Consider the following 72,089-nt stretch of genomic DNA (forward strand, 5'->3'; position numbering starts at 1 on the left):
GAACAACGATTTTATTATGTTGCTGTATCTGATGTTGATTCCGCATCCCGAGTTCCATATTAATTGCGAGTTCTAACGCCTGTCGCGGTTCGACCGTTTGTTTTAAGAGTTCCTTTTGGATTTCAGGGTCAATCAGATTGGTGATGAAAACATCTCGAATGAGGATCTCCTCTTTGTTTTCAAAATTGCAGTTTTCCGCCAGTTCTTTTAGTTTACCGTAGAAATGTTCAACTGTTTCTTCCCTAATCTGTTTTGTAAATAGAAAGACATGTCGGTCAAACGTTATGTTACGTGGGCGGATGAATGCTTCCTCCACGATCTTCCAAAAGTTAACAGTAGATAGAGTGTCAATCATGATGTGCGGGTTCCTACAGTTAAGGATGCGACGTCCCTCTATCCCGATGCTCAGATAGAGAAGGGAGACTGTTTTGCGGTCTGCCAACGACCACGGTTTGTCGCCACACATGATGCCCACCTCAATTAAGCGTTGACATTTGTTTTGCCAGTTCATCTTTTGCTGCGCGTTGCGCGCGTTCCTTTCCCTCTCTGATTGTGCAGATGCACCCACTTTTGTCTCTTCGTAGATTGGCTCCAGGGGTAGCTCTACCATTTCTGGTTTTGGACCGAGTAGCGTGTCCAAAATGATGTTTTCTTTGGCCAAGAGTGCTAGTTTGTACTGTACCCGCCACTTCTCCCAGCGAAGGGGGGATCCGGTGTTGGTTTGTCGTAGAAAGGGTCAATTCCAAGGGGTGTTCTTTTGGTTGCTGACTGCGCCATGTCGTACTTAATCTATTTAGCGTAGTGATTTGCGGTGCAAGTATGCGGAAAGATTATTAATTGCCGATTCGCGGTGCGAAATCCAAATTCAAAAGTACTTGCGTTTACTCGCGGAGCGGGATTTCAAAAGAAGATTTGCAGAACTGATTTTAATTGCAGAATATCAAGAGAATGAAATTGTAAAACATAAAGAACTCAAGAGCAACGTGAATGCGTGATCAGACATGTCTGATCACGGAGCGGGAAACTAGGCAGACAGTTGACGAAAGATCATAAGATACGAATTGAACAATTTAATGAAGGTTAAAATAAATGAACTAAATTTAGGACATCGTATAAGATTTACTGCATCAATGAAATTAAGTAAATAAATATACGTCAGGTATCACACTCTCATTGCCGTGAACTATTCGATTTAATAGATGATACGCCTCTCGCGTTGTAGGTTTACGATGCTTCATATTATGGTATTCGTGTTATTTTTTCGTATTTGTGTAAATTTTTTCATGTTTCGGGCAATTTTAGATTCTGTTGTCGCCTCTAGAAGACGTGGACCTCGCCTGTTGATGTAGAGTAGGAGTTTTGCTTTTCTTTAATCGAGGTTCCCGAATTTCGCTATGTCTCACAATTCCGAAATTTGACGTCCAGTTTCCCCGGTTGGCTTATGACTGAAGAGCATTGATCCACTTTCTGTAACACCGAAGTTGGGGCAAACACCTCATACAAGTCGTCCAGATAATTCTTAGATCTTTTTTGTGGATGTCGGTTCCTTGCCAGTTCAATTTGTACCGCAGACACGTTTGTCGTTACTTAAATCGGATCATTTGGCAAAGTATTGATATTATTAGGCGGAGTGTTAGCACGACGACCAAAAGCTGATTCGAAAGTCAAAATCTCAATTGATTTTTGTTTGCATACGCGAAGCTGGTAAGTTATTAAATTAAGTGCTGCTTTTATGTTAATTGAATTTTTGTTTCTTTTTCTGCTTCTTTTATACATGCGAGAAGTTGTGTTTTTTTACTAAATTGTTGTACTAGATCAAATGCCCGCTGATCATTTGCCGGAGCTGGGATTAATTTAAAATTATTTCGATGCAAATTTTTTTTGATTACCAATAAGACAACGAGCCCGGTCTGTTCATAAATAGAGTGGTACTCCGTGAATTCGTATATAATTATCTGATTAATTTATTACATTTCTGGAATTTGTTTTATCAAAAATTTCTGCGGATGGGTATTTGGAAAATTGATCAAGACGTGACAATGTGTAAATTTCTTGTTCTTTCTCAATTTTAATGGGACCTGGAAAATTTATTTGCCTTTTCTGATTAGGATTTATACATGGTTTATGATGTTGAAATTGCTTGGCGGCTTTAATTGATTTCAAATTTTTACCGATTGACGTGCAGCGTTTGCATTCTTTTGAGCGAACAAGGAATTCGCGGTTTATGTAGAGCCATCAGCAATGTTCGGCCATACAAACCATTCCCCAGCTGTCTGGGTGACTTGCATGCAAGTCTAGAGTTAGCGCGTCTTTCAGTGCATGAGGAGTGGTGACCTTCTCATCCATGCAAACGCAACTACTACTGACATGAAGATCAAGCCAGTAGGAATGGAGATATGGATGTAGTTATGGTTTTGGGCAAAGGTTTCCCCCTTGTTGATGATGCTTGATGCACCTTAATAGAAATTTAGAAAATTGATTTTACTGAACAAATGTTTGACTAAATTTGAGAGTTGAAATAGTTAAAAAGCTCTTTTATTTGTTAACCAATGGAGCACGTGAACTGTTTGTGGTATTTAAATTAATAGTGTTTATTTGAAAAGGAATGTATGAGCTGGATTTGATTGAAAGTTGAGCTTTTTTCTATCTTTAGAAAATGTAGTGGATCTTGGTGAGCGAAAGTATGCGAAATGCAAAATTGTATTTAACGTCTGAAGGTTATGTTGTTTTGAATTTGGAGTAGTGCCTTGGTAGTGCTGAGCAAATTCTAAACTATTTTGACCCAAGTGTACTTGCGATGCACGTATGGTATCTATATAGATTGATTAGGTGTGGTTAAATTGGAAGTAGTATTTTGCCGAGTGGGTTTCAAATTATTTTGAAACAATCATACTTGCGGTGCATGATTTATATCTGGATTAAATTTATTTTAGGAGTTTTACGAGTGGCAGTTTGCTCTGCAAGAGAATTTAAATTTTGAAACAAATTGCCAGGCGGTGCAATTCAATATTTAGTATGTCAAAATTACGCATAAGATAATTTTTTTTTGTGGATTAATTTTTTAAGACTTTCAAGGGCTAATTTTATAGTTTGGTCTCTTTTAACTGCAATGACAATTGTTGAGATTAAACACTGATCTGAACAGTTATTTAGTTTTTCTATGTGTCGCTCCTTAAGTAATTTTCTATTTTCATTTTTTACTTTTTCCTCTAAATTGATAGGTACCCGTCTTCTTTTTGGTGTTTAGGTTAAAAGCGTTTGTGCAAGTTTGATTTGACAACGTGTACTTTTGGAACGTCCAATCAGCAAAAAATGAGTAATTTAGGGAAATGTTTTGCCATTCTAATTTCAATGGACACTGTGTAGTGATTTTGTTGATCAAACTATCCTCAATACGGTTCAGGATGACTGATATGCTATGGGCCAAGCGCATCAAATAAATTGCGGCCAATGAGTGGTTTTAGGCCAAGTCAGCCCGCCACAAATTCAGCGTCCTCGACTTGGTAAGCGTTACTTGCCCTTTGGGTTTGCATCATACCAATTACTGAAATTGGCTAATTGGAGAAATTTTTAGGGTGTTTTGCGTGTGCTGTTGTTAAGCATCGTGCGCAAGATGAATTGTTGATGATTTCTGTAGCCAGTGATCCATTCAGGATGCTACAGAAGCTTCCAGAATCAATTTAGAGAACCACATTGATGTTTCATTTTTGTAGTATCGTACATTTGCGTGCAATTTGAAGAGTGATCATCAATATACTTGCTACAATATTGGCGATTGAATTTTCATAATCGGATTTGCTTTCCTTTTTGTATTTAATATTGCTGACAGCGTTAATTGAGTCATATGTTGCAATTGTTTCGATTGAATTTTTATTTGAAGAACAAATTTCCGGAGGATTATATTTTGCCTTACGGAACACACGAGAAAAATGGTTTTGGAGGCCACAACTGTTACAGGTCTTGCCCTTTGAGATAAAACTATCTTTGTGGTTTGGTGACCAAGAGAGACCACAGTTTCTACAGGGTTGAAATGTGGTTCGAGTTTGTGGTTGAAAATTTGGGTTCATTTGAGTTGTGAAATTGATGATGGTTATAAATGGCGTTCACTTGGTATGCCAATTGACTATGTGAAAGTTGAAGCTGGTTTCAGTGACCAAATTCCATGATTATTGCCAATTGTAGTGCCTGGCCAGGATCAACTGTCTCTTTTAGAAGCGTCGCTGAATTTCAATGTTTGCTTGTTAGCTATAAAAAGATCTCTTATCAGAGTATCTGTTTGATTACATTGATTACCTAATTCGCTGTTTACTGATAAATCTTTCAATTTTCTATAGAAATGCTTAATCGATTCTTTCTTTGTCTCTTTTGTTGTCATTAACACATACCGGTCGACAGTAACCTTTCTTGGTGTAATAAAAACCCCCTCCATGATGCGCCAGAGTTATATTGTATTTAGAATGTCCATTCTGAGATGCGGGTTGCGGTTACTAACAATTCCCTTTCCTTCAATTCCAATGCTAAGGTTTTTTAACGAAACAGTTTTTCGATCCGCTTGATTCCAGGGCTTATTACCACACATCATTCCAATTTACAAATGACGTTGAAAACGGTTTTCCTAGTTCATATTTAGCTGTGTATCACGTGCTAGTCTCTCGCGTTCTGATTGCACTGATGATCTTTGAATGGTGTCTTCATAAATTGGTTCAAGTGGGAATTGTAATTGATCTGTTTGAGGACCAAATAATGTGTCAAGAGTTATTTTTTCCTTCGCTGGGAGAACTATCTTTAACTGAATCTGCCATTCTTCGTATTTGAGAGGAGGATTCAAACTTGATTTCTCCCATAAAGGTTCGATGCCTAAAGGGGCCCGCTAGTGAGAGGCTGGTTACTCCACGTCGTCCGCAATCAGAATTGTGTACTTGATCTTTAGACTCGAGTGAGCCTTCATCTTTTTAGATTTCTTCTTTGCTTGGCGAGTTCGCTTTGCAAAGTTTGATAGAGTGATTTGTTAGGCAAATTATTTAGCTAAATTTTGTCTGCTAAAGTTGAGGATAAAAACGACGTGAATAATTTATGAATTAAAATTGATCAACTGTACATGAGAAGCAAAACTAAAGGGAAAAAGTTTCAGCAGATAAAGAGTCATGAACGAAGGACTCCTGATGCGGGAACATGAACATCCGACTTGTGAGTGAATTAAATAAGCCAACTCGGGGTAAGAATGATTTATGATAATTGCCCTTCAAATAAAATAAGTACTTATTAAAATAAGCAATATGCACATTGAAATAGGTACATTGTATATGAATTTTACTGCAATAGATAAAATCAGGTTTTCATGTACAATATGTACGACAGATCAAAAGAACTAATTTATGACCCTATGACCAACATCTAAGACCAAAATTCAAAGACATACAAATAGCCAATAAAAGATAGAGTGTTAGCATCAAAATAAATCAAATTTGACCTCTGCCTGTTAAATATAAGTTTTGGGATGAATCAATTTGCCGTATTAGCGCTCTCAATGAACTGCAATAAATCATTGTTTGTAGACGTGAATATGGGAACAACCTTTGCTACGTTCAGTATCATGCAAGGCTTCTTGTTTCATTTTTTGTTAGCAATTTGAGAATACCAGTTACATTGAAAATCTTGAAGAACATATTCATCAGTTTGAAGGTCTTGAAAAAACAACATTTTCAATATTAGCGCTTCTATAAAAAATCCTTTATTGTTAGGGGCAAGTTAAGTTTTTTTGGTTATTGCATTTTTTCTTTGACTCTTCAAAACCGAAGAGTCCTCAAAATTTTATTGCACGCTTAACTTTATCAGCGTTGCCGTTCATAAGATCAAGAAAAGTTTAATAAAGAAAAACCGTTTTTTAGTATAGTCATAGTTCAAATTCGGGCTTCTGGTATTACTTAAATTAGATTTTCCGCAGCTCGACTAGATTTTTTTCATTTTGTCTTTCATGTCAATAGCTGTATTTCTTTTTGCTTAGATAATTCCTCATTAGGTTTTCATATCCAAGTTTGACTCCGACAATTTTTTGTTCTTTCGACCACAATTAAAGGAAATTTTCCCGGCCGTATTTTCTTCTGCTGCCAAAATTCAAAACTTTGAAACTCACTTTAGAGGGGTAGGAAAGATCGCATATGAAAGCTCCCTAATATAAAAAAAACTTCAGAAAATGTTTTTTGTCATCCTCCTGACTCATCGGCAGATTCCAAATAATCAGTTTTAGAAAAAATGAGAAAAACCAAAAATTGCAATCTTGAACAATGTAGCTCTCAAATCTAACTTTATCTTGCTTAAAGAATTGTCATTCGTTTTTACTTTCATAATTTATTTTTTCTTGTGCGCGAGTGTGGTTTTATTATGGATATCGATATAATTGTAAAAAAAAACTATTAATTCGTTAAGAACGAAGAACTTAGATATTTAGACTTAATGGGAAAAATTCATACTATAAGCAAGCAACCATTCAATCTAACAATCGTTCCCACAACAAAAAGAATCCGTACTTGGAATGAATTTTTATCCGAAATACGGAAAAAAAATCAGCAAAAAGTTTAAGCGAATGTCATAGCCGCATCTGCTCCAGCAATTCATACTTGTAATGTGCAAAAGAAATATTAGCCTTTTCAGGAATTTTTTTCATGTTCAGCAGAACATGGAACCTCTACTCTTGATTTGGAGTATTATATTAATATTTTTTTGGAAAAACGGTTTTTTGCTGATACAGAAAACTTACAAAGAGTGATAATATCTGGTTCGCATGTGTTCATTTGTTGAAAGCTAAAACATGTAGAGTTAATATAGGCGGTAACTCTAATAACCAACTGCGTTTTGTTTTAATTTGACTTTGGTTTTAATTATTGTACAGTTCTTTTGAAGTGTTATTCGGAACTTTTCAACAGATGAGTACCTAATAGTAATTTAACATTGTGGTATATGAATCATGGAAACTGGATTTTTTTGTTTCACCATGTTTGAGCAATAGCACGTGCTAGAATTCCACAAGCAATATATATATATATATATATATATATATATATATATATGTCCAGTCCTTCGAAAGGCTGGCCATAAATATATTTCTTGCGAAATTCTATCACGTGCTGTTGTTCTTAAACGGTGAAACAAAAATATCCAGTCTTCTTGAGTCACTTACCAAAATGTTAATTGACTATTAGGTACTCATCTGTTGAAAATTTTCGAATAACACTTCAAAAGATTTGTACAATAGGTAAAACAAAACGCAGTTGGTTATTAGATTTCGCGCTTGAAATAACTCTACCTGTTCTAGCTTTCAACAAACAAACACATGAAAACCAGATTTTGTCAGTCTTTGTCCTGTTTTTTATATCAGCAAAAAACAATTTTTCATAGAAATTCTGCAAGATTCTTGCAAGTTTTTAAATATTTTAATGACGAGGGTCCTAGAAAGTTGTCTAGCTTCAAAAGCTTCAAAACACCTTCAATAGGAAATCTAGACTTATCTCGGCCATCTAATTTGCAATATATCGACGAGACATCAATTTTTTTTGCTTTTTGAAACGGTAATTTAATGTTAGAAAAGGTATGATTTCCTCTTGTTACTCATCTATTCATAACGAACAGAGTGTTAAATGTTAGTTGTGTTTGCGCAAAAAGTATGTACGAGAAAGTTGCGCTTTAAAAAAACAAAAAAATTTTTTGGACACATGCTTATAACAAAAGACATGATTCCTACAGAGTTGGAATTTCATAATTAGTGGTAACAAACAGTAAAATTACGTCGGTTATAGTTTTGATCGTAAATTTTTGCATTGCAGTAAAAAAATTGCTCAAATTTCAATAAGCTATTTGCAGAAGTAGGTGACATCAATAATGAGAAAACGGAGTATTCATATAGTCTCATGTTTAATAAATTCAATCATATCGTTTTATAATTCAGAGCCGGAAAAAATTAACGTTACATCAAATTTATAAAGTTGATCACTGTCATTAGAGAATTTGTAATCAACCGGTTTTGGTTCTTTACGTCTTGAAAGATTATAAGTTTTGTTTAAACAACATTTTTAATCTCAGTTTCATCAATGTAACACAATAAGAATTCATAATAAATGCAGATAAGTTACTATTAGATATATATCTGAGCACGTTTTTAATAATCGGTTTCAATACATGAGATAAAAATTGAATAATTACCTTTAATTGAAGAGACCATGGCTGAGGGAGGCGTGAACTTTACAGACTGCAGCATATGTCTTGAAACCTTCAAGACACCTCGAATTCTACCCTGTGGTCACACACTTTGCACAGAGTGTTTGGAGTCATTAATGACTGCTGAAATCAGTCAAAGGAGTTGCCCCGAATGCCGGAAAGCCATACCAACTCAAGGAATTGAAGAGTTTCCCGTTAATTACGCTCTGACATCCGTGAGAAATGTTCTATAAATACTTGTTAAGAAGTAAATGCTCAAATCCCATCTCTAAAATGATGTAGTCCAGTCCTTTTTTCTCGTTTTTTTTTAATATGAATCGACTCGTAATCAGTAGAAATTTCATGGCTTTGACTTCCAGAAAATTGGCAAGAGTAAATAGAGAGAATATCCGGATTGAAGACTGGCAGTTTTCTGCCAGGAACAGTTAGTTTAATCTCCCCTAATCCAGACCGGATGTTAATTTTGCTTGTTAATTTTAGTCAATTTTGGTCGTAAATATTGTTCAATGTTACATTTTGAAATCAAGCTAAAATTTGCTTTGTGAATTTGAAAACAATATTATAAAGTTAGACAGATTTTATGAAAGATTGATATTACTGATGCTTTTTAATAAATTAACTACCTTCTATTTGGAGTTTCGTCTTAAGTACGCTTGTCTCCGCAATAAGGGCATTTTCAAGGTCTAATTGATATTCATATAAAGCTCCCCGCGTCACCGGTCGTACAGTTATTGATTTGTAATAGATCATATATGATTCTTAGTAACCATACTAGATCGCAATCAGTAAACTTAAGATCTTGTATGGTTTACAAAAATCGTATTTGAACGCTCTTACGCTTCTCTCGCTCTGTGAAGCTTTAAATGGGGAAAAATTACTTCAAAATTTCAATACCTTTTCGACCCATGTCGCGCATTGTTGTTGCCCTCAGACGCTGTAGGCAACAGCATCTATGAAAAGCACACCTCGTCATTTTTTCAGTTTCTGAAAGACAGCTGTTTTAAAGTAAAAAAAAATAATGCCTGGATTATATATTTTTTGTTTCATCATATAACACAGAATTTTGTAGGAACTTTTCTGCAAAAAACCAATGCTACAATACATTAATGAGTTGGGTCTTATTCTAGTTTGTAACTTGGAATTGTGCGCCATTTACTTTTTATTAAATTGCTGGTTTTTGAAGAGTTCTAATAAAAATTTTCTATACTTAAGTGGAGCTGATTGTAGGTACGATGGAAAACAACCAGGAGTTGAAATACTTCTTCAGGTCTACTTCTGTTCCAGAAAATATGAACCAATAAACTAGGAACAAAGCGTCGTATATCTCCACAGGACGAGATAGCCAAAGCCGAAAGCATTTTGGGCTTTAAAAATGAATAAACTAATTTTGCTCATTGTCTCGTTGGCATTAAGTGGTATTCTCAAAACGACTACAAAAATAATTGTTAACTTTTCTTGAGTGCTGTAAACTTGACAAAGTTCGCTACTTTGTCACTGATACATGGTACACGTATAATAAAAATAGCAAGTTTATCCCAATTAACTGCACTGACTAAAGCAAAGATAACTCGAAGAGTCGTTAATAGTCTCCCTACCAAATGTGTCATACATACAAACAAGGAGGCTCGGTAATGTGCGTTCGCACATTAAGTTCCGACTCCGCTCATCTACATTTTTCACTTAATTGTCTACCAATTGAGGAAGAGATAAAAAAATTAACATATCAACATATCGTTCAACAAACTACTAAAAGAATAAAACAATCTACTCTAGAGTGTCTATGAGACCTGTGGCTACCATAATAAGACTACCAGAAAAGACGGCAAAAAAATCAAATAGTTACAAATATTAATTACGACCAAAACTCCTTGTCAATTTTTTGAAAACCACTAATAACCAAATCAAAAGGGGCATAAGATGAAATTTATACTAAGAAAATTAACCGGTACTTTTTGGAACAAAATATGGGACTTTTCCACAATGCGACGTGGCAATAAGTTGACTAGAAATGAGCAAAAGCGGCAAAAGTTTATTGAAACATTGCTTTTTATTTTAAAAAAAAAGTATTAAATTCGAACTGATTAGAAAAATTACGCATCAAATGAAATCATTCAGAGAGTCTTGTATACCCCAAAAGAGAGCGACAGAGGTTCATTATCCAAGATATGTCATACGAATACAAAAAAAAACGACAAACACAGGCAAAATTTGCACGAAAAATTTTGCGCGAAAACGATGTCCCCCCAATCAATTAAATATTAAGGTGATCACTAAAAACAGTAAAAACCTTCGTTTGAATTTTTGGCAGTATACAACATTTGTAAATCAAAAGACGCTCAATATTGTGATACTGTGAAAAGAAACAAAAACCTATAAAAATGGGGCAACTTTGTAGAAATCACGAAAACTGGTTTTATGAAAACTGGTTGTTCCAAGAAGAAAGACCATTTGAGGAAAAAAAAACCTTTATGAAGAGCAAATTGTTTTTCAAAAGATAAATTATGTGGATTGTATATAGAGAATCTTAGCTACAATTTAAAAGAAATAAAATTGGCAGATCTCAAAAATCTATCTCTTTTTTTTTAAAAAACAAATATTTTCAAAATTCATAGCCAACAAAAGCTTTCGACTAAAAGAGTAGACAGTTTGTCTTGCAACTAGTCGGAAAACTAAATTCGACTGTTATCAATGAGACTAAATCATAAGACTATAAAAACATTAAATACAAGCTGAGCTAATAAGTTTCAATAACAACTTTACGAAACCACAGTTTTGAAGCCATTAAAATTATAAGATATTAACCAAGAGAATATAACATCTTCATTTGCGTCTCTTTTGATCATCATAACATCTTTTTGTAATACAACTATCACAAAAAGACAAAAATAAGAACCCTAGAAACTGAAAAGTATCTAAAATCCACAAAACTCTTCTGAAACAAATTTTCTAAGCCCCGAAGACATTATTTAAAAAGTTTAAATAACAGAAAAATTAGTTTTTGATTCAACAAAACTTTAAAATGAGCTCTAAATAATGATGTTAATTTAAAAATATGATACAACATTGTAAAACACGAAAAAACGCCAACCAGAACAAAAAGGGATAAGTTGAAGAATACTATTACTTTTTTTTTTACAAATTTAATTCGAAATTCAAAACAGCCATTCTGATATCAGTTATTTAAGTTCAATTTTTAAACTATAGTTGGCCACTGAGACCTTTAATTACAAAATATTTGGCATATGACAACAAAAATTAATAACAAATAAAGGGCAAAAATAAAACATTACCAAATTACCAATTTCTGCAAGAGAACGGTGTCGCAGCCCTTCAAACCATATGTTATAAAAACAAAAAATATGTTCAATTTAAAATGTTGTAAACGTTTTATCATTTAGATTTTTAAAAAATGTCACAGTTTACAAAAAAAAGAACAACAGAATAATGGGCAATTATGCGCAAAAATCAGAAAATTTTGTATAAAAACTCGTCGTACCAAAAGCAAGAAAGACTTCTGTTAAAACAATCGGCCACTAAAATAGTTTTTATTCTATAAGGCGCAAATGTTGACCTGTACTTACTGAGAATAAGCAAAATGTTGACTAAAATAATATAAAAAACTGACCATTTCAAAAAATCACAGAAATTTCCTTAAAACAAATACGTTCAATAACATAAGAGACATTAGGTAACAACCGAATGAATGGAAAAGGATCACCTGCACCTCTTGAGGAAGAAATTTACATCTTCGAGTTGTCAAACTCAAAAATCAGACTGCCAAAAGAATAACAATTGAAGGGAAAAGACAAGAATTCAGTTAAAATTTACTAAAACTTTTCCTCAAAGCCATAAAAACCCTTTGGATCTCTGAAAACAAACTGTATCTACATTCGGTCTCAAATTTACGCAAATTGGAGCTATCATTAACGGAGCCATGAATAAAAAATATTGTCAGCACATAGCACTAAAAGAACAAAAGCAAAGTTTTTTGAAAAAAAGGCAGCATCAAAATAAAAACCAAAAAGTCTCTGAGTCCATGATATTATCAAACCTCTCCCTGATGTTGTCGCGTGCCCTGCAAACCAACCAAGTCTTCCAATTATTCGCGAATCAGACCAATTGTTGTGTGGAATTCTTCAAATATTGAAAAAAAAGATGCATTTTGTATAATTATCGAGTTAAATCTGCAAAAAACGGCAAATTTTTAATTCCATAAGACTTTCATATGGCGCCTGATTACAAATAGCGCTTTTTGTGAGATTAGGGAGTCTGTGTTAAGGTTTCTAGGTCACTAAGTCTGGCAAACTTTAACAACGTGGACCAAAAAAGCATATTTTGTGCGATTTTTGATGAAAAATGCTTGAATTTTGAAAATTTTATCAAAAATTTTAGCCAAAAAAAACTTCAATCAAACAATTCAGCAACGTTCTTTTATCTCTAACGGTAACAACAACACTCTGCCGCTAAAAATTTTAACCTATTTTGAATTATATTAGCGATATTGTGCCAAATTTTAGCAAAAATTACTGAAAATGTGAACAAAAAGCAGTCGAATGTTCGCAATACTTTAAACCTCGATAACTCCCTGTAAAACACGAAAAATGAAAAAATCTTTTTAATTCCGTATTCTACGCTGGACGGGCTTTTTAGTTCCTCCCTCCCTACGAAAGTGGGGGTCGGAACAATTAACAGTTCTTGATCTTTTAAGGCGATTGTTGTCAAGACAGTTGCCCAAACAAACGATCTGTTGCGGAAGTTTTTGTTTTCGAAATGATAATGGGTAACAATTTTTTTTTTCATTTTCATTTTATACTGAATTATTGATGATGATATGTGATTCGGATATTGATCAAAATGGAAACAATTCAGGGAGCATTGAATTAAAAAAGTTTCACTCCGAAATTATCAAATTCTGTTATTATTTCTCAGAGGTATTATGGTTAAACAGATATTGTTTTTTGATTTAGGCTGATTTTTGTAATATTTTCAGGCAATCCTTGAACCACGTCATACCAATGCAAACCACACCGAGTTTTCATCACCAACTTCATCAGCACGTGGCCCAATCATATGCAATCTATAACTGATTCCTCGATTTTAAAATACATGGATCAAAGGGTGCCGCCGAGTTTTAATATGAACGTGTAGTCGTGTTCAATATACTGCGCATTTTTGCGCAGTATATTGAACACTCTTTCTATCATATAAAAATCATATAAAAAAGAACGATTTCCATTTAAACGAAATTCAGACAGAGGTTTTTATATACGACAAAAAATGGTAAAAATCAGTATATAAAGAAGTTTTGCATTTCAACTATAACAAAATGTTTACATCACCAGAGGAGATTAAAAAATTTTGCGGTTTTGATTGCGCAGCTCATCAAGGACAAACTATCATCATCAGTGTAAGATTTTGACTATTAATGGTCGTTGTGCTATATACGGTTTCATGATGAATTCGAATTGGTCCACAAACTTTTACTGATGACATATTGGACTTAAGTGTAAAGAAGCAGAGCCAAAAAATTCATAATCGTACAAAGACAAGAAATGAAAGAAGTAAAAATTATGAGTGAAGAAAAAAGAACAATCAATTGCATTTATTTTCCATGTGTTTGATGAAAACCTATGAACTTAAAATTTGTTCTTTGTTGTTGGTTCATTTGTCATATCAATCGAATGTTCTAAAAAACTAGAACAGATACTGTGAATTTTAGTTCTGCCAGGATGTCTCTTAGAGTGTTTTAGCCCAAATAGTATGCTCATAGGCTGCTTTTCGAATTTTTTTTTTAACATGGATCCTTCGCTTTCTTGCTCTTTATGAGATTTCCAAAAGTAAGTTATTTAACACTCTTTTGCTATGCATCAAATGTAGAACGTTTTCCCTTTGTATACTGACTACCATTCAACATAAATTCTGTTATTCCTATTTGATATAAAACTGTCGAACTTTTTTCATCACAAAATGTAAAATGTTGATGAAAACACATGATAAAAATAGTAAAAGCACCAAAATTGCGGATCACGCACAAAAATAAATTTTTGGCATAGTCCCTATTTTTTCCGATGAGCAAAAATGTTTTTTTTTCCGATGAGCGAAAAACGTTGACGCTTAATCCAAGTCGAGCCTGAAATCTATTTGTTTATTCAGGGCATTAGTTTTATTTCAGTATTTATATAAAAATATGCAAATTTTAAGCTAGAATAATCCCTATTTGTTTCATTTTTCCAGATGAAGAGCTCAGTAATTCTCAAGAAAACTCAACAAACTCAACAAAAAAAACTGCCTCCACACTTTGACCAAAAGTAAGACTCTTAGAGTGACGAAGAATCGAAATTTACTTGTCAAAAAATTACATGGCAAATAGCTGATTAAGCAAACCAATTCTTTTAAACTATTTTCCTCGGAAAAGTGTTTCAATTGGGCTAGTTTTGTTATTTACTACTCGAAATCTAATTTAAATATATTAATCTTCTAAGGAGCCATGATGTTTGTATATGCTAATCTGCAATAGGGTCTTCTAGTCCGCAATTAGTACTTTGAGGGGTTTTTTTATGCATATACTTACTATTTAGGTTTGCTTCCATTTTCAACTAATGAATACCTTATTAACACGTTTTATGCAATGTAACGGCAAATGTGAATATTTATACTAGCTAAAAGCAGCTATTTTCTGAGTATCCACTTCCAAAACCGTCTTCCAAAAATGTATACTTTCTGATCATAAAATTGTGCGGCCATTGCTGCCACTAAAGCGTGATCATATCCCTCGTGCGACTATGTGTTTCTGTTCGCATATTTCCATCCGCAAGATCGTGTGGTCAGAGGCAGGTTGGGTCTAGAATTAGAATCAGCGAATTTTTCCTTTTATATTGAAGACAGGGGGAACAAACATTGCATGGCCGATATCCAAAAAATCGAGTTTGTGTTATTTTGTAAAATATTTTAACGACCCATGTTTCAAGATTTGAGTTGGAAGCGTGTGTGGAAACTAGTTACACCAAGAAAATTTAGTCCAAATTTGCCGCAAACTTGGATATATGTGCAACTGTATCCACAATGAAAGAAAACTATTTTTCACGCCACAAGTCACTAGTTTCCACGCGCCACCTTTCTCAACCGTTGACGAATTTAGTTACTAAGATATTATCAATTAGACCGAAATGAAAGAAAGACCTAATTGGTGATTAATTTCAGAAATGTCCTTCTCGATACTAATGATGGATTACGAAAACAATAAGTGGTTTTACCCATAGCTCTGTTGAAAAAAAAAAAAACAAAAAAGAGTTTTAATTTGTTCTCAATAATTTACTGGTAAAGTTCGGGCAATAAAGTTATAGGATGATTACATGCTCAAAACGGTGGAATTGGGCTAATTTTGTCCGTGAACACAGGTTGCAAATTGTAACCCTTTTAAAAGACATAAGTAACTTATTTCACGTTCTGTGGAACTATTTTCCATCGTCGAGAATATTATATCACTCGTTTCCACGAAACGCAAATTTTAATGAAATTCGCTTTTTCGGATATTGGCCACGTAGTGAAGAGCGAGCGTACTATAAAAACCTCCAACGCTCAAAAAAAATTGATTGGGCCAGGTGGATCAGAGTGATGTTTGTTCTACGCATAATTTGCCGGAAGACTTTTTCTGCAGAGGCCGGAAGTGTTTTATGCCCGTTTGCAAAAATTGTTGGTCTGTTTGTCACTCCGGACACATTGTGGTACCCATAGAGATGCAGTTGCAGGTAATGAGACAAAAGGTTGCAAAAAACACAGATGAAGTTATGCTATTTAAAACAGCTGAAGAGTCGTTAATTTCTGAAGTTTTGGAAAACAATTTATCCCTAAATTCGACCGCAAAAGCAACAAAGGAGTTTTTGAACTTTTATCAACAGCAATTTATCAAAAGAGTGTCTGACACACTGGAGTCGTGTCAAAAAAAGCAAGACAATATTGAACAAATAGAACAAACGTTAGAATCAACGGGTGCGGTGTTCGTTGCAGTCAAACATCAAATAATTGAGCTGAAGTTTAGTATTCAAAAGGAATTTGAACTTACCTGTGCACCTCAAAATTCAAATTTGCGTTCGAAGCCTTCTCTTCCAATAAGACCGGCGTCGAATTCTTCGCTTTCTGTAGCTGATTCACAATTATTGTCATCGAATAACACGATAATATTCTCTACCGCCAAAAAGAAAACAGAGAAATTAGTCGATTGTCAACTAAAAAGTGTCAAAGAGACGTCATTTAAACAACTGCTGAGTTACAAAGACGAAATGCTGGATTTGTGCAGTCAGAAAGAAGATGATATGGTTCAAATTGACAACTTTTTGGAATCAATGAATACTGTGGTCATCGCTACGAAGAAGCAACTAATGGAATTTAAATTGAGTCTTCAAGAATCTGAATTAGTGAGATTTGCATCCAGGAGATCAGAGATTTATTCACCTCAAAGTGTTGGTATAACAGAACGGGGAACAGTTTTCCTATCACACTTTTTAGAGTTTCAAAAAACTGTACCAAAAGTATAATAGTTTCAGCGTTATTCGCATAAACTTAACAATAAGCCAAGAGCTTACAAAAAAAACTTAAATTAGATTTCGCAATCAAAATAACAAATTCTTTAAGGAAATAGAGAATAGAAGATTAGCAATTTGGTTGCGAACCGTCTCTATATCTGACTTGCTATTTTATAAGAAACTCTGTAATTAGCCAAACGCGATTACTACTAAAGAAATCACTGAAGATAAAAGTTTTAAGATTGAAGGTCAGCATCACATAAACTTCAATTTGATCTTCCCTTGTAAAACAAAAAAAAATGCAGTTGTTTAGTTGTTACTTTGTGGATTTGTCAATCCATCTTCATTCAACTTTTCACAAAAAAAACGTGATTAGACTCAGATCATAAAACTTTTGCCGGCGAGGGGGTCTTAACCGCCCAAAAACTTCACCTCATAACTTGAGTATTTGTCTTCTCGGCCGCTTTGTTGATTTCTACATTTAGAGATGAACAAAACTGCTCAGCTACTTAATGTTCTCCGGGTTTTACTTTTTATCCTGTTTTTAAAGACAAAAAATTGTTTACTCAGACAAAAGGAGCTATCAGACGGACTGTCGATAGAGCCAGCAGGACATACAAAATTGTTACAAATTCCGTGAAAGCAATTAATGATGAAATTTTTCAAAGAACATATTGCTGAAAAGATAGTCAGAATTTACTTCGATACCTATAAACACTGAACTTGGAGCATTTTCTGCAAAATGTATCATTTTGGAGTTATGAGAACTAAATGAACAGACGCAAGATTTTTTTTAATATTTAATAGTTCCCATTAACTTTGTTAATTTTGTTGTTTTTATTTCACAGAATAATAAGCAGGAACAACAGTGGTTGAAAGTTGCATTATATGACAAGCTCTTGTCCTTAAAAAAGGTGTCTGGTATTTTTTATTTTTTTTTTGTAGCAAGGAGCTCAGAGATTTTTTACGTTCTTCAATAAATCGATGTGCAAACTGGGTGGTTTAAATGATTGTTTTTGTAGTTGATCATGAAATCTTTATCCGAAGCATGTAATATAATTCAGATTATTGATAAATTTCCGTATCAATTTTTTGTCTCCAATTTTTGTTTTAAATTTACCGGTCAGATGCGGACTGAACTTCAACATCCGATCCCCAAAACTAAAAAATTAGATTGTTTTTTTTTCGTAATTTGTTTTGAAGTCCAATAGGAACTTTTTAATTTTTATTTGACTCAAGTCAACTCCCTAAAACCTTTCCATGTGGCTGCCAGATACCAATTCAATTTATAGCAGAATGTTTTCACGTGTTCAAGTGTTTGCCATCAGTTTTAAATTAAAATGAAAGTTAGTCTCTTTTAGTGAGAAATAACAAAAAAAAATCAATTAATTTTTTTACTTTAATTTTACGAACTTTCTCTTTGTGTAGACAACAATTTAAAAGTGCAACATGCACTATAATTTGAAAATTTTCAAGATTTTTGTGAAAAATACTCAAATTTGGACACGAAGTACACCTGCATGAAATTATGTAGAGGTTACAAACCTTAAATTTTTAAAATGTAAAAATTGAATAATTGCCCCAAAATTTGTAAACTCTTCTTTTTTCATGCTTATGTTATATGCTTTTTAGTTTAAAATGCTACCAAATCAACGTCTGTTTTTTATTTTAGTCTAAAAGTTTTTCCGTTCTAAAAATGTTTGCGTATGTGTTTCTTTGTGTTATCAGCGATTTTATTGCTCCATGACAGACCATATATGATACTCATGCTTCTATTCATTTTTGGCATTTTACGCTTTTATTTTGCTATTTGTTTCAGCACAGCAACTTTTGTGAAAGAGATTTATGTCAGTTTTCAGTTGCTCTTGACTGGTTCTGATATGATATAGGTTTTATTTTATTAAAACTTCATGGGCGCTCTTAATTTATGTTTATTTTCTAAATCTCGGACACTTTGATGTTTTGATGCTCTGTCAACTGTAATGTTTTGCGTTCATTTAATGCACATTTTCTTTCCTTCAATTCGTCTGGACTCTTAGTGATTTTTGTTCGGTTTATAGTCTTACGTCTCAGGTTTTTGTGTAAAAAAATTTTGTTAAGGGCTTCCTTAATCAAATACTGTTGGGAAAGCGGAACAGTCGATGCATTGATATTAAACCGGGGGTTGACTTGAATTTGGCATGAGTTGAATTCTTGGACCCTTGGTTTTGGTACTTTCTTCTTAGTTTTTCTTTTTTTGTTTTTCTGCTTGAGAATGCTTTCGGTTGGTTTACAGAATAGTAAGTTGATCTTTTGTTTGCTTAAGGATAGAAAGGTTCTATTCGTCACACATTTTCTTGATCAAAAACACTACAAACAGTTGTCAGTGCAAGTGTAAGTTCTTTCAAAACCAAATAAACCATATATTTTTTAAATCAATCCAATGGTTTTTTTATTAAGGACTACATAAATTTTACATCAATAATATTTTTTGATTTTTGTTTGTTATTTTACTTGTCGTGGGTCTAAGATGTATAAAATTGATAGCAAGTTTTTCCGGTAGATTCTGCCAGATTATCATTTCTGGCAGAATCTCGAAAAGCAACCAATTTTCTGCCAGAACCTGCTGGATTCCTGCAACATAACCATCTATCTAATGTTTACTTTTGGAACAAATTTTAATAGTTTCTGGATACCGTTTGTGAAATAACCGGTCATTCCAGGATTCCCCCTTATTGTTCTGAGCAGCTATGGCCTGATGAGTCATGGCCGCTATGGTGGTACCACGCGAAAGACGCCAAAAGGTGCAAAAATCACTAAAAGCAGCAATGCTGCTCATGAAACGAACGGTATGAAATATGGAATACTAGGAAAAAATCTGAAAACAGGTCGTTGTGACCTAAAACTGTTTGGCTGCGATAACACAGAAATCATAATTATTATTTTATTATTTTTTGATCGGAAAACTTTGCCCCTTTCTAACAGTTGCAGCGACAAAATTTCAACAATTTTGAGTTTTTTAATTTCGGGGGCTTCAGGACACTTCAATCAGTGAATCTTCAATTGGAGCCTGTAATAGATGATAAAATGAAAATGCCATTTAACGCATTCCCGATTGAAGTTGCTCCTCGGATGGGCTTCGGTTCCGGTAGATACTTTCAACCTCCTTGGATGGCAACACCTTCCAAACGTCTCTTCTCTCCCGGGAATTCAAGTCAATTTGCAGCTGCAAAAAGACATTCGACCGCTCTTGTTTTGTCTTCCACGAGATTTGCGACCATACTCCCGGTTCGGTTGAGCAGAAACCAGAAGCTAAGTAAGGCAAAGAGTTTTCGCATTTCAGATCGAATGAAATAGTGAAAGGTCATTCTCAGAATATTATCCAATGATTATCGAACTTCCGCAGTTCTGCTTCCATCTTCATCTGGTACTATAATAGAAAAAAAAATACAATTTATGGGCTTAATTTTGCTGAATAAAAATAGGAAACATACGAAATATTTTGAATATACGAACTTTTTTGAAATTCAGGGCAACAGTAATTTGCTTTGTTAGACAGTTCGAGCCCTAAGACGCGTTCTGAACGCTTGGCTATTTAATTACACTGTCTTAGAAATTGCTAGAAGGGTACCCGAGGAAAGATAACGGAGAGTGCAATTCTCGACCATGTTTTGAGATTAGAGTGGTAAGCATGCGTGGAAACGAGTGACAACAAGAATTCAGATTTGCTTTAAAAATGAAAATATCAGTCACATTGTTTTGGATCAGGAAAGGACAACAGTTGCGCGATTTTGTTACTATTACTGTGCTCATCATCACTGTCGTCCAAAACATCCCTGTCCACGGTTCCAAAGCAGAAGTTCAAGGTAGGTAACACCATTTCAATTGACTGAAACCAAATCAATCTTAATTGCCAATAAATGGCAGAAAAAAAACTTATTTTGTTAATTGTTAATCAAATCGACAATTAGAAGTTTTAGCTATAAGAACATTGTCAGGGCTCATAAGAACAATCAAGTCTGTTATTTGGGCCTCATGTAATTGTTAAACAAAATCAAATAATTAAGTTTTTGGTTAGTGAAAAAATTGATTCACAAGATGATCGCTGAAGATTATGGAAAACATTTGTATGTATCCATGAACACGATTATCGTGTTGACTTCCCATCGGCGACATCAATGCCATAAGGTGATAATACGTGAAGAGATATTATTACTATTTTTTTCTGCAAATTGTCCCACAAAACCTCAAAATTACAAATCTGTACCATTTGCATCATATGAGAATTACGTTTGAAAACCAGAAAAATAAATTTTACATGCAGTTTTTCATAACAATTCATAACGGCCAAGAAATAAAATGTAGTTAAGATCTTTTTGGTGATATGATAGAAACTTTGTGTTTGTCAAAATTCTTGGTTTTCATTTTTAATGGTAAGAGAATCAAACGTCAGTGGCCATATGATAGAGTAATAGATATGAAAAAAATTAGAAAAAATTTCCATATTTTCTCAACGTTTTGGCGATTTCCACTTCAATCGAATACAACTGGATTTCTCACATTTGTTTCAAAATTATTTTGTCATAAAAAAATTTTTCCCAACTTGAGGGGCAGTGACTGCAGTAATAAATGGAGGCTACCTGGCGTTTCTAGGGAAAAATCCAGAACATCAAGACTGTTCAGATCGATTTTTCCCACCGGAATTATCCTGAAACAAGGATGAAAAATGTATATAAATCGAACCATCAACTGGATTACCAATAAAACTGCTCTAATAACTGTAGTATAAAATTACCCCGAATTTTCGGTGCGGAATCATTAATAGGTCATTTTTTATGAAAGACAAGAGAGATAATTATAGATCACTTTTCCCCAATTAGTGAAAAAACCCTATCACTATCCAACGCTGTATCACAGACACATGCAAATATCACCAAAGACTTCCAACAAACTTCAAAACTTTTTCAATTGTGTTTGCCTTATGTTAAACTATTTCATTTTTCGAATGGATTTTTGCTTCCTTTCTTTTCAAAGTTTTTATGTTGCTTCCTAAATATATATTTTTTCTCGAACAGAATATGGTTCCTTCTTATCTTGTGTAATTTTCTATGATAGTTCTTTTTAAAAAAGGAATATTTTGAAGTTGACCTCAAACTCGAAGGACGCCTCTATAGCAACAATGCAAACAAATTGTTGGAAACATTTTAAAATTCTTTTGATCTCTTGCAGCAAAAATAAAGTTGAAAAGGAAAACCAAATTTTTATCTTAGACGAAATTTCTGCAGCTAAATCAAATGAATGATAGTCGCAATTTCAGACGCATAGGTTTCAGCTTGACAAGTTTTTTTTATAATACAAGCGTAGAACACGCATCATTTAAGGAATTTTTCGCGATAAATATTTACTTCTTTCTGGACGGAAAGTGCATGAATTTTTCTTAATTTAAACATTCTTCTACTATTTAAAACGACTAAACATAGAAGTAAAATAGTTCAGGAAATTTTTCAATGACTTTTTATCTGCAATATTTTTTTCTGGAAAAAAGGGTAGGTAATGAAATTTGAACAAAATTGTGCAGGTATTTTTGACAGACATTTCCCCTTCCCTGCACAGCGCGCTGGTCAATTTACTTAAGCATTAATTAGAGTGTTTATATCTGATTCATTGCTTAATTTTAGGCCCTATTTCTCATATCGTTCTCGTCATTATTGGATAACATGTAAATTTTTAACTATCTGGTTATTTTCTTGGAACTTACATGTTTGGAATCCAAAAATAAATTAGTAGAATGGTTTCTGCTCATCAGACCAAAGGCAGTTTGAAATTCCTCAGAGAAAGTGCTAGCAGGAGTGAACATGAACTGAACAGAGCGGGAGATTTGAAGTTTTCTCTTTCATCCTTCGACAGCAAAACAAAAAGAATTTTCGTCTATCGCTCCCAAAACAGCCTATGCTCGTTTGATTTGCAACTCAGGCCGTCATCTAATACCCAACTTGACCTTGTCGTTGGAAAAGGTAGGTGGATTCTGCTTTATGTTACTTCACGTTGTCAAGTAGATTCTCAAGTGTGTTTTGATTGGCCTTCACCTAATTTTCACAATCTTGTTTTCTCAAAACATAGGTTGAATTCTTTCGGCTGATGTAAAAATTGTTTTAACGCAAAAGATTTTTTGCCTAAGATCCTATACTCCACGTAAACTCAAATTCCAATTTTTTATCGTAAAATAACTGTTTATGGAGGAGTATTTTCGATAGCAAACCAATTTCCGTTTGGATTGACTTTTTTATGAATCGACATCAAATGGTTAGAAGTTTAACTCTTCTAAATTGTAAAAAGACGCAAAGAGTACTTATAGATAAAATACATATAGAAAAATACGCAGTTCCACGTGAAATTTGTTCCACTTGATCACTAAACTAGCAATTCAAAAAGTTTCTTCAAATGATGCAGGCAAGTTAGATTTCAAGTGAGACTGAACATATTGTTTCTGCATCTTTCGGAAATCTTGCAAAATTCTGGATTGTCTCTATAAAAATTCCTTGCAATTTTTTATATTTTGTACATCCTAAACTGCCTGGTTTTAAATAGCACTTATAGTACAAATCCGAGTTCTGTTTACTGTAAATTCTATATGATTAAAATCTAATTTTAGTTACAGTTTTGATCAAAATTAAGTAGCGTGAAAATAAGCAGCGAACTATGTTTATTAGATACTATTGTCTCTTAGCTCTATTGTAGAGCACATATTATTATGCATTCCTAATGAAATTTTTCCACTTTAATTAAAAATAAATTGTTAAAACTATTTCACTGCTACCAAGAAAACAGTAAATGCAGTGATTGAGTTAAAAAGAAACTCGCCCTAAAATACTCGCAATTCTTAGCAGTGGATGTGGTAACAGCACTAAAATTTTATTTGCTGAAATGTTTTTACCACCTTTTTTTGACATTTTTTTGGTAGCTATAAATTTTTTCTCAATATTAAAGGTTACTGGTACTACTAGAAAATCTCAGAAATAAGTCAAATTTAACATATCTCCAATGGACTAGTAATTTTCTGCCAGGAGCCTGCAAGTTCTTACAAGATAAATATCTATAAGTTGACTATATATTCTATTAGAGCTTTGTGAAAATGATAGTTTTAATTATAAGTACCTTGTAAGCCATGGTCGCTTTGTAAGATCTTGTAAAAGTCTTGCAGGATCTTGCTTGCAAGTTTTACAATTTCCGTTACTTGCAATGGTTATCTTGCAAGTTCTTACCAGTTAATCATTCAAATTTGACATGGATAGAAAAATGTTACCCTGACTTTTCTCGAGCAAAATTTGACGCAGTTTACGGAGAAATGTTTTATACGCTCTGTCAAATTCAACATCAAAGAAAAAAGGGAAGCATTGTACGCGTGGTCACAAGTACCTAAATCGAAAATGAAGACCCTCGGGTTCGGTTGCAAGAGGTTTCTATAGTCCGTAAATTGGAACCAATTCATATAGTGGACATAAAAAGTATTTCTATTTTTTAACACAAATTGAAATATTTTTTACTCTTCATAAAAACCCAAAAGCACCAAAAATTATATTTAATATATTCATCGAATCAAAATAGAGTTTGTTTTGTTGGTTTTCTAACAAGCTTGATGAGTCAACGGTGTTGAATCTCTTCGAAGGTCTCAGTATTTAGACATTTTTTAAGATAAATTTGACGCCGTTTCCTTTCAAAAAAATATTTGTCGACTTGTGAAATATACTAGTTATATTTTCCCTCTGAATGAGTCCAAATAGGGCAGGCCTTAGAAGCGTTCCAATGAAGCGGATTATAGTTGTTTTTCAATTTTTTAGTTTGTAGCCAATAATAATAATCATTTAGAGAAACAAGACAAAAAAATTTAGTAACTTCTTAGATTTGGTCTTGTTTGTTGTTTGCTTCATCATAATAACAGTACTGAGCAGTCTCATGAGGCTTTGAATGGTGTTTTCCTCCTCTGCATTAACGTGTACGATGGTAGCCAATTCTATGAATCACTCAGACACCGTACATTTTTAAAAATAAAAAACTTCCAGATTTTTGTCTGATTTTTTGTTTTTGGTCCGTTTCTATACTTCTACGAGATTTAGTATAAAACGTTTTAGAATGTTAATTTAGATCGGTTAAATAGATTTAATCGAAAATCACTTATTTTTTTCGGTAGCAAATGATTTTTTTAATGGTCATGCGATTTATCGAATTTTGTTTGCAGTTTCTGTAACAAAACTCATAGGCAATTCTTTAGCTCATTCCGTGTTCTAAATTAAAGTTTGTTGTTAAATTTTTTTTCAGAAATAAAAAACTCGAGCTAATTTGATTTTTCAATAGCATATCTGTTCCCTCATTTTTCACAAATTGATTTCATTAGTCAACTGGAAAATGAATTATATAACGCTGAGATTGTAAAAAGTGCAACCAAAATTAATGGTTTGTTTTATGGCGTGAAATTTTTCCACTCGGATTTTAAATTTACGAGTAATTTTACTGTTTGAACAATTGTTGGATTTCAATAGACAACGTATAGGCTAGTAGACATAAAATGTACCACCTACTAATGGGTGTGAGAAAAAGAAAAAAGTTGAGGAAATGGTTAGCAGTGATACAAATTTCCTACGTGCAACCAAAGAGCTGCTTAGTTTAATTGTTTATCTAGGAGAAATAATTGCTACTTTTAAACAAAATTAAGTTTGTTTAACATAAAAAAATCTTCAGTTAAGTTAATTTTTAATTAGTCTTTTTAATATCGCTTTTTTTAATTGCAGCCATGAGCAGTGAATTATTTAATTATTTAATTTGCTGCTAGCTTTAGCAAAACGACGCACCCAAGGCATTTTTTTTTGCTCTGAGTAAATTTTTAAGGAAACTTTTAATTGGAAAATCAGGTTGTTTAGATTCAAAGAGCTAAATTTGGTGGGATTTTGGGAGACTTTTGCAACATCACTTGAAATGATTTATTAAAAAATTTTGTCACACTGGCATCACGATTGTTGTTCTTGCAGATATTTGAATGTAAGAAGTTTTTTGGTAAGAAAATATTTTTTTGGAGAGGACAGAAATTATAATTAGTATTTGGTGTTGTTAGCTGGCTCCCTGTTTAAAAAATGAATCCCGTTAATCTGTGGGTTAGAGAACATGGAAAAATTGTCATTTTTTTAGTTCAATTTTTCGTCTGTCAATTTCATTTGATTATCTAAATGTTATTCCAATGAGAGAAGACTTTTAGGTCACCAAGCATTTGAACTTTGAGATATTTGTGAAAAAAGCTGAGAAAACCGATTTGGCGGGTGCTTTATAAAAACAGTGGATTTTGACAACGGTTATTTATCCAGACTTCAAAAAAATGGTTGAGCTTGCCCTGTAACTGGACAAATCTGGCAAAAATTTCCTGACAGAAAATCCACCAAGTTGCCAATAAGGGCTTCGCTCAGGCTCGGGCCTCAAACCACCCGAAAAGTTAAGCGATAAGCGCAAACTTTTGTATCTTTCTCATTTTTGTGTGCTCATTTTTTTTCTCATCTGCTTTCTCATTTATCTTTTCAAAATACCAAGGAAGAAATCAGTAGTTCGCAAAATATTTTAGTTCTGATCTCTATGTTTCTTGTGGGCTCATAAATCAGTTAATTGGGTTCTCTAATCGTAGTGTTTTTTTGAGCAGTAGATTTACATATTGCAGAAATTGTTCATTTTGCTTTACCTCAATTTAGCTTGTTATTTCTCGTCTTTTATGATAAGGGCGGAAATTCTTGTCGAGCTAGTGAAGGTAAAACTAATCTTTTTAATCAATTTTGAGAGTTTTGAATTTCCTTAGATTGATTTTTACTGCAGCATATATCTGAGTCTCAGAGTACATCAGCAAAGATTCATCAAATATCAATTCAAAGCAGTACTGAACCATCAAACATAAGAATAACATTATTTTTCAAGATTAACCAAGGATCCACCAATGAGAGAAACCACTTTCCTTCTGCAGTATTTCTGAGAATTTTTATTTAACTAATGACCTTCAACTGAACATAGCTCACCAGCAGACTGCACTCAATCTGAAAATGACTGATTCGCAGATTATGTTTAGCAAGAACAGACTGATCTGTAATAAGCATGCTTGAGACTCCTTAGTAGTCTGAAAAGAACATGTCGACAGCGAAAAAGGTTCACAGTGAAAATTTTGAACTTGAGCTCATAAAAGATAAAATGGCCGCACGCAATTTACTGTATAATCTGTTACGATAAGAAGAGTGAGATTGCGTGTCGGGGGCTGCCGTCGGTTTGAAATACGTGGATTTCGAGACCAGAGATGGTCACAGACGGACAAGAAATTTTGTCACTGGTAGGATAGGAGTGTCGGGTTTAGTTTTTTGAAACAGAGTAGTACGCTCCAGGTTCCTCAAAAAGTTGTGCCTTTTTTGGGTGTTGTATTCGTAAGTTGCTATCAAAAAGGTGTGGCGAGGTCCAGAAATTTAACAATTGCAGATAAAGTGTTTAATGATTTACAGGTTGCTGAATATTTGATTTATTATGGTTCTCTGGTAACGGCTGCCTTACGGCTTTTCGAAAACTGTTGGTGTCACGGGCTCATTGCATTCTCTTCGTATGCTTGGGTGGATTATGAGCCGGTTCATTGGTTTGACAACCTGATGTCCCAAGAAAGAGTCCGTGAAGGCGTGAGGAAATCTTCTGATAATTGACATTGTCAACATATATTCAATTGCTGTTTTTGCGAGCAAGCGTCTGCTGAAAGCTACTTGATTTCTAGACACGGTAACTTGATTTCTAGACTCGGTAAAGCCTGAGCTTTGCGACTATTGTGAATGTACCATCATTTTTCTTTCGAATTTGAAGCGTCATTATGCCCGAGCTCACAAAACGTCCAAATGAAAGAGCTGTGAACAACGAGTAGGTTGAGGTAATTCACCTTTTCATGCTGAGTGAGGAGTTAAGAGTGGCAATTAACCATGTACAGATGGAGGGCATAAGGTTTGTTAATCGCTAATCTAATGTGTTCAATTAGCAGTGAGCTGCTAATTGCGATTTCTCAGGTGGTAGTTTACATCACCTTTTAAACCGCGCTTTCACTTTGGTTTGCATTCGGTTTTGGTATTTTCGTTGGTTTCTTGTGGTTTTAATTGGGTGCTTGTCTGGAGGAGGGAGGCAGGGATGTTGGTTTGGATGGAATACTTGGTTTTGGAGTTTCTTGGGTCTTTGTTATGCTTTGTGGAAGAACGGAGGGCGCGTGGGGGTGACAGGAAGGGTGTTTTAGAGGGAGTTTGGGAGAGAGGGAGTGGGGGAGAGAGTGAAGGAGTAGGGTCTTTAGAGAAGAGCAACGAAGGAAAAGACAAAGAGAAAAGAAAAAGAAGAAAAAGAGGAAGGAAAGAAGAGAGGCACCCTCAGTGCACCACCGGCAGCCAGACCCCCCTATCAGGGAACCATCAACCGGCTTGTGCGCTGAGAGTACGGTGACTTGTCATTGGTTTTGATTTTTATAAATAGAAAGAGGACGAGAGGCACTCTCAGTGCACCACCGACAGCCAGACCTCCCTTTCAGAGGACGAGCAGCCGGCTTGTGCACTGAGGGTACAAAGGCTTGTAATTTATACCTCTTTTTGAGGCGGTTATTTTCGCCTTGCGGGGGTGAGTGGTTGTTCCAAAGCGGGAACAGAGGGTGGGACCAGTATCAAGGCCTCAGCATGATTGCCACGATCATATTGCCTTCACTTACTGGTACCCTGGAGTTAGAGCGTGGGGCCAGCATCAAGGCCTCAGCATGATTCCCACGATCATGCTGCCCTCCCTTACTGGTACCCTGGAGTTAGAGTTAGATCAGCTTCAAGACCTAGACTGATTCCCGTGATCAGTCTAGTCTCCAACACTGATCAGTCATCTGCAGTTTCAGTCCCTTCTTTCTACTGTCTGTGGAGGCGTGCTGAAGGAAGAAAGAAGAAGAAAAAAAATAAAAAAAATATATATAAAAAAAATTATATATATATATATATATATATATATATATATAAATACAAAAAAGATCAAGTTAGATTTCAATTTTCCCTCTTGGGTGGTGTGGTTAGTGGTGTGGTTAGAACAAGTCTAGTGAGAGTTACTTTATTTGTTTGGTTGCCTTTAAGAAAACGCGGTTTAAGTGGCTGCTCAAGGCTGCTCAGTTATTTTTGTTCTTCCTCTTTCGTTGGTTTTTGGTTCTGAGCGATGGTCTGTTTTTGCCTGCTGCTTTCTGCTTTTGTTTGTTGAGCCACTCGTAAACGGGTCTCGACGTTATCATTTCTATCAATGTTTGGTTGATCTCAATCCCTGGATGCACTAGTATTAGTCTCAGCGCTTCCCTGTGTTCTGCTTTGACTATTTGACTCAGCCGCAGGAGAGTCACTTCCTCTGGTAGATCCTTTTGCATTAGCTGTTCTTTGACCCCTCTTCTTGTATCTGGCATGATGGCTGCGCTGATGTTGAGTCCTGTCATCTGTCGTCCCAGCTCTTGGCTTGTCATGTCTTTGTAGTTGTTTGTGGAGTGCTCACTGAGGCTGTTGCCGATGGCGTCGTAGTAGATGTTGAAGGTTGATGATGGGTGTTGGAGTTTGATGTTGTTGATGATGTGAGGCACTCTTTTTCTGACGTCTCTGTGGTTGAAGGAGACTCCTCCTGCAGCAAAGCTCAGTGGTAGAAGGATGTGTTTCTTGGCGTCTCTGAGGCAGGAGGCTCCGATGATGTAGTTTGGCATTTTGCAGTTGTATAGATGGATGGTGGTGCTATTGTGTCCCTCTTGTTAAGACAGTCATTTCAAAAAGCCGTTTTAGTTTCAGCCAATCAGAGGTTGGCTCTCACTTTGGTTGTTTTTGATATCCTCCAATCAAGTGTTGAGAAAGTCTTTGTTTTTTGATGGTTCAGTTTCAGATTTTGGAGTTAAGTATTGCCATTTGGATCATTTTCAAGATGACTTTTTCTTCTTCTTCAACTGTTGTTTCTTCTTCTGGTGTGGTGGATAAGGTCATCATCATCCCGCTTTCTCCACAGGACGAGGTTTGTGATCCTCGTCCAGTGCCTCGTGGGAACAAGAAGTTGGTATTTGATGCGAGGTTGCCTGATGGGCTGGCAATGGGCAATGCCTTCATTGAGCAGAAGCGGGCGAAGAGGCAGGCAAAGAACGAGAAAGCAGCTGCCAAGCAAGCTGAGAGTTTGCCAGCTGGAGATCGTGATACTGATAATGTTGGCACGATCTCGTCTGAATATGTTTGCGATGACCTGCCTGATGTTGGCCCCTATGATTCTGATGACCCTCGAAGTGATCCAGATGTTTACCTTAGTCGGTTTTAGTTTTCCTCACTGTGTGGTTGCCGTTAAAAGTTAAAAGCTGCACCTCCGTTTTTTCTATATTTTTGTTGTAGTGTCACTTATTCTATAATTTTGATGTAGCATCGTTTATTCTATATACTTTTTTCTGTTGTGTCATTTATTCTATATTTTGAGTTGTAGTGTCTTTTATTCTAAAAAAAGAGAAACAAAAAAAAGGAGAACCATGTTCGGTGCAAGGTGCTGTTAGAGTGTGGGTCAATATCGGGGCTACAGCATTATTCCCGTGATCATGCTGCCCTCCCTTACTGGTAACCTGGGGTTAGATCAGCTTCAAGACTTAGACTGATTCCCGTGATCACTCTAGTCTCCCACACTGATCTTTTTGATGCGAGGTTCATCAGTTCTTTACATAGCATCCAGCCACTTACACATATATGTAGGCGCGCACACACACACACGCAAAGAAACAAAAAATTTAATCAAGCTTAACCGGGGCAGTGTGTTTTTGAATTTTGCCCTAATTTTTTTTGATTGGCTTCAGCTAACGCCTCGAGTCATACACCAAGACATCCACATCTAGCTTTGTTTTGAAATTTGTCCTAATTTTGTTTGTTTTTATACTTTTTCATTTTGAGTGGCTTCAGCTAACGCCTCGAGTCATACCCCAAGACATCCGCATCCACCTTTGTTTAAAATTTTGCCCTAATTTGTTTGTTTTTATACTTTTTCATTTTTAATGGCTTCAGCTAACGCCTCGAGTCATACCCCAAGACATCCGCGTCAACCTTTGTTTGAGTTTTGCCCTAATTTTGTTTGTTTTTATTCTTTTTCACTTTGAGTGGCTTCAGTTAACTCCTCGCGTCATACTCCAAGACATCCGCATCCAACTTTGTTTTCAATTTTGTTCTTACTTTGTTTTTTTTATATTCTTTTTCACTGTGAGTGGCTTCAGCTAACGTCTCGAGTCATACTCCAAGACATCCGCATCTACCTTTGTTTTACAGTTTTGTGTTAGTTTCTTGTTTTCCTTTTCTGCCTTTTCCTTTAATTATTTTCTTGTTTCCTTTATAAAATGTTTTGCAAAGGAGTTTGAAACATTTTGATCTGGCTCCAAGTTATTAAGTGTTTTTCTGTTATCTTTTTAATTTCCTTATTTCGTTTTATAGTCCTTACGAGGTATTCCGAGCTTCATTTTTGGATTGTTTAGCTTACTATTTCTAAATTTCCTATTTGATGTAGTTCATCTACGCTTGTCCACATTGGTAGGTTATATGCAAGTCTTATGGCTTTATTTTGTCCTCTTTGTATCTTGTTGAGATCGCTTTTTGTTACATTTACCCAAGCTGCATTTGCATACATGTATAGTGGTCTTACCATTGTTTTATAAAGATACATAATTATTTTAGATTTTATTATTTATGATTTTAGGTGTCTTAGCATATTGATTCTTTGTTGCATTTTTGCGACTATTTTGTTTGCATGATTTATCCACGTCATTTTATAATTGAGATCAAGTCCAAGAAATTTTACTTCTTTGCTGATGTTGATGTCTTCTGACCCTAAGTTAGTCTTAGATTTGTGTTCAGTATTTGTCTAGTGAAGATGGTGTATATGGTTTTTCCCGCGTTAAGGAGTATTTTCCATTTGTCGCACTATTTTTCTAAGTGTCTGATTCCGATTTGTAAATGTTTATTAGCTATTTCTTGTTTTTCATGTTTCTAGTATATGGCAATGTCATCTGCATATTGTGAAACTAATGTATCTTTACATTTTGGTTTGCTTACATACATATTGAACAAGATTGGGCTTACGATGCTCCCTTGGGGGACTCCTGCTTCGGGTGTGAAGCTTTTGGAAATTGCTTGTTTGTATTTAACTTTGTTTTTTCTGTCACTTAGGAAGCTGCTAGTCCATTTTGTGATCCACCATGGTGTGTTAATCTGAATTAGCTCATATAAGATACCTTCGTGCCATACTGAGTCAAAAGCTTGCTCTACATCTAAGAAGGCAGCAGCTGTGGCACCTTTCCATTTAAAGCTTGTTGTTGCTTTTTCTGTTAGCGTTAGAAGGTTATCTGTTGTGCATCTGCCAGATCTGTAGGCACTTTGTTGATCACCGAACAGGTTAATTGTTCACATTGATTTACCAAGTGTTCGTTTACATTTTCACACAGTTTTCCAATGCAAGATGTTAATGATAATGGTCTGTATCCTTTTAGCGTTTTGTGATCTTTTCCTACTTTAGGTATCATTGTAACGGTTTTAGTTTTCCATTGGGCTGGTACATGTCCTAACTGTATTGATGTTTGAATTGTTTGTGCTAGGTTTTCTATTGTTTCTAATGGTAAGTGTTTTATCATTTAATAGCTTATTCCATCTTGGCCTCGTGCAGTATTTTTACGATTTCCTAAATTATTTTTGAGAGTTGCAAGTTTTTCTTCTGTGTGTTTCCTTTCATCTTCATTTAGTTTAATTGTCTTAAAGTTTGTTTCTCTTATTTTTAGTGATACAGTTTTCTCGTGATCTTTTCCCTTATGTGTTTTTGATTCGTTTGTTTTCATTGTTGTTTTTAATTTTTCAGCGAATGCATCTGCAGCTTCCTGATTATTCATTTGTAATTGTTCGTTGTTTTTCTGGATTTGGTTAAGTAATATTTTTGCAGCTTTCCAGAAGCTATTGCCTTTCTTTGCTTGGTTTAAATTGTCAATTAGTTTCATTTGTTGTCTTGTTGTGTTTTCTTTACTTATTCTATTTCTGTTGTCAGTATGCTGATCTTGTTGCATATTATTTGGTGTTGGGTTGTGTTTCTTTCGTCGTTTCTTCTCAGTTTGTTCCTTTTTCTCTCTAGTTTGTGCTTTTCTCTTGTCAGTTTTTAATTTGGTGGTTTGTAGCTATGTGTTTATTCATGTATATGCTCTCTTTTTATGCAGTTTGATTTTTTGTGTAATCTGGTCTATGTTCTTTTCTAAGTCTATTTTGTTTCTTATGTTCCTGTTTAGGTCATCTGAGTTTTGTAGGATATCATTTTTGTATTTTTCCCAGTAAACTTTTTTTATGTGACTCGATTGTTTTGTCTATGTTATAGGTGCTACCAGTTGGGTAGTGATCACTAGGAATTTTCTTTGGAAACATAAAAATTATCGAATAAGCTGGTGAGTTTAGGGTTGGCTAGGTGTACATCTAGTGTTCCACAATCTTTGTGTGTGCAATCATAATTACTTAGTATTATATAGTTTTCCTCATCAAGCCGTTGTTCGATTAATTTTCCCGTTCTGTTAATGGTTAGGTCATTGGCTCCAAACATTGGGTTTTTTACATTAATATCACCAGTGATTAAGTGGACTTCGTTGTTTGCTATTTTTGTGATTAGGTCCGTTCTTATTTCTAAATGTGTTGATACATAGATTTTTGTTACGTAGAGTCGAAGTACTTTTATTGTAACACATTCTTGTGTTAGTTTGCTCTCTGATTTATATGTTTTTGTTTCTATAAGTTCGTAATTTAATCGGTGTTTGATATAGATTGCAGATCCTAAGCGGCTGTGTTTAGTGTTTCCTTATAGGGTATATCCTTTGGATGGTTTTTCCTACCTAAGTTAGTTTCGTTCAGGCAAGCTATGTCAGCTTGGGTTTTTCCAATATATTTAATATTTCTATTTTGTTTTTTTTTTAGTCCGCGACAGTTTAGTTGCGTGACTATTAGTGTTTTTTGTGATTTTTGTTTTTCAATAATTTTGTTTTTTGTTTTAAACGGTTTTGATTTTGAAGTTGTTTCAAGGTGTTGTTTCTCTTATTGCTGGGTGATCTGGTTTTTAGTTCTGTTCTCACTGAGTTTATTTAGTTTGTGTCTCATTTTCACCTCGTCTACTGTTATTTTGTTGTCTTTTAACACTTCACATAACACTTTTGTGACGTCCTCCATGATTGTTTTCCTAATATTTTCTCTCGTTTTTTCATTTATTTTATTGCATTTTGTGCAATAAAAATCATTTGCTATTTTTTGCGCTGGTTTCTGGTTTGTTTATGAGGGCCTCTGCATATGACGCAGCGCGTGCAATTAGTGTTGCTTCTTTATACTTTTGGCAACCTTTATAGGCAGCGCTGTGCTTCTCATTGCAATTTGCGCAGCAAGGTTCATTTTGATTGCAATCTTTGACGTGGTGGTGTCCACCACATTTTGGGCATCTTTGCATGTTATCGCAGTTTGCTGCTATGTGACCAGGTGCTTGGCATTTGAAACATTGCACTACTTTTGGTTGTTGTTTTGATTGTTCACTTTTGAATTTTTGTAGACACAGTACTACCCGATTTGTGATTGCTTTTTTTGCTTGGTTTTCGTCTTTAGTAAGGACTCCAACTAGTCTTGTTTCTTGGTTTGTAACGCTGCTTTTGACCCTAAATATTTTTTCAGATTTGATTCCTTGTTCATTTAGTTGTTCTTTAATTGTGTTTAGGCTTACATCTAGCGAAACTTTTGTGATCACAAAGCACGGGGTTACTTTTTCTCGGCTTATGTTGTTGTTAGCGTTAACTTTTACTTTGTACTTTTGACACTCTTGTATGATGTTCTGTGGTGTAAGCAATTTCGATGATTCTTTATTTGTGGGTTTTATGGAGAAGCCATTTCTCATTGGCATTTCTCTTACACTGCCCGGGTCTCGTTGGTTAGTAAGTTTGATCATGGCGTTGGCAAAAGTAGCTATTCGAGGTCTCTCTCCCTCAAAATTAATGTAAACAATTCGTTGGTTATTAGTGTTTACTTTTTGTTGCTCTACATTAGGGCGTTTACCAGCAGCTTCGGCTTTTTCGCCTGCATCAAGGGCCCGTTTTCGGGTTTTAGAAAAGGTGGTACCATTTTCATTTTGTGGATTTGTGTCCGTATCTATCTCTAGACCCAATTCTATGCTCTCGTTGGAAAGGGTCGGTTCATATGGGTCGTTTGAGGGGGGATGGAAGTGGGTGCTTGTTTGCGGCTGTACGGAGTCGCGGTCTAAATGATTTTTCATGTTTTGGGCTTGGGGGCTTTTTTTGGAGGTTTAAGGGAGGGTTAAACTTTTGTTCGTATTAACCGGCGTCCCGGTAGTTAGAATATATCTAAACAATTCAATTTAGTTTTTATTGCTACTTATTGCTTATTGCTAGTTATTGCTTAGTTAAAAAGTTGCAAAAACACTTATCCTATATTTAAAAGCTTCGGGGTGCTAATCCGGAGTGGTCTAGGGAATCACTAAGCCAGCCTATGCTAAGAAAAAAGCAAAAAAGGCACCAATTCACCTCACCGGCAACTTTTCGGAAGAGTTACTAGGCTACTGGTAAGGCTTCAAGGCACCCCTAATACTCTCCAAGCAAGGGCTACTGCTTCTGGTCTCACTCCTTCGTCTTGCTCTTTCGTCAGTTGCCTGCTTCTCCACTTCCTCTCACTTCTCAGGTCGTCTTGTCACGAGCTTCTCCAATGTCTCTCTTGCTTCTCCAGTTGCTTTTTTCGTCTTGTTGGGTCGCTGTTGGGTTGTAGAAATTAGCTTTGGAGGGCATAAGGTTTGTATCGCTTCTCATGCAGAGAGCGGAGTTTGCAAAATTATGAGGAAACTTATGGCACATAAGTTTGTTTACAAGCATACTGTAAATTGGAAACTGGTAACTGTTCAAAAAGCTGGTCATGCATAAAAACAGGTTGAAAAGGTTATGATTAAGGGCAGAAATAAATCTGACCAATTGATCCGGGTATATTATTCCTGAGATGGTTTGTTCACGGAATTAAACTCACAGCAAAAAGTCAGGTTGGCTACCTTTTTAAAGAAACAACTTATCGAATCAATAAGTTTAGTTCAATTGAGGACAATTAGTAAGTTCTTTTCTCTAGTGTTAAGGTTAATCTGGTATGAGTCTTGATTCTTACTGTCTTTAATTTTATTGTTATCTTCAACAACGTAGAAGATGGCTTTGGCGGTTGATGGTTGGAGATCTAAATCTGAAAGTCAAAAGTGCCCACTTATTACATACGGTTGGTTAGTTTAACTTTACTTGATGAATTTCTGTATCAAGTATTCTTAACTTACATTTAAAAGGTCGATTTTCAACTGTTCTTTTATTTTTTGGATCTGGAATTTTTTCAGAGGTTTCAAATTTTGAAAGTTTGCTGCGGAAAAGTAATACACTAGATTTACCATGAACTTAAATGAAAAATAGCTGAGTAATTGCGAATTGCCTCACATAAAAGTAAAATAAAACAAATGTTTATGAAAACACGAATTATCAAGTTCAAAAATATTATTTTTTAAATTAAATTTTTTATGGCTGCTTTTGAGAGCGAGCAAACAATTGACCTGGGCGCTGCCAGTCAAAAATTCTGACAAAAAATGAAAAGCTAAAATTTCATAGTCTTCAGTTCAGGGTTCAGAGAAACATAAATTTCTCTTTCCCAAGCTGCCTTTCCCCCAAGTTTCATTTTAAGGAGTAATAGTGCTAAAAACAGTGCTCTAAAACGGCTGAAATTTTAAATTTGATTTCCGTGGTGGTAATCCTTTTCCTGTTCAGGTAAGTGTTTGAAAAGTTTTCTCATCAATGAAAGTGGTACTATGTATGTGTGCTACGGCAAACGGCAAATGGCTCTGAAAAAGAAGACAATGGACAAACTGGTAATAGCTGCGGTGGACAAGAACAGTGGGAAATTTACACAAAGAGTCTACTCGTTCAACACAAAGCGTCTGTGGTCGACGTTTTTATCGTATAGAGATACACTGGTATTTCTGAATAAGGAAAATGACGATGTCCGAATGTCAGAGTTTTTAAATGAAGAACTGTCAAGAGAGTTTCACATTCGAAGGGCGTGCTTCTATTCCTTCCAAATTGTAAACTCAACCTACCTGTTGTACTGGCAGAACGTGTGTCACGATCCTCGTCTGGCCATACAGAATTTAAATACGTTAACCTTAACACCAAATTTAATTCGTTTAGCTGGACTGGAAGGTACATATAAACTAATATGGATACCCAAGAAAGGTACCACAGCTGAAGGATATCTTTTGTTTTCGAGCAGCCTTCGAGACGACAAACCAAAAATTTATGAGATTAACTTGGAATCTGTTCAAGGCGGAGCAGTTGTGCGACCTCAGGATGTGAGGGTAATGACGAATCACAGATACAAACGGATATATTTTGAATCGCTGATTGGAGATCACTCAGTTCTTTGCAAATTGGTTTTGGACAACAACGATACAAAGATTGCTCTATTTAAATTAGAATATTACTGATATCCGCTTCGTATTTATTCAATTTTTATCAAAAAATTTCATTCATATAAATCTAAATAAATTTTCAGCGATCAATTTTTCAGCATTAAAGTCTCACTTTTTTAACACTTTCTCCTGTTTGGTCACTCGAAAAATTGAGATTGACTCACAATTTTTCTGTTGAATTAAGTGACACACGAGAAAATTGCAGATGACGTGTTGGCCATAGTGATGGCCCTAGTGATTTTCCATGGGATTCACTTCAGATTTCAGGTAAATTCTTGGATAATTTACAAGAAATTTCACATGCTCAACAGCGAAATTTCTTTTAAAACCCAATGAAAATTCATGTAAATTTACCTGAAAAATTTACCAAATTCTCATGTAAGACAAACAAACAATTGCTTTTTTTACTTTGCTTTTTCGAAGCCGCGTTTTTGGAGGAAAAACACTTCCTTAGTACATTTTTGAACATCTAGGACATACACAATCCTAGGCTCCAGGTCATTCAGGACAAAAATATAATAATTTTTCATTTTCATAATTGGTTACAACTGGCTTCCTTTCACGCATCAAATCACTTTCTTCATCTGATTGAATAAATTTCAATATTTTCCGTAGGTGTTCTCGGGAAACAGACAACCAAAGGGAGTTAGGGTGAACTTTTTCATTTCACCTTGCTATTCTCCGCTTATTCAAATTTTATGTGATGCGTCCTTTATATTTATACTTTGTGTCCCATTACCGCAGGTTAAGAGAGAAAATTACAATAAATGCTTTACAACCTCTCGAGAACATGACAGCAAAAAACCGGATATTTTTACGGAGGCGGCTGGTGTGGCAGAGACTTGAGGCGGTTGTTAGTTTTGAGCGTTTGCCAACACTGTCGCAAGACATTGCAAGGCAAACACCAAATTTGCCAAAAATGCACGCGATGAAACCAAAACTTCAGTTAAAGCCGTCACGAAGCTGGTAAACAAATTTACAGTGCAATACAAGCAGCGCAAAAAGCGTCGGAACCGAATAAGGGAGTGAAACTGTTCTCGAAGACGTTGGGATTACGAAAGACAAAATGGAGGACACCAACAAGGTCGTGGTTTTAATGATTGTCATCATTTTCAGATTGCAGAACTTAGTCACAGCCAGGGTTCAACGAGCAGAACGTGTAGACAAGAAACACACATATTAAGAAATTGCTGAAATTGTTACTCCAACTTGAAACAAGACTCCAAAACCAGAACGGCAACTCCACTTTGGAAAGAAACAACCTGAAAAATTGTTATTTCAACAGATTATGCTCTGAAAACACAATTAATTAAATGATTCAAAGAGACAATATTTTTTCCCGGGAAGAGATGCACAAGAATTCAGTGGCAGTAGTATATAACTATCAAAGTGGTTCACATAAGAGGAACTGGGGAGAAGAGTAAGTTTAAAAGCATACACAATAATTGGGTTGACCGCAAATACCTCAGAGTTTTCAAAAAAGTGAAAACCGTATTTCTACTTGTGCAGTTACAGCCAGGGCTGCCAGAAGTTAGGTAGAATTATGCAATATCAGCAAACGGAATAATCGAGCTTGCCGGAAATTGAATTTCTAAAGTATAATAAATGCGTTCTCAGCTTACACAAAGATCAGTTGTATTGTATTAAGTTTAGCTAAATCTGGTTAAGTAAGTCCGATTTTTTTCAAAAACAAGAATGAGCAACTATATCCAGTGTAAACATGAGACCCAAATGATAATTAAACTGAATGGCGAAAAAGAAGAGGTTCTAGAAGTGGGAAGGTTAGTAGAAGCAATCAAAGATTTAGCAATCTGTCTTATTTGTAGTCACTAGAATTTTATCTTTGACAAATGATTGGATACTGGTAAAGGATTTCAAATTACCTGAAGCGCCAACAATTTTGTATAAGTAAACAAAAATGTAGAGCTACACCAAACACAATAAAAAACTATTTATGAAAGGAATCAATACATAAAAAATCAGTAGAAATTGTTTCAAATGGGAAATCATGCAGATGTGGAGGAACTTAGTCAACGCAATCAACAGAAACAGATAGTAGAAGAAGTGTTCATAAGACATTAACAAGTGTTCTCCCGCAACTCGAAACTCAAAAGACGTTGTGTTTTTGGACAAACTAAAGACCTAGATAAAACCCAAAAAGAGATACGAAGCCGTTCTGATTCATGTATTGAAGTATGAGATTTGATTTAAAACATGGACACAAATTCTTGATATTCTTGAGATTGCAAAATAGAAGAGAAGAAATCATTTTGGAAATTTCAGTCAATTTTGGTTAAAACAAAGAACGGAAGCTACACTAAATTTATGGCCTGTTTGTTGTTGGTACCTTCGCTCGGGACTGTTATTTTCTCAATACGGATTGAACATCGGTATTTTTGAAAAGGACCTAAACGAGGAGTGGCAATATCAACATATGGTCCTTTGCACTGAGGAAATCTGTAAAACCATCTGTAGAACACCGAAAAAATCAAAATTTTTGTCAACAGAAACTGGATGAAGAGCGAGAAATTGAATTTAAGGATAAATTTGACAGCAGCTTCACAGACATTGTGGAAACTTTGAAATAATTTTAGAGAATTGCGATTTGAAAAACACCAAATTAAAGGAAACGAAATTGTTGCCGAGAAAAACAAACATCTACCCAAAGACTATTTTTGAAAGATTTTTTATCTTTCCCATAATGATTATTGCGGACGCTTTGAAAATTTTGTCCAGGCACGGGATGAACAAACATAACCATAAATGGGCAAAATCTGGCCAGGAATGCAATCGGAGGAAGCTATAACAGGAAAGCAAATGCACTACCGGACATCTTGGAAAAAAAGAAAGCGTTTCATGCAAAACACCCGCGACTTTATGGGTAGTCTTTAAGACTGTTTACTTCCCCTGCTCTGCAAAGGTTCCAATCGATAAGTTGAGGTTCGTTGTTCATTTGTGCCTGCCAGATCCGCGGATGCATATGATTGAAGTCCGCAATAGAGCGAAGCTTATCTTGGTCTTTATGGATGATGATGTCAGAGATGTAGTCCTTTTTCTACTCGCTCAGTTTTGCTGGTGTGCAATTCTTGACTTTGGAAGCAGAGTAATCAGTTCCTCAATGGTTGAAGAAGCATAGGTGTTTCAAAGTGGCCTCGCGACATCTCTTTTTCGCTTTTCAATGTTCCCAGATTATCTCTTGGTATTTGTGGTCTTCTTCTTCTAATTTCGAACAAGATGTGTTTGCAAGATGTGTAAATATCTGGTCATTGAGAATCTTGTTTTCCCATAGGAAGTTTGGTTTGTCTTGTTTTGCATCAACTTAAATGGTTGAGCCTTGGTTTGCAGTAGATTACTATTGTAAGTCTGAAGACATGATTCAACCGCTATATCATCAAGCACGTTTCCCTTGCAAAGTCTAGAGACATCTTTCAACCTCTACATCGTTGAGCAAGATAGCCAGGGAAGCTGCTGGCAATTTGTGTCTAAGGTGGGTGTATCAGCAATTTGGGCAATGTAAATCATGGGCAATTGTGAAAGCCTCTCCTTGTGCATAGGTCGAGGGAATTTTGCTTTGTCCTCATCCGTATCTCAGCGCAATTCCATTAAAAAAATCAGCTTTGGTTACGTCACGGTTGTACGCCATTAGAGGCAGAGCAATTCACCAGCATGACCCTCCTTTTTGATTGGCTATTTCTGTTGCATATGCCTCAAGTTTTGTAGAGTTTTCTCTGACCTACGACTTCTTAGTTTTTGGTGTTTGATCTTTTTATTGTCTCATTGTACTGAGTAAACAATTCGATTATTGGCTCGCATCCTGTTGATTTTTTCCTAGAGATTCAGTAACCGTGATGGATCTTTCGTATTCATAGAACCGATCACTGTCAAGACGCATGTTGAGACCACCTCCGTGAACCGACAGCTGGAAAATCTTTCTGTACTTGCTGCTGTAAAAGAGATGATTAACCCTGGATGGTTTTAGCTCTTCTGATAAAATTCGCTGTACTGGTGACTAGTTGCATCGAGTTTGGCGTAATTTTTGTTATGTAGGCCAACTTTTTGATGGACCGCGTTTGTGAAGCTTTTGTGAAGGCATGACTTTAGATGCTAACTGAGTTTTATTAATTGGTTGTATTATTTTTCTTTTTGTCATAGAAATTCGGATAAAGATTTAGTGGAACCAATGACCATGACGGAGCCGTGGAATCTATTTTCTTCTGATAACACAACTTAGTCCTGTTTGCATTTTTTGTTGGCTCTTTCTATGAGCCTTGTTTTTGTAATGAGGTTACACATTATAAAATTGTACTCCCATTTCGGTCATTAGGCGCTGCGTCTGCCAAGAGAACTTTTCAGGGAGTTGACTGAGCTTGCTGCTGCAAGTCCAATATTGGAATACTTTTTTGGGTGGTGTTATGGTAATGAATTGGCGTGATGAGGAGCAGTATCGCTTCTCAATACCTTGCCACAGTTAATGGGTTGCCATGAGTGCTGCCGTTTTTAGATTAGGGGTTAAATGGTTTATATATAGGTTTGATGATTTTTGGTTGGAATTAATGAGAGAAGTATTTAACAACGGCTATACTTTTTTTTACGTTTTTGAGTGGAAAGCATTAGTTAAGGATTTCAAATTCGTTTTTTGCGTTGATCTGGAGGATTTCTTCTGTATTCTGAGTATCATTAGCGGCTAATGAAGCAGTGAATGGCGTGTTAAATGCTACTCTCGTGGCCGAGGCACAACTGTAAAATTCCGCAAAGCTGGTTGAGACCTTGCTTCACTTACTAAATGATGCGTTCTGCTCAGATTCTTGGTAACATTCCTTCTAAACCTACGGATTGAACCTCGGGGCATTTGTTTAAGGGAATGGAGTGGAATGTATTGAAGGAGTCAAGGAATGATAATTTTTCTGTGGTAATTCTGTTAAATAGTTTTAGGACAATTTTGTACGTCGCTGGACAATGCTTTGAACGAGGTATGAAGCCGTCGCTATTTCTGAGCATCAGGGTCTGGTGATTCATGGCTTCCACTTGTTCCCTTGGCAAATCTGGGACTAGCTGCTCCATCAAAATTTTCAAAGAACAAGGAATGATGTGATAATGAGTTAGATTTTGATTAGCCCACATAGAATTATATTTTCATTCATGGAGAGAATGTTTTTTTATTCTCCATTAAGTCATCTGATGGCGATTGAGATCTTGCCTGAGGCACTTTGTTTATCGATATCCTTATATTCGTTGATTTCCCATTTCGCTTTGCCGTTTTTAGTCAATCTTGCAGACCATTTGCTTTGGTGAATAGTCCATTTATGTCCCCTGATATCCATTGGTCTTCTCATTGGATCCGTCTCTACCTACTTTGATTAGTGGAAGGACCAACTGGTTCATAATGAGTGCGCAGGTTATGGCAGTTTCCCATTTTCAGCATATTCAGCTGATGAACAGATTGTGGCTAGTGTTTCGGTGAAATTGAATGCCGTTTTCTATCTGTTGATCAAGAAAAGCGCCGTTGTACAATGTACGACGTCATTTTTATCGTTTTCTAGGTTTTCATTCAAAACGGGGGTAATATTTTTCCGGAAATCATGGGGCTGGCATTTTTGATGCTCCTTTTTAGGCGATGTGATGCTGCTACTAGCCTGCGTCCTAAATTGAGTTCAATCTGTGCAGTTGTTGCAAGTGAATTCCGAATGATGTTTGTTTCGGGAAGACAATCCTCTGCTTTTCACGTGCCTTCAAGTTCCACATGAATAGGAGAAGATGCCACCATCATTATGGTGGCTTAATTTAATTATTTTGAAAAAAATGGAAGATTGTGATTGCAATTTTTAATTTTTGAGTTGCGGAGATCAATACGTAAAAACGAGCGGGGATTAGTTAGAAAACCATTTTTAGCGGGGTATTAAAGAACATGAGTTTTATTTTGAGTTTATATTAAATTTCAAACATTTGATTTTTATTTAAAAAATCCAGAAAGTTATAATCTTTATGCAGAAGTTTTCGGAATTTCCAAATATTTGTTTTTATTACTGATTAACAATTTTTGTCCTCAATCTTATCTGTTGTTATACTTGATGTCTTTGAGGTTGACAATGCTTTGTATTGACATGCACCAAAATAATTCTCAAATTTCGAAAGACAGTTTTTGCTATTGAACCAATAGATAAATGTCAAGTTTTGGTATAGATCAGTTCAACTGTATTTTGTTTTTTAACCCCAAAAATTGCGACGATTATGTCCCAATCGAAATTATCCACAGTACCACAACATTCATTAAAGTGTTTCCTACTGGAGAATCATCATTAAACAATCTGAATTTCTAGTGGTAACAAGTTGGCTGGTTTGGTCAAAATGCATTTTTTGAGTTGAGGAGGTCATTACGTAATAAACCGCCGGGGATTAGGTAAAAAAACCTTTCTATTTTAAATTTTAAATTAATTTTATAATTTATTTCAAAATTTTGATTTACATTTGAAAAATCCAGAAAATTATAATCTTTACGCAGGAGTTTTCGGAATTTCCTAAATTTATTTTTATACCTGATTAAAAAATTTTGTCCTCTACCTAAAAGTCAATTCCTGCCCCCTGCATTCACCGGTTGTATTTACTTCCGATGTAAATTTATTGATATAGATCATTTCAATTGCATCTTTTTCAACCTCGGGCCCTGCATCATGTTTTTGCCATTCCAATTTATGCACTCTACCACAACATTCCTTGATGTGCTTTCTACTGGAGAATCATTCTTTTAAAAATCTGAAATTCTAGCTGTATCAAATTGGCTGGTTAGATCATAGGTGGCATTGGAGATACATGGAATTGCATAAATCAGATGGAAATTTTTCATAACACTTACAAAAGCAAAATTTCAAGTTGGGCAATAAAGACCCTAATAATCTCGTCGACAACATCACAAAATTTTTTCTGTCTGTACAAAAAGTTTTTAGTGATGTATTTTTCTGTACTGAAAAAAATCAACTATCGTTGTTTACTCATTTTTGTCAAGACGTTTGTTTGTGTTGTTATGCTGTTTTCGGGATATTTTTCCGTAACTATTTCTTGATATTTTTTCCATCCAACGTCTCATTAAAAGTTCTAGATGACCACTCAGTTCGATACCGTTTTTCTGTCCAGGTTAGAAGTTACATCAAAAGTTTTCCCATCACTATTTGCATTTAGAATACTTTGTATAGTTCATTTAATCACGAATTGAGTCACAAATGTTGTAACGACGCACAGCTAGGAAAAAACATGAGATGAAATTGAAAACCAAATTTGCTTACGGATGGTCTTAAAAGTATCGTCATAGCAGAACATCGGAATCCCGTCAATGGAATGACTTACTTGAGTGAAATGACAATACCTGCTCTTCAGGTACCTTGGTGTACAGACTTTTAACATAGAGGGTTACTACTTGCTCATCTTCCCCCAAAGTGACAAGTTCTACGGAGGCTAGGGCATCCTCCAATATTAGCGACTTTTTCTGGAAAAAGGGAGTCAAATGATTATTAAGATTATCTCAACGCGTGTTGGGTATCAACAGAACAGTTTGATGTGGACTGTCGTTTATATATATATATATATATATATATATATATATATATATATCGGCAAGTTGCATTTGTTGGGAATCAAGTGTCCTAAGACTCTTATAAACCTTTTCAAATATCTTTTCTGGTTTTTTAACTGCTGCAAACTGCTATTAATATGTTTTTTACCGACTATTGGCATTTTCCCCGTAGATTGTCATTTTCTTCACTATGGGGCTCAAAATCAGTGCACTCAGGATGTCATTTTCAACACACAAAAAATATGCCCTTTATGAAACGGTACAATTTGTCGAAAATGCACAATTTTTTAAAACCCCTCTATCAATCGGGGTCACCCGCGCATTTTTCGTATTACTGTTTGCTGAAGTTTCTTTTTCCCATAAAATTACAGTCAAGGCAGTTATCTCAGAGTTCATAAACTAATCTGTTGTCTAAACCCGCCAAAATTTGCACCTTTTTAAATTTGTCTGTGTCCAAATGATTTGCAATTAATGGCAAGATGTCAAAAACTAAATTTGGCAGTTCAACGCAGCCTAATTTAACATTATTATTCTGAGAATAATTCCAAGAAAGCATGTCCTATTGCCCAGCCTGTTTTGCCAACTTGTCTTTGAGTCTCTCAGCAACCAATTTCGAACAGCATCTCATTTCCTTTTGTTCTATGTACGACTTCATTATTATCGTTTTCCAGGTTTTTGTTCAAAATGGGGGACATGTTTTCCCAGAAATCATAATATTGGCAGTTTTGATGCTTCTCTTTGGGCGATGTGTTGCTGCTACTAGCTTGCGTCCGTGCTTGAGTTTGATTTTTGCAGTTTTTGCATATGAAACCCAAATGGTGCTTGTTTCGGGAAGACGTTCTTCTGCATTTCACGTGCCTTCGCTTTTGCAAATGAATAGCAGAAGGTGCCGCCATCCTTAAAAAGGCTTAATTTTTTAAAATAACGCTATTAACTCTGCATTTTTTGAGCTGCGGAGATCATTACGTAAAAAACCGCCGGGTATTAGTTGAAAGAATATTTTAAATTCTAAGCGGGCATTGAACAGCAAACAAAAATTTTATTTTAACTTTACATTTTATTGAAAAATTTTGATTGACAATTGAAAAATCCAGAAAATTATAATCTTTACGCAGGAGTTTTCAGAATTTCCGAAATTTATTTTTATACCTGATGAAAAAATTTTGTCCTCTACCTTAAAGTCAATTCCTGCCCCCTTTATTCACCGGTTGTATTTACTTCCGGTGTTAATTTATTGATATAGGTCAGTTCAATTACATCTTTTTCAACCTCGGGCCTTGCGTCAAGTTTGCGCCATTCCAATTTATGAACTCTACCACAACATTCCTTGATGTACTTTCTACCGGAAAATATTTCTTTTAAAAATCTGAAATTCTAGCTGTATCAAATTGGCTGGTTAGATCATAGGTGGCATTGGAGATACATGGAATTGCATAAATCAGATGGAAATTTTTCATAACACTTACAAAAACAAAATTTCAAGTTGGGCAATAAAGTCCCTAATAATCTCGTCGACAACATCATAAAATTTTTTCTATCTGTCCAAAAAGTTTTTAGTGATGTATTTTTCTGTACTGAAAAAAACTATCGTCGTTTACTCATTTTTGTCGAGACATTTTTTTGTTTTGAGATGCTGTTCTCTCGATAATTTTTCCGTAAGTATTTCTTTGGTTGTTTTGCTACCCAACGTCTCATTAAAAATTCAAGATGACCACTTTGTTGGATAACGGTTTTTTGTTCAGATCTCTTAATTTTCATCAACAGATAGTTCAAAATGTTTCCAATCAAGAGTTGCATTGAGAATATTTTGTATAGTTCATTGAATCAAGAATGTTGTAACGACGCACTGCTAGGAAAAAATATGAGATAAAATTTAAGACGAAATTGGCTTACGGATAGTCTTAAAAGTATCGTCATAGCTGACTTCAGAACTTCGGAATCTCGTCAATGAAATGACTACCTTGAGTGAAATGACAATACCTGCTCCTCAGGTACCTTGGTGTACAGACGTTTAACATAGAGGGTTACTACTTGCTGATCTTCCTCAAAATTGATAAGTTCTAAGGCGCATCTGGCATTCTCCAATACTAGCCACAACTTCTGGAGAAAAGGAGACAAACAATTATTCAGATCTTTAAGATTATCTTAACTCATGTCGGGTATCAACAGAACATTTTGAAGTGGACTGTCGTTTATATATATATATAGGCAAGTTGAATAATTTGGGACTCAAGTGTCCTGAAACACTTATAAACCTTTTCAATTATCCTTCCTGGTTTTTTAGTTGCTGCAAACTGCTACTGATCTGTTTTATTTCCGACTATTGTCATTTTCCCCAATAGATTGTCATTTTCCTCACAATGGGGCTCAAAATCATAGCACTTAGGACGTCATTCTCAACGCACAATATATATGCCCTTTATGAAACGGTACAACTAGTCAAAAATGCATGATATTTCAGAAAACCCCTCTATCAATCGGCGTCACCCGCGCATTTTTCGCACAAAACTTCGCTGAAGTTTTTTCCCATAACATCACAGTCAGTGCAACTATATCAGAGCTCATAAAACAATCTGTTGTCTAAATCCAGCAAAAGTTGCATCCTTTCAAAATTGTCTGCAACCTTTATGAAACGGTATAACTAGTCAAATTGCATAAATCAGATGGAAATTTTTCATAACAATTACAAAAGCAAAATTTCAAGTTGGGCAATAAAGACCCTAATAATCTCGTCGACAACATCACAAAATTTTTTCTGTCTGTACAAAAAGTTTTTAGTGATGTATTTTTCTGTACTGAAAAAAAACAACTATCGTTGTTTACTCATTTTTGTCAAGACGTTTGTTTGTGTTGTTATGCTGTTTTCGGGATATTTTTCCGTAACTATTTCTTGATATTTTTTCCATCCAACGTCTCATTAAAAGTTCTAGATGACCACTCAGTTCGATACCGTTTTTCTGTCCAGGTTAGAAGTTACATCAAAAGTTTTCCCATCACTATTTGCATTGAGAATACTTTGTATAGTTCATTTAATCACGAATTGAATCACAAATGTTGTAACGACGCACAGCTAGGAAAAAACATGAGATAAAATTGAAAACCAAATTTGCTTACGGATGGTCTTAAAAGTATCGTCATAGCAGAACATCGGAATCCCGTAAATGGAATGACTACCTTGAGTGAAATGACAATACCCGCTCTTCAGGTACCTTGGTGTACAGACTATTAACATAGAGGGTTACTACTTGCTCATCTTCTCCCAAAGTGACAAGTTCTACGGAGGCTAGGGCATCCTCCAATATTAGCGACATTTTCTGGAAAAAGGGAGTCAAATGATTATAAAGATTATCTCAACGCGTGTTGGGTATCAACAGAACAGTTTGATGTGGACTGTCGTTTATATATATATATATATATATATATATATATATATATATATATATATATCGGCAAGTTGCATTTGTTGGGACTCAAGTGTCCTAAGACTCTTATAAACCTTTTCAAATATCTTTTCTGGTCTTTTTAACTGCTGCAAACTGCTATTGATATGTTTTTTCTCGACTATTGTCATTTTCCCCGTAGATTGTCATTTTCTTCACTATGGGGCTCAAAATCATTGCACTCAGGATGTCATTTTCAACACACAAAAAATATTCCCTTTATGAAACGGTACAATTTGTCGAAAATGCACAATTTTTTAAAACCCATCTGTCAGTCGGCGTCACCCGCGCATTTTTTGTGTAACACTTCAATGAAGATTCTATTTCCCATAACATCACAGTCAATGCAGATTTCTGAGAGCTCAAAATTTAATCTGTTGTCTAAATCTGCAAAGAATAGCGCCATTTTAAATCTGTCTGTAACCAATTGCTTTGCAACTAATGACAAGACGTCAATAACTAATTTTGGCAGTTCAACGCAGCCTAATTTAACATTATCATTCTGAGAATAATTCCAAGAAAGCATGTCCTATTGCCCAGCTAGTTTTGCCAATTTGTCTTTGAGTCTCTCAGCAACCAATTTCGAACAGCATCTCATTTCCTTTTGTTCTATGTACGACTTCATTCTTATTGTTTTCCAGGTTTTCGTTCAAAACGGGGGACATGTTTTCCCAGAAATCATAGGATTGGCAATTTTGATGCTTCTCTTTAGGCGATGTGTTGCTGCTACTGGCTTGCGTCCGTGCTTGAGTTTGATTTTTGCAGTTTTTGCATATGAATCCCAAATGGTGCTTGTTTCGGGAAGACGTTCTTCTGCATTTCACGTGCCTTCGCTTTTGCAAATGAATAGCAGAAGATGCCGCCATCTTTAAAGAGGCTTAATTTTTTAAAATAACGCTACTAACCCTGCATTTTTAGAGCTGCGGAGATCATTACGTAAAAAACCGCCGGGTATTAGGTAAAAAAATATTTTAAATTCTAAGCGGGCATTGAACAGCAAACAAAAATTTTGTTTTAACTTTACATTTTATTGAAAAATTTTGATTGACAATTGAAAAATCAAGAAAATTATAATCTTTACGCAGGAGTTTTCGGAATTTCCGAAATTTATTTTTATACCTGATGAAAAAATTTTGTCCTCTACCTTAAAGTCAATTCCTGCCCCCTTTATTCACCGGTTGTATTTACTTCCGGTGTTAATTTATTGATATAGGTCAGTTCAATTACATCTTTTTCAACCTCGGGCCTTGCGTCAAGTTTGCGCCATTCCAATTTATGAACTCTACCACAACATTCCTTGATGTACTTTCTACCGGAAAATATTTCTTTTAAAAATCTGAATTTCTAGCTGTATCAAATTGGCTGGTTAGATCATAGGTGGCTTTGGAGATACATGCAATTGCAAAAATCAGATGGAACCTTTTTAATAACACTTACCAAAACAAAATTTCAAGTTGGGCAATGAAGTCCCTAATAATCTCGTCGACAACATCATAAATTTATGTCCAAAAATCTTTTAGTGATGTATTTTTCTGTACTGAAAAAAAAACTATCGGTGTTTACTCATTTTTTTTGTTTTGAGATGCTGTTCTCTCGATAATTTTTCCGTAATTATTTCTTTGGTTGTTTTTTCTACCCAACGTCTCATTAAAAATTCTAGATGACCACTTAGTTGGATAACGGTTTTTTGTTCAGATCTCTTAATTTTCATCAACAGATAGTTCAAAATGTTTCCAATCAAGAGTTGCATTGAGAATATTTTGTATAGTTCATTGAATCAAGAATGTTGTAACGACGCACAGCTAGGAAAAATATGAGATAAAATTTAAGACCAAATTTGCTTACGGATAGTCTTAAAAGTATCGTCATAGCTGACTTCAGAACATCGGAAACTCGTCAATGAAACGACTACCTTGAGTGAAATGACAATACCTGCTCTTCAGGTACCTTGGTGTACGGACGTTTAACATAGAGGGTTCCTACTTGCTCATCTTCCTCAAAAGTGATAAGTTCTACGGAGGCTAGGGCATCCTCCAATATAAGCGACATTTTCTGGAAAAAGAGAGTCAAATGATTATTAAGATTATCTCAACGCGTGCTGGGTATCAACAGAACAGTTTGATGTTGACTGTTGTCTTTATATATATATATATATATATATATATATATATATCGGCAAATTGCATTTTTGGGACTCAAGTGTCCTAAGACTCTTATAAACCTTTTCAAATATCTTTCCTGGTTTTTTTAACTGCTGCAAACTGCTTTTGATATGTTTTTTTCCCGACTATTGGCATTTTCCCTGTAGATTGTCATTTTCTTCATTATGGGGCTCAAAATCATTGCACTCAGGATGTCATTTTCAACATACAAAAAATATGCCCTTTATGAAACGGTACAATTTGTCAAAAATGCACGATTTTTTATAACCCCTCTATCAATCGGGGTCACCCGCGCATTTTTCGTATTACGGTTTGCTGAAGTTTTTTTCCCATAAAATCACACTCAATGCAGTTATCTCAGAGCTCATAAACTAATCTGTTGTCTAAAACCGCCAAAATTTGCACCTTTTTAAATCTGTCTGTGTCCAAATGATTTGCAACTAATGACAAGATGTCAATAACTAAATTTGGCAGTTCAACGCAGCCTAATTTAACAATTTTGTTCTGAGAGTCATTCCAATAAAGCATGTCCTGTTGCCCGGTCATTTTTGCCAACTTGTCTTTGAGTCTCTCATCAACCAATTTCGAACAGCATCTCATTTCCTTTTGTTCTATGTACGACTTCATTCTTATCTTTTTCCAGGTTTTTGTTCAAAACGGGGGACATGTTTTCCTAGAAATCATGGGATTGGCAGTTTTGATGCTTCTCTTTAGGCGATGTGGTGCTGCTACTAGCTTTCGTCCGTGCTTGAGTTTGATTTTTGCAGTTTTTCCATATGAAACGTGAATGGTGCTGGCTTCGGGATGACCTTCTTCTGCATTTCGCGTGCATTCGAATAGCAGAAGATGCCGCCATCTTCAAAGGAGCTTAATTATTTAAAAAATAACGCTTGTGACTCTGCTTTTCTTGAGCTGCGGGGATCAATACCTAAAAGGCCGCCGGGGATTAGGTTAAAGAAAACCTTTAATTCTTAGCGGGGCTTTGAACAAAAAAAATAAATTTTATTTTGACTTTATATTTTATTTAAAAAATTTGATTTTCCTTTGAAAAATCCAGAAAATTATAATCTTTACGCAGGAGTTTTCGGAATTCCAAAATTTTTTTTTGAACCTGAAAATTACTTCCGATGTTAATTTATTGATATAGATCAATTCAATTGCATCTTTCTCAACCTCGGTGCTTGCGTTGAGTTTGTGCCATTCCAAATTATGTACTCTACCACAACATTCCTTGATGTACTTTCTACTAGAAAATCTGTTTTAAAAATCTGAAATTCTAGCTGTATCAAAAAGGTTGGTTAGATCATAGATGGCTTTGGAGATTCATGGAATTGCATAAATCTGATGTAATTTTTTTAACACTTACGATTTCAAATTTTTACCAAAACTTGATTTCAAGTTGGGTAATAAAGTTCTTAATAATCTTGTCGAGAACATCACAAAACCTTTTCTGGCTGTCCGAAATGTTTTTAATGATCTGTTTTTCTTTACTGAAAAAATATATCGTCGTTTACTCATTTTTGTCGAGACTTTTTTGTGTTGGGATGCTGTTCTCGGGATAATTGTTGGCTAAATATTTCGTTGGTTATTTTTTCTATCCAACGTCTAATTAAACATTCAAGGTGAACACTCAGTTGGATAACGGTTCTCTGTTCAGATCTTTTAATTTTCATCCACAGCTAGTTCAAAATCTTTCCAATCAAGAGTTGCATTGAGTATATTTTGTATAGTTCATTGAATCACGATTGTTGTAACGACGCACAGCTGGGAAAAATTATGAGATAAAATTTAAGACCAAATTTGCTTACGGATAGTCTTAAAAGTATCGTCATAGCTGACTTCAGAACATCGGAATCTCGTCAATGAAACGACTACCTTTAGTGAAATGACAATACCTGCTCTTCAGGTACCTTGGTGTACAGACGTTTAACATAGAGGGTTCCTACTTGCTCATCTTCCTCAAAAGTGATAAGTTCTAAGGCGGCTACGACATCCTCCAATATTAGCGACAACTTCTGGAAAAAGGGAGTCAAACGATTATTAAGATTTTTAAGGTTATCTTAACGCATGTTGCGTATCAAGTGAACAGTTTGATGTGGACTGTCTTTTTTATATATCGCCAAGGTTGCATTTGTTTGGACTCAAAAGTCCTGTGACTCCTCTAAACCTTTTCAAATATCCTTTCTGTTTTTCTTTTTTTTTAGCTGCTGCAAACTGCTATTGATATGTTTTCCCGACTATTGTCATTTTCCCCGTGGATTGCCATTTTCCTCAATATGGGGCTCAAAATCATGGCACTTAGGATGTCATTTTCAATACACAAAATATATGTCCTTTATGAAACGGTACAACTAGTCAAAAAAGCATGTTTTTTTCAAATCCCTCTATCAATCGGCGTCACCCGCAAGTTTTTCATGTAGCATTTTGCTGAAGATTCTATTTCCCAAAACATCACTGTCAATGCTGATATCTAAGAGCTCATAAATCAATCTGTTGTCTGAAGCCGCCAAAACTTGCACCATTTTAAATCTGTCTGTAACCAAATGCTTTGCAACTAATGACAAGATGTCAATGACTAATTTTGTAAGTTCAACGCAGCCTAATGTAACAATTTTATTCTGAGAGCCATTCCAAGAAAGCATGTCCTGTTGCATGAGTCTCTCACTTAACAATTTCGAACGACATCTCATTTCCTTTCGTTCTTTATACGACTTCGTTCTTATCGTTTTTCAGGTTTTTTTTTCAAAACGGGGCACATGTTTTCCCCAAAATCATGAGGTTGGCAGTTTTGATGATTTTCTTTAGGCGATGTGGTGCTGCTACTAGCTTGCGTCCGTGCTTGAGTTTGATTTCTATAGTTTTTGCATATGAAACCCGACTTGTGCTTGTTTCGGGAAGATCTTCTTCTGCGTTTCGCGTGCATTCGCTATTGCTCATGAATAGCAGTAGATGCCGCCATCTTTAAAGGGGCTTAATTATTTAAAAAATAACGCTTGTGACTCTGCTTTTTTTGAGCTGCGGGGATCAATACATAAAAAGCCGCCGAGGATTAACTAAAAGAAAAAATTCAATTCTTAGCGGGGCATTGAACAAAGAAAATCAATTTTATGTTAATATTATATTTGATTTTAAAACTTTGATTTACGTTTGAAAAATCCAGAAAATTATAATCATTACGCAGGAGTTTTCAGAACTTCCAAAATTTATTTTTATACCGGAATTAAAAAAAATTGTCCTCTACCTAAAAGTTAATTCCTGTCCACTGCATTCACCGATTGTAATTATTTCTGATGTTAATTTATTGATATAGATCAGTTCAATTGCATGTTTTTCAACCTCCGTTCTTGCGTTGAGTTTGTGCCATTCCAATTTATGCACTCTACCACAACATTCCTTGATGTACTTTCTACTCGAAAATCTTTTTTTTAAAAAAATCTGATTTTCTAGTTGTATCAAATTGGTTGGTTAGATCATAGATGGCATTGGAGATACGTGGAATTGCATCAATCCGATGTAACTGTTTATAACACTTACGATTTCAAATTTTTACCCAAAACTTGATTTCAAGATGGGTAATAAAGTTCTTAATAATCTTGTCGAGAACATCACAAAACCTTTTCTGGCTGTCCGAAATGTTTTTAATGATCTGTTTTTCTTTACTGAAAAAATATATCGTCGTTTACTCATTTTTGTCGAGGCTTTTCTTGTGTTGGGTTGCTGTTCTCGGGATAATTGTTGGGTAACTATTCCGTTGGTTTTTTTTATCTAACCAAAGTCTCATTAAACATTCTAGATGACGACTCATTTGGATACCGGTTTTCTGTTCAGATCTCTCAATTTTCATCAACAGTTAGTTCAAAATGTTTCCAATCAAGAGTTGCATTGAGAATATTTTGTATAGTTCTTTGAAGCGCGAATGTTGTAACGACGCACAGCTAGGAAAAATTATGAGATAAAATTTAAGACCAAATTTGCTTACGGATAGTCGTAAAAGTATCGTCATAGCTGACTTCAGAACATCGGAACCTCGTCAATGAAATAACTACTTTGAGTGAAATTCCAAAATCTGCCCTGCAGGTACCTTGGTGTACAGACTTTTAATAGAGGGTTACTACTTGCTCATATTCCTCCAAAGTGGTAAACTCTACGGCGGCTACGGCATCCTCCAATATTAGCGACAACTTCTGGAAAAAGCGAGACAAACAATTGTTTAGATTTTTAAGATTATCTTAATTCATGTCGGGTATCAACGAAACAGTTTGAAGAGGACTGTCGTTTATATATATATATATATATATATATATATATATATATATATATATATATCAGCAAACTGCATTTGTTTGGACTTAAGTCTCCTGAGACTCTTATAAACTTTTTCAATAAACCTTCCTGTTTTTTTAATTCCTAAAAACTGCTACTGATCTGTTTTTTTCCGACTATAGACATTTTTACGGAAGGTTGTATTTTTCCTCACTATGAGGCTCAAAATCATGGCCCTTAGGATGTCTTTTTCAACACACAAAATATATGCCTTTTATGAAACGTTACAATTAGTCAAAAAAGCATGATTTTTTTGAACCCCTCTATCAGCTGGCGTCACCCGCGCATTTATCGTGTAACACTTTGCTGAAGATTCTATTTCCCATAACATCACAGTCATTTCAGTTATCTCAGAGCTCATAAACTATTCTGTTTTCTAAATCCGGAAAAGTTTGCACCCTTTCATATTTGTCTGTAATCAAGTGCTTTGGAACTAATGATAAGACGTCAAAATCAAATTTTGGCAGTTCAACCAGCCATTCCGCAAGTGCGTATTCTGTCGCCCAATCAGCTTTGCCAACTTGTCTTTTGGTCTCTCACCAAACAATTTTGAACAACGCCTCATTTACTTTTCATTGTTGTACACAATGGATGGTAAAACTTCTCTTTGTTCACATCTTCTTGAAGTTTTACCTCAAAATTTTTACTGCTTCGTTCGGGACAATTGAATTTCTTCCCGAGGAACTTAAAATGAAAGCTATGAATCACTCGTTTTAAAAATCAATCAACTTTCGGGGGTATTCATATCTTCAAGAAATGCCGAATGATATTGTTGCTATTCTAGTTTTTCGTAAGAAATCGGTTTGACATATACAGCTTATTGGTTTTTTCGAAGAATTGGCATCCTTTAGACAGTGTTTTTAGCAGTTTTTACGTCTGAAAACGTACCTTAGTCATGATTCTGTTAGATTTTTGCTCATCATTGGAGCCTGCTCAAAACAGGAGACAGGAAAACCGGAAAAGCCAATTCTTCAGAGCTACAATCTTGTTGTGTTCTATCTCTACCTGTCTTTTCTTTCTCTGGTCTTTCTCTCTCGTTTCCTTAACATCATTGTTCCGTTCATTTTCTTTAGTGGGGCTTTCAAGTAACGTTAGTGGTACAAATCTTTTACTAGGGACTTCATTTCGTGTGCCAGCTCCTGTTTGAGTTCACTGAAATTGTACAGCTGTGTTGTCTGCTTCCACTTTAATATCAAGTGCTTCGTAACCCTTAGAATCTTTAATCTAGTGCGTGACAGTGTGCTCAATCGGCCCTTTTGTTACCTGTTTTAAGTATTGGTTAAAAGAAAGGCAACAAAATGCTGTTAACTACCACAGGAATTCCACATTAATTTTTAAAAATTTTGAATTAAATTCTTGCTTTCTGTCCCATTTAAGAAAGGTTAAAAACGGAGCTGACAATGGCTAAAGCTTCCAATTGGAAGGAACTGCCAATTGAATCTGACTCTGATGAAAAATAAAGTTTTCGGACTTTGCGTTTATCTTCACGTTGACCTAAAGTTGAAGCTAACCGGAATAGATTAAACTATATGAAATGAGCTAATATGGAAACGAGTTCGTTAACATTTTATTAGAAATTTGTAAATTTTGTTAACATATAACTTCCCCAACAATTTTTAATACCTGTTTCGTAGTTTTTGAAATTTTTGAGTACTTGGTTTTCTTTTTTGAACAGGAATTTTGCTTTCAATCCTATTTGTTGTTGTCATTGGGTTTTGCTGTTGTGGTCATTTGGAAATAAGACATGTACTATTATGACTTTCAAATCCCGAATGTCAAATTCTGCATTTGAACAAATATTTCAATGTCAAGATAACCAAATTTCAATATTTCGATATCCAATGACGAGATAACACGGGTCACAGATCAGAGTTTTTCTTTTTCTGGTGAAAACAGCACGCGCTACTTGTTGACAGAACAGATTTTGCATTAGCAACTGTTCTTTGTTAAACTACTGTCGTAAAATTCATCAACTGCTAATCATGGATTCACTCTGTTATCGGACTCCGAGTTTTATGTTGCCGTTTGGAAGTTGCAAAGTATTAAGCAGCGTAATTATAGAAAAAGTTCAGTAGAAAATTTGCCAGTTTCTTTGAAAAGCAATAAGATGATAATCACGTGAAGTGTGCACTTGATCATGCATCCATTGTTCCAAACCATACTTTTCACTTTATATTATATTGCCTTATAATCATGACTTTTGAAGAGCTCACCTAGCTGGTTTCCAATGAAAATTGGCAGCATTTCTGCTTAATTTTTTGCGACTCTCTGTTTGTATTTTACTAGAATTCAGAGCAGCGTTTGGAGCGGAAAAGATTGAAATTTTGCATTAAAACAGAAAAGCAGATAAATAACAGCCTCATAAAGTTGATGAAGCAGCTCAAAATTAGTCAAAAATTTTGTCAGTTACTCAGATCAACTGGTTCAGATTCAGCCAAAAATTCTTGGTTTAGCATAAGAACCCAAAAAATACACCTCTTTGAACTATTCCTTTGATATCTGGCAGGAGCTATGAAAATTTGAACAGTTTTTGGCGCCGTCCTTCTAAAACTTACTCTGCCTAAACAACGTTAAATCTGAAATCAAAACACAATATGCTAGAAAAAATAAAGTTTCACACTTTTTGGTTGCTAAAGAGCAAATTATATATCTTGAGTTAAAGAAATTTGTATACCAATGTGGCGGTTGGAGAAGTTTAAAAATTTTCCTCGAGATTTCTACTCAAGCACTCTGGAAATAGAGATCCAAAGTTCCGCAATTAAAGTTTACTAGGGATAGTGGTTACAAATTTTTTTTTAAATGAAAGTGCACCTGTTATGTGCAATTAGAGGGCTAGCTCAGGTTGCATCACAGGCTGTAATTTTAGCAAACAATTGGGTCATATTGTTTGTGGCATCATTGCAAAAAGCAGAGTGAATCAATGAACATCTCTCTAATTGAGAACAAATCGGGAATACAAAAAGATGCAATCGGAGAGTGATTTTCCGAGGAAACGGAATAGTATGTTAGTTATGCAAGAACTGCTTACACGCAAAGTGCCAAAAAAATATCAAGAAGACGGCATGCCAATATGGGAACGCTGTATGGCTTTGTAATATCTGGAGCCATAAACAAACAGCGGAGAAAATTGAGGAAAAAGCTTATTCAAAATATTTGTGGATGAATTATCTACGTAGTTAGTGGTGACCCAGTGAATGATAAGTTTGCGGTAAGTTACAAGTACTTAAACCTTGCACTTTCAATCTACAAAAATCTGCTTTCCACCCTAGAGATAGTTGATTACAAATTGAACTCAGTTCTTCTCCATATCAACGTAAACTTTAGCAACGATAATAAAAATACCTGTCGCTGGTATCAGAATTCAACCGACAGGAAGATAATACTTAATTTTCACAGATGTGTACCGCTTCAGGAATAGAAAAAACTTAATTAAAAAGACGGTTAGCAGGGTTTTAGCGCAAGAACTACTTTTTTGGGCTTCGGTAAAACGCTTGTATAGAAAAAAACATGCAGGACTAAAAATCCCTGTCCAGCTAAATTGTCTTCGGGAATGAAGAACCAGACTTCACATAAGATGAAAAGTGGCAGAGGCCATCAGTTGAAAACTAAAAAAGGGAGCATCAAAAAAAATCAGATTAGATTTCATAAAAAAAACAACAATACAGAGGCAACTGTACACAAAACTTCGTATGCAAATTGAAAAAATATGGAACTTAAAATTTGTATTCAAAACTCAAAAAATTAAATTTTGCTTCCTCAGCATGATATCATCTTGCGTCAAAAACCTGAAAGCTATTGATTTATTAGCAAAATTGATGATGGATGCGGATCCATCTATATTGGGCAGACAATCCGCCATATTACCACTGGGATAAAAGAAACTAAAATTAGGAATCAGAGCTATGTTGCCGAATATTGTAGCTCATCGAATAGAAAAGAATGGAAAAATCTGAAAACCCATCGCACAGTCGAGAAACTCATAATCATCGAGACTATATACATGAGCAATTATACTGATATAGAATTGAAATTCACATTTTTGTTAGAGTTGTCTCAAAAGTATCGTCGTAGCTGACGCTGTACAGGTACTTTGGTGTACAGACTTTTAAGATAGAAGGTTACTACTTTCCCATTTTCCTCCAAACCGATAAATTCTACTGCGGTTCCGGCACCCTCCAATATTAGCGACAACTTCTGGAAAAAGCGAGACAATTAATTATTAAGATTATTAAGATTATCTCAATTCATGTCGGGTATCAACGAAACAGTTTGAAGAGGACTGTCGTGAAAAGAAACTCTTATAAACCTTTTCAATAAACCTTCCTGTTTTTTAATTCCTAAAAACTGCTACTGATCTGTTTTTTTCCCGACTATTGACATTTTTACGGAAGGTTGTATTTTTCCTCACTATGAGGCTCAAAATCATGCCGCTTAGGACGTCTTTTTCAACACACAAAATATATGCCTCTTATGAAACGTTACAACTAGTAAGATAATTGATTACAAATTGAAAGGAACTTTTTTTGCGCTTTGGTCAAACGCTTGTATAGAAAAAGTCACGCAGCACTAAAAATCAGTATCCTGTTGAATTGCCTTCGAAAAGAAAGAACCAGACTTCATTTGACATAAAAAGTGGCAGTGGACATCAGTTGAAAAGTAAAAAAGAGCATCAGAGATATTAGGTTAGCTTTCATGGAAAAACAACAATACAGAGGCAACTGTACACAAAACTTTGTATGGAAACTGAAAAAATTATAGAACTTGAAAACTGTATTAGAAATTTAGAAATTTAGAGAGTGCTTCCCCAAAGTGATATCATCTTGCGATAAAAACCTGAACGCTACTGTAGTTTATGGAAAAATGTGATGGATGCGGCTCCGTCTATGTTTGTCAGACAAGCAGCCATGTTACCACGGAGATATCAGAAATCAAAATTAGGAATCAGAGGTGAGTCAAATCCTTGCTGAATGTTGTAGCTGAGTCAAAATTTTGACTGAACTATAGAGCGAAAAAAAATTCAATATCCGATAACGAGAATAAACTTCCATGCTGTTAATTTCCACAGAAAAACGCAGCGAGCAATAACTAAAGCTTCCAGAAGAAGGAACTGCCAATTGAATCTGACTTTGATGAAAAAAAAACGAATGTTGTCGGACTTTCCGTTCATCGTCACGTTGACCTGAAATTGATGCAAAATCGAATGGACTAAACTGCAAAGTTTGTGAAGTTGTTCTTGATTAATTTATCTAACTCTACGAAATGAGCTAAAATGAAAACGATTTCGTTATCATTTTTTTAGAAATTGTAGTTTTTGTTAACATATAACACATACAAAAAATTTTTATACCTGTTTTGTACGTTTCAAAATTTCCGAATACTAGGTTCTCTTATTTGAACTGGATTTTTGTTTTCAATCCTATCTGCTGCTGTTTTTAGGGTTTTGATGTTGTGGTTATTTGGAAAAAAGACATGTACCAATATGATTTTCTAACCTCGAATGTCAAATTCCGCATTTGAAAAAAGATTCAAATGTCAATTTTTCTGGTGAATACAGCACGCGTTACTTGTTAACAGACAAGATTTTTAGAGCAATTGTTCTTTGTTAAACTGCCGTCGTAAAATCTATCAACTACTAATCTTAGATTTTGAAAAAAAATTTTCGAAGGTCATTTTAAGTGAAACCTGTTATCGGACTCTAAGTTCTATGTTGCCGTCTGTATGTTGCAGAGTATTAAGCAGTTTAATTATGGAGAAAGTTCAGAGACAATTTTGCCAGTTTCTCTGAAAAGCAGCAAGGTGTTAATCAAGTAAAATGTGCTCTTGGTCATGCTTTCTAATAGCGCATCATACTGGTTTCCAGTGAACACTGTCAGCTTGGTTGATTTATTTTGAGCAACTTTCATTTCGTAATTTAATAGAATTCAGAGCATCATTTGGAGCTCAAAAAGATGCAATATTGGATTAAAACTGTACAGCAGATAAATAAGAGCCTCGAACAATTGATGAAGAAGGTCAAAATTAGTCAATGGTTTCATCAGACACCCAGATCAATTGGTTCAGATTCAGCCAGAAATTCTTGGTTTAGCATGAGAACCCAAACAAACACACCTCTTCGAACTGTTCTTTCGATATCTAGCAACAGTTATGAAACTCTGAACAAATTTTTGGCGCCATCTTTCCAAAACTTACTCGGCCTAAGCAACCTAAAAACTGGAATCAAAACACAATATGCTAGACAAAATTTAGTTTCACATTTTTTGGTTGATAAAGAGCAAATCAAATATCTTGAATTAAAGAAAATGGTATACCAATGCGGCGGTTGGAGAAGTTAAACAAATTTCCACAAAAGGTTTCCACTCAAGCGCCCCAGAGTGTAGTGGTTAAAAATTTAGCAGGTTATGTGTAAGATAACCTGTTATGGGCAATAATATGGTCTAGCTAGGGTTGCATCACATGCTGTAGTTTTAGCAAACGCTTGGATCAAATTGTTTGATGCATCATTGACAAAACCAGAGTGAGCCAGTGAAAATTTCTAAATGAGAACAAATGGTGATTTGAAAAAAATGCAGTCGGAGAGTAGTTTTCCGAGTAAAAGGAATATCATGTGAGTTATGCAAAAACTCTTTTCACAGAAAACACCAAAAAACAAGAAGGCATCATGTCAATATGAAAACTCTTTTGTTTGATTTGTAATAACTGCAGCCGTGAACAACCAGCGGAGAAAATCGAGTTGCGAAGTTTGTTCAAAACATTTGTGGATGATATTATTCAAGCAGTTAGTTGTGACCCGAACGAGTACTTGAAATATGCAAATTCTGTCTATAAGAACTTGCTTGTTTTTCACTCTAGAGAAAATTGATTAAAACATATATTCAGCTTTTCTCGGTATCAACGTAAACGTGAGCAACAATAGTAAAAACACCTGTCGCTGGTACCAGAAGTTAACCGACAGGAAGATAATACTTAATTTTTGAAAATGTGTACCGCTTCTGGAACAGACATTCAGACCAAATATCAGTATCCAGTTGAATTGTCTTCGAAAATAAACAAGAGATAAGATGAAAATTGGCAGTGAAGATCACTTGAAAACTATAAAAGCGAGTATCAAAAAAATCAGATTAGATTTCATAAAAAAACAACAATACAGAGGCAACTGTACACAAAACTTCGTATGCAAATTGAAAAAATATGGAACTTAAAATTTGTATTCAAAACTCAAAAAAATTAAATTTTGCTTCCTCAGCATGATATCATCTTGCGTCAAAAACCTGAAAGCTATTGATTTATTAGCAAAATTGATGATGGATGCGGATCCATCTATATTGCGCAGACAATCCGCCATATTACCATTGGGATAAAAAAAACCAAAATTAGGAATCAGAGCTATGTTGCCGAATATTGTAGCTCATCGAATAGAAAAGAATGGAAAAATCTGAAAACCCATCGCGCAGTCGAGAAACTCATGATCATCGAGACTATATACATAAGCAATTATACTGATATAGAATTGAAATTCACATTTTTGTAAGAATTGTCTCAAAAGTATCGTCATAGCTGACGCTGTGCAGGTACTTTGGTGTACAGACTTTTAAGATAGAAGGTTACTACTTTCCCATTTTCCTCCAAATCGATAAATTCTACTGCGGTTCCGGCACCCTCCAATATTAGCGACAACTTCTGGAAAAAGCGAGACAACTAATTATTAAGATTATTAAGATTATCTCAATTCATGTCGGGTATCAACGAAACAGTTTGAAGAGGACTGTCGTGAAAAGAGACTCTTATAAACCTTTTCAATAAACCTTCCTGTTTTTTTTAATTCCTAAAAAACTGCTACTGATTTGTTTTTTTTCCGACTATTGACATTTTTACGGAAGGTCGTATTTTTGCTCACTATGAGGCTTAAAATCATGCCGCTTAGGATGTCTTTTTCAACACACAAAATATATGCTTTTTATGAAACCTTACAACTAGTCAAAAAAGCATGATTTTTTTGAACCCCCTATCAATCGGCGTCACCCGCGCTTTTTTCGTGTAACACTTCGCAGAGGATTCTTTTCCCATAACATCACAGTCAGTGCAGTTATCTCAGAGCCCATAAGTTAATCTAATGACTAAGTCCTGCAAAAGTTGCACCCTTTTAAATTTGTCTGTAACCAAAAGCTTTGGAACTAATGACAGGATGTCAAAAACAAATTTTGGCAGTTCAACAAGTCTAATGCAACAATTCTATTCTGAGAGCCATTTTGCAAGCGCATATCCTGTCGCCCAGTTAGCTTTGCTAACTTGTCTTTGAGTGTCTCACCAAACAATTTCGAACAGTGCCTTATTTACTTTTTAATGTTGTACACATTAACTTTTCTTTGTTCACATCTCCTGAGGATGTCCTTATCTTCTTGAAGTTTTTCCTCAAAATATTCACTACTTTGTTCCGCATATTTGAATTGCTTCCCGAAGAACTTAAAGTGAAAGCTATGAATCAATCTTTCTAAAAAATCAATCAACTTTTGTGGTATTCAGATTTTCAAGAAAATCCGAATGTTTTTGTTACTATTCTAGTTTTGCGTAAAAAAGCTGTTTGATATATACAGCTTATTGGTTTAGTCGAAGAATTGGCGTCCTTTAGATAGTGTTTTTAATAGTTTTTATGCCTGAAAATGTATCCTAAGTCATGGTTTTTTTAGATTTTTGCTCATCATTCGAGCCTGCTCAAAACTGGAGACAGAAACACCCGAAAAGCCAATTCATCGGAGCTACAATCTTGTTGTGTTCTATCGCCACCTGTTTTTTCTTTCTCTTGCCTTCCTCTCTCGTTTCCTTAATTTCATTGTTGCGTTAATTTTTTTTAGTAGGGCTTTCAGATTACGTTAGTGGTAAAAATCGTTTACTAGGGATTTCATCTCGTGTGCCAGCTCCTGTTTGAGTTCACTGAATTTTTTTAGCTGTATTGTCTGCCTCGACTTTGATATCGAGTGCTTCGTAACCCCTAGAATCAATAATCCATCGCATAGCAGCGCTTTTTGAAAATATTTGAGGTTCGAAACCGTTGACAGTATTCAATCGCTTCAAATTTGTTCTTATTCGTAGTCAAATATTTGGTCAGCCCTTGCGCACTTTTTGGCCTGGAATCACTTAGTTTTTTCAGTGTGCTCAATTGGGCCCTTGAAAAAACATTTTGTGCATCTTTAACCTGTTTTATGTATGGGTTAAAAGAACGACGAAGAAATGCTGTTAACTACCACAAGAATTCCACATTAATTTTTAAAAATTTTTAATTAAATTCTTGCTTTCTGTTCTATTTAAGATATGTTAAAAACGGAATTGGCAATGGCTAAAGCTTCGAAGAATAAGGAATTGTCATTTGAATCTGACTCTGATGAAAAAAACGAACATTTTCGGACTTTGCGTTCATCATCACGTTCAACTAAAATTGATGCTAAACGGAATGGGATAAACTGAAAAGTTTGCACAACTGACCTTAATTAATTTATTTAACTCTACGAAATGAGCTAAAACTAAAACGAATTAATTGACATTATATTAGAAATTTGTAATTTTTGTTAACATATAACACACCCAACAAATTATAATACCTGTTTCGTTGTTTTCGAAATTTCCGAGTACTTGTTTTTTATTTGAACAGGAAATTTGCTTTCAAGTTTTTCTGTTGTTGTTTTTGGGGTTTGCTTTTGCAGTTATTTGGAAATAAGACATGTACCAATATGAATTTCAGATCTTGAATGTCAAATTCTGCAATTGAACAAGTATTTCCATGTCAAGATGACAAATTTTAATGCCACAATTTTTTGCTGATATTTCAATATCCGATGAGGAGAATACACGGGTCACAGATCAGCATTTTTCTGGTAAAAACAGCACGCGTTACTTCTTGACAACATATTTTGCAGTAGCAAGTGTTCTTTGTTAAACTACCGTCGTAAAATCTGTTAACTGCTAATCATAGATTCACTCTGATATCGGACTCTGAAATTTATGTTGTTGTTTGAAAGTTGCAGAGTTTTGAGCAGTCCAATTATGGAAACAATTCAGTGACAACTTTGCCAGTTTCTTTGAAAAGCAGGAAAATGATAAGTGAAAGTGTGCTCTTGATCATGCATCTATTGTTCCATATCATGCATCTATACAATATTTTGCATTGTAAATTAGAATGCTTGATAGTCATGACTTTTTAAGGGCTCACCTCGCTGGTTTCCAATGAAAACTTGCAACCTTGTTGCTTGATTTTTTGAGGATTTTTCTTTGCTTTTTACTAGAATTCAGAGCACATTTGGAACGCAAAAGGATGCAATTTTAGATTAAAACTGAAAAGCAGATGAATAACAGCCTCGAACAGTTGATGAAGCAGGTCAAAATTAGTCAAAAATTTCAGCAGAAACTCTGATCAACTGGTTCGGATTCTGCCACATTTTCTTGGTTTAGCATAAAAACCCAAGAGAAAATACCTTTTGGAAATTTCCCTTTGATATCCAGTAGCAGCTGTAAAATTTGAACAGTTTTTGGCGCCAACTTTCAAAAACTTACTCGGCCTAAACAACGTTAAATCTGAAATCAAAACACAATATGCTAGAAAAAATTTAGTTTCAAATTTTTTGGTTGATAAAGAGCAAATTATATATCTTGAATTAAAGAAAATTGTATACCAATGTGGCGGTTGGAGAAGTTAAACAATTTTCCTCAAGAGATCTCTACTCAAGCACCCTGGAAGTTGAGATCCAAAATTCCGCAATGAAAAGTTTACTAGGTATAGTGGTTACAAATTCTCTTTTATATGAAAAGGCACCTGTTATGTGCAATTAGAGGGCTAGCTCAGGGGCATCACAGGCTGTAATTTTAGCAAACAATTGTGTCAAATTGTTTGTGGCATTATTGCAAAAAGCAGAGTGAACCAATGAAAATCTCTCTAAATGAGAACAAATCGTGAAAGCAAAAAACTGCAATCGGAGAGTAATTTTCCGAGGAAAGGGAATAGTGTGTGAGTTATGCAAAAACTGCTTGCACGCAAAGTGCCAAGGGAAAAAACAAAAAAGGAACATGCCAATGTGAAAACGTTGTTTAGATTTTTATTAACTGCAGCCATAAACAACCAGCAGGGAAAAATGAGGAGGGAAGCTTGTTCAAAAAACTTGTAGATGACATTATTCACGCAGTTAGTGGTGACCAGGACAAGTACTTGAAATATGCAAATTCCGTCTGAAAAACTTGCTTTCGACTAAGATAATTGATTACAAATTGAAAGGAACTTTTTTTTGCGCTTTGGTCAAACGCTTGTATAGAAAAATTCACGCAGCACTAAAAATCAGTATCCTGTTGAATTGCCTTCGAAAAGAAAGAACCAGACTTCATTTGACATAAAAAGTGGCAGTGGACATCAGTTGAAAACTAAAAAAGAGCATCAGAGATATCAGATTTGCTTTCATAGAAAAACAACAATACAGAGGCAACTGTACACAAAACTTTGTATGGAAACCGAAAAAATTATGGAACTTGAAAATTGTACTCAAAATTAAAAAATTTAGAGCGTGTTTCCTCAACGTGACATTTTCTTGCGATGAAAACCTGAACGCTAACGTAGTTTATAAAAAAATTGTGATGTGTGCGCCTCAATCTATTTTGGTCAGACAAGCCGCCATGTTAGCACGGGGATAACAGAAATCAAAAATAGGAATCAAAGTTGGGTCAAATCTTTGCTGAATATTGTAGCTGAGTCAAAATTTTGACTAAAAAATAAAGCGAAAAAAAATCAATATACAATAACGAGAAAACACTGGTCACAGATCAGAATTTTTCTGGTGAAAACAGCACGCGTTACTTGTTGACAGATCAGATTTCGCAGTATCAACTGTTCTTTTTTAAACTACTGTTGTACATTGTGTTAACTGCTAATTATAGTTTCGCTCTGTTATAAGACTAAACGTGGGCAACGATAGTAGAAATACCTCTCGCTGCTATCAAAAACAACTGACAGCAACAGAAAACTTAATTGTTACAGTTGTGCACCGCTTCAGCAAAAAAAACGTAAATAAAGGGGCGGTCAGCATGATTTTTAACGCAGGAAATACTTGTTTTGGCTTCGGTCACGCTTCTGTATAGAAAAAGACGTGCAGGACCTAAAATCAGCGTCTAGTTGATATGTATTCAAAAATAAAGAACAAGACTTAAGATAAGATGAAAATTAATAGTGAAGATCAGTTGAAAATTGTTAAAGCGAGCATCAAAAAAATCAGATTAGATTTCATAAAAAACCAACAATACAGTGGCAACTATAAGCAAAAACCTGTATTCAAATTGAAAAATTATGGAACTTGAAAATTGTATTCAAAACTTAAAAAATTAGATCTTGTTTCCTAAGCATGATACCATTTTGCGACAAAAATCTGAAAGCTACTGATAATTAAGACAAAAAAGAACTAGATGCCGATTCATCAATATTGGGGAGACAAGCTGCCATATTTACCATTAGGATATCAGAAATCAAAATTGGAATCAGAGTTGGGTCAACACCTTGCCGAATGTTGTGGCTCATCGAATAGAAGCGATTGGAAAAATCTGAAAGCCCATGGCACAGTAGAAAAACTCATAATCATCGAGGCTAGATACATAAGCAAGCTGAAGCCAGGACTAAACATATACGACGAATATCAGGGGCGGTAACTCACGCTAAAGTATTAGTTCAAATCAAAATTTTGACCAAATTATAGGGCGAAAAAGTTTATTGTGCACGCTTAAATGTTTTTTTTTGAAAACCCTACAATACGGATGCTGGGGGCTAGGGAAAAGATCGGAATTAGCCCGGAAAAACCAAAAACATGGCAAAAATCCAAAAAAAACGGAAGAAGAATTTTTTATAGGAATTGATATCAGATGTAAATTTGAAGTTGCAATTAGGCTATATTGAGCAAATTTTTGTAGATATTTCCTGGAATTGTATAAAATGTGGTCTCAGACAAATGTAAAAACTTTTTCTTTCTATTGAACAATTAATGATTTTTTTTAACTGACGTTGGACGCAACATTCGAAAACGTTTGGTTTAGAAATCAGAAATAGTTTAGAAATCATTGTCAAATTAAATCTTTCTCTAACTGTTAGATAAAACGAAACGGTATTTACATTTGTCTGAGACCACAGTTAAAACCATTACAGGAATTATCTACAAAGCATATCAAATAAATGAGAAAAATTGAAGCACCCAATAGAAGTGAAAAATTTGGGTGCAATGGTATCTGGAAACTTGAACTGGTCAGGCCATACTGAAAACGGGCTGATAAAAGCGAACAAAGTGTAAGGTAGTCTACGAAGAAATTTTGCGAAACTGCTAAAACCATACACTATTTTGGTTTCATATAATCGCTGGTGTTACGGGTCTTAATGTATGGTCTTAGTTGTGCGCAGATAAGAAGAACAAGTTTGGTAAATTGGAAAAATTTCAAAGGAAAGTTGTAACTTGGATCTTGGGTTCACGCCATGAGCGATATATCAACCAGCTCATGAGCGATATATCAACCAATTCAGCACTGAATATCTTAGCCCTTCCTATGTATATCCAGTTGTTTGATATCTGAACAATTGCTAAAATTGAGAACCACAAAGGGAACACATCGTTTTCCCAGAAATAACCGAGCTTCTGAGAAGAAGCAGAGAACTGTTTAATATAAAAAAAAACAAAAACTTTAAAAGGCAAGAGACGAATTTGATTTCAAGACATGCAAAAAAATAACCGATTGAACAAAAATATAGGTTTTCTCAACCCGAAGGGATTGAAAAGAAGTGTGTTAAAGGAAATGAGGACTTTTCTTATTGAAAGTTTTTGCAATCAAATTATCTGCACATGTCAGCTTCATTGCGACTGCGCAACATGGAGAGAGAAATGCAAAAGGTGTTAATGTGTGACTCTGGGGAAATAGTCCCCTCAGTGATAGCTAAAAATCCTCAAAAGAAACAAAAAAAGGTAACAAAAATAAGTGGACAATATTTTGGATCTTTTCCGTTTGTGCCCCCATCCATCTTAGTTGGTGTATAATAATTAGGGTCTTTCCCACTATAGCCCCCAGCTTAGTGGTTAGCTTAGTGGTCTTATAGTTTCTAGAGTAAAGTGTCTTATAGTTGAAATCAAGGACTAAGGAAGGGCTAACTGCAAAACACTGCGAGAAGTTTTCAGTATGTCAATGGTTTAGCGAGTATCAATTTTTTAGATTTACCAAGATGGTGCATAATTTGGCTGCAAGCCCGCTTTGCCGCGCTGTAAAATGTCTCGCTTATTCAGGGAAAAAACAGTTTTTAGGGAAAATGACATCAGTTCCCGGATTCTCCTTCAACAGAAACTCCTAAAACTGGTTCAAAAACGCAGAAAATCTCCTTCAGAAGGGTCATCTGAGCAGCAAGAAACACTTGGTAGAGTTGATAACGTGCGTGCCGGAGTTGATAACGTTTCTGAGAACGAACAAAGACCGCTTCAATGCTTTTGCTTACTATCGATAGATAGGCACAGAAGATAAAGGAAGACGCAGCCAGTGAAGTATTGACAGCTGTATCAGGAAGCTGGATTGGGGATTAAGACCCTGGAGACAGAATTACCCCATCAATACAATTAAAGAAGCCTGCTCAAGAAAGGAAAATGCAAGAACTTGGGCAAAAGGCTGAGGAAAGCGAGAACCAAGGCAAGAAAGGTGCAACAGACACAGACTGAGGAGGAGCTCTTGAACAGTCGGGTTTCAATGCTCCTGTTCCTGAGCTTCTTTGTGTTATGTGGTTGTCGCTACCAAAGACGTGGCTCAGGTATATCTTGATTACTTGAAAAACCTAAATAAGATCACTAGCTGCAATTACCGAATAAATTTTTTAAAACAATGCATTAACAATTATATAATTCCAAATTTTTCGAAGTTTCGTGCTTCTAAAGTTTTTTCTGAACAAGCGGTGCACAGTTTTCAATTAAACTCCTGAAACAAGAAAAAAACCGTGCTGAAAAAGGCCGTAAAGTGTTAAGGGAAAAACTTGAAACAGATTGGAGTGAATTTAAGGAGAAGGTGAGACCAGAACTGATGCCATCCGTTGATGCCAGAATTAAGTTTGAAATGAGGAATCACTCCACAATGGTTCAAAATAGATTTAATGGGAAACTTGATGAACTGTCAGAGAAACAGGACAGACCATTGCAGAATGGCTTCCATAGTAATGTTGTGATAATGGATGGGAGTGAATTTCCAAAGTTTGTACTTGACATTCTATCTTTTGGAGCTAAACACCCTGTGAGAGACAAATTTACCGAGGTGCAATTCCTCGCAGACGTAGACAAACTTGTACGTGAATTACGCGAGAATAAAACTGCGGGTGAGAAGCTTTGTGAAATTGAGGTGTCAATGGAATGCTATGCAAAAGGTGTACGCGAAACCCGAATGGATAGCGGGGTCAAAAAAGTGCATGAATAACTAAAAGCCAAGGATTTGCTGGCGGTACTATTTGACAAAAGCTGTGGTTTCTGTGTGATGAAGAAGTCAACGTAGAAAGGCCTTAGAATCTCTCTCTCTCTCTCTCTCTCTCTCTCTCTCTCTCTCTCTTTCTATCCCTCTCTCTCTCTCTCTCTCTATCTCTCTCTCTCTCTCTCTCTCTCTCTCTCTCTTGAAGATATCGAGCAGATAGTATCTCTTGACCTTAAAAGTCTGTACACCAATTGGGCCCGTTGGAGAGACTATAGACATTGCTCTAGTCAAGAGAACTCTCGTAAAGCAACCTAGCTCCAGAGATCCCACGGTCAGCAATGAGAAGTTTGTAAAGCTTGTGGTGACAAATGCTAATTTTAAACGTAAAGGTTTCTTGTATGTACAATCAGATGATCTGGCTATGGATGCATGACTGGCTGTAGGACTAGCAAACGTGCGGATAAAATTGTTTGAGGCATCACTCGAAAAATCAGAGCTCAGTGAAAGTAAAAATAGATCCAACCAAAGTTGGAAGTGCAAAGAATGCAACAGGAGAGTGCAAAGACTGCAAAGACTTTCCGAGGAAGATGAGTAGAATGTGAGTCATGCAAAAACTGGTTTCATACAAAACGCCAAAGGATAACAAACGAGAAATACGCCAACATGCAGGACGTTGTTTGGATTAGTACATATTGCAGCAATCAACGGACAGAGGGGTGGTTTGAGGAGAAGAAATTGTTCAAAATGTATGTGGATGATGTTATCTGCCCGGTTCGTGGTGACCCGGATGAGTACTTAGAATTTTTAATTTCCTTAAACAAAAATCTGCAATTTACCTTAGAAAAAGTTAACAATGAAGGGGATTTGGCTTTGCCTGTCATTAACGAAAATGTGAGCAGCAAAGTAAAATCACCTGTCATTGTTATCAAAAAGAAACTGTATTTTGGCAGCTGTATCTTTTCTAAAAAACAAAATAATACTGAATTTTCGTAGCTGTGAACCTCTTCAACATAAGAACATTGTCGTTCAAGGGACGGTTCACAGGATTTGTAATGTAACGTCTAATTGGTTGGCCTTCGATCAGGCTCTTGAAAAGAACAAAACTTTCTGGATCAAAAATCAGTATCCAGAGGAATGGTCCTAAATAAGTGAACCAGACTTTAGAAAAGATAATAAAAGGCTCTAAAGTCCCATTGAAAACAACGCCAAAAGAGCATGGAAAAAAACAAAACTAGATCTCATGATAGAACGAATATTTTTTTTACAATACATAGCCAACATTACTCAAAACTTTGCCAGCAAATTGAAATAACTATGAGATTTGCGAGTGGTTGTTATAACGCAGAAATCATCTTTCGGTAGAGTCTTGAAATCCCACGTGGTATATAAGTTAAATTGTAATGGATGCGGTTCCCTCTATGTTGGGAAAACAAGCTGGCATGTTACCACAAAGATATCAAAACAGCAAAAGAAGGATTCATTGTTTGGTCAACATCTTGTTAAATTTTGTGGCGCCGCGAATGACATTGAACGGAAAATTCTAGATAAGTGTCGGACAGTTGAGAGCTAATGACCGTCGAAGATATATACATCAGCAAGCTGAAGCTGGCACTAAATACACCCAAAAAATAGGGGGCGCAAACTCACGTTAAAATATTAGTTCAAATCAAGATTTTGAATTGAGAAGGATACCTGGGGCAAAAAACTTTTTGTGCATGACAAAACGAACTTTGCAAAACCTCTACAAGAAGGATACTTAGGGTAAGGGCAAATTCGAAACTACAATAGAAAAACAAAAAGCATGGCCAAAATCGAATATACAGGAATAGGAATGTTTTTAAAGAAATTGATAACAGATGTAACTATGAGTTGTAGATATGTTAAATATTGTATATAG

General features: G+C 35.3%; 1 protein-coding gene across 2 annotated transcripts; it reads left to right on the top strand.

The window, feature by feature from the left end:
* The first annotated feature begins 8,092 nt into the window (after positions 1-8,092).
* Positions 8,093-37,355, top strand: LOC142351015 (uncharacterized). Of its 2 annotated transcripts, none has more exons than XM_075403065.1 (6): positions 8,093-8,426; positions 13,202-13,264; positions 15,813-16,670; positions 19,698-20,000; positions 22,519-22,726; positions 36,565-37,355. In XM_075403065.1, the coding sequence occupies exons 1-6, from the start codon at positions 8,214-8,216 to the stop codon at positions 37,278-37,280; spliced, it is 2,361 nt and encodes a 786-aa protein (XP_075259180.1). In that variant the 5' UTR covers positions 8,093-8,213; the 3' UTR covers positions 37,281-37,355. The 2 variants fall into 2 exon arrangements, with proteins under 2 accessions (XP_075259180.1, XP_075259190.1); XM_075403075.1 differs by having other exon boundaries at positions 15,822-16,670.
* Positions 37,356-72,089: the final 34,734 nt, after the last annotated feature.

Source organism: Convolutriloba macropyga, chromosome 1 (genome assembly GCF_964194025.1).
Source record: "Convolutriloba macropyga chromosome 1, txConMacr16.3, whole genome shotgun sequence".
NCBI classification, from domain to species: domain Eukaryota; kingdom Metazoa; phylum Xenacoelomorpha; order Acoela; family Convolutidae; genus Convolutriloba; species Convolutriloba macropyga.

Coding starts and splice junctions, on each gene's coding strand:
- LOC142351015 (XM_075403065.1), top strand. CDS start 8,214: ATGGCTGAGGGAGGCGTGAACTTTACAGACTGCAGCATATGTCTTGAA. Junction 8,427..13,201: donor TTAATTACGCTCTGACATCC/GTGAGAAATGTT, acceptor TAATATTTTCAG/GCAATCCTTGAACCACGTCA. Junction 13,265..15,812: donor TTTCATCACCAACTTCATCA/GCACGTGGCCCA, acceptor TGATTGGGCCAG/GTGGATCAGAGTGATGTTTG.